The sequence below is a fragment of the Myotis myotis genome, unplaced genomic scaffold (assembly GCF_014108235.1).
Source record: "Myotis myotis isolate mMyoMyo1 unplaced genomic scaffold, mMyoMyo1.p scaffold_m19_p_3, whole genome shotgun sequence".
Classification (NCBI taxonomy): Eukaryota; Metazoa; Chordata; class Mammalia; order Chiroptera; family Vespertilionidae; genus Myotis; species Myotis myotis.
This window is the reverse complement of record NW_023416335.1, coordinates 159,928,409-159,979,369: the sequence shown is the minus strand read 5'-3', so window position 1 is coordinate 159,979,369 and position 50,961 is coordinate 159,928,409. Positions and strand designations below refer to the sequence as shown.

The following is a 50,961-nucleotide window of genomic DNA, read 5'->3' as shown; positions in this document are numbered from 1 at the left end:
GTTCCCTCAGCCCCCCACCCCAGATCTTAGCTGGAAGGTCTGGGTCCCCTTTTCCTCCCCTGGGAGGGGCTGGAACAGGAGAGAAAGCTGGGGGGTTTCAGAGCCCGATGCGTGGGGAGGGGAGTGGGCTCCTTCAGGGCATGGTATCATTTTAGGGCCTGGGAATGGGGGGTGGGCAGCCTCTTTACCCCAGACCTGCACTGCTTCAGCCCCATCCCCAGCTCGACCCCTAACTTCTTCCCTCCTCCCATTCTGTCATGGCAACTGGAGAAGAGGACCAGGGGCTGAGAGCAGGTCTTTCCTGGGGTCCTTAAGAGCTTGGGACTGGTCTGGGTCTGGGACATGGAACCTGTCCTGGCTGATGCCTGAGCCCTTTGCCTCCTTCCTCTCACCTGGGCTGGAGGCTCCCATCCGACCAATGTCTGTAACGTGCTTTGAATCTCCTCAACAAAGCACCTTCAGGATGCATCTTACGAGCACAGGCAGGAGAGACCAGCTGGGTCAGGGTCAAGGGTGCATGATGGGGGTGAGGTATAATGCAGTAATACTGTGTTACCACCAGAGGATCCCTCCCCTTCTCCATTCCAGCACTGGCCCTGCTGCGGGCACCAAGAGGCCCCTCCTCTGTGACAGTGGGGAGGGGTGGGAGGAAGGCAGATGGGGAGGGGCTCAGGGTACTGCTGTAATGCCCTCTGAAGAGAGCCCCCACAGGCCCCCTGTCCCTTCCTCTCCTCAGGTTCCTCTCACCCCACCTTGTCCCAGGAAAGGCCCAAGTCCAGGTGACTGCCCTCCTTCTTTCTCGTAAATATCAATCATGCATCTGTACAGTGGGCCCTGTTCATGTGAAGTCCATATCCATGGTCTCTTAGACCTGCCACCCTGCCACCTGTCCCCCCTACCCCACCCTGAGTAGGGCAGAGACGCATGTGACTCATCCCTGCCCTTGGTCTCCCAGAACCCTGCTATATAGTCAGAGATCAATAAAGAAGGGAGACCAGGCTTGGCTGTGTTTGGTGTTCACTGGGTGGAAGTCCACCATGCATCTTCAGATACACTGTCCCTTTAAGCTTGATAAAATCCGGTGCAGTCGGTGTTCTATCTGATATGTATATATAGTGGGCAAGGTGAGGCCCAGAAAGGTGAGATGTTGCCTGAGGGCACACAGTAGGGAGGGCAGAAGTGGGACCTTACACATCTGTTCTTTTTCTCTCCATTAAAGTGCTCCTTAAGGAGGGACAAATCTTTCTTCCCTCCCTCCCTCCCTCCCTCCCTCCCTTCCTTCCTTCCTTCCTTCCTTCCTTCCTTCCTTCCTTCCTTCCTTCCTTCCTTCTCCCCTCCACTACCTGGAAAAATCAAAAGCAGTGGGCAGGAGAGGCCTGGCTTTGGGGTCTGAGGAAGTTTCCTCGCCTGTGCTCAGCTTTTGTCTTTTACCCCCGCCTCTTGGTGTCTAGGACAAGGGGAAGAGTGACCTTCCCAATTCCCAGCAAGGGCCTCTTAGATAATAGGCACTGTATTCTCAATACATCTTTGCTAATAGGTTGGAATAGGAGTGGTGGTCTCCTCACAGGTGGAAGTTTGGGAATCACCGAAGCTTGGAGGGCAGGCGAGGAGGCATCCATACAACACACCACCCACTCTTTCCCATGGGCCGCACCAGCCTGCAGTTCCCTATTTTGCCCAGCAGATGATGCTCACACAAAGTCACAGTTAGGCTGGCCTTAGAGCTCCAAGGCTCGCAGCTGCAGGGAAGCCCGCCAGGTGGCGATATCCCTTCTTCAATAGGAAAAGAGAACCTGGGGTCATTCTTTCCTCTTGGTACCCTGGAATTTAGTCCTCCCATCTATCTGACCCCCATTCCTCTTCCCGCAGCAAGTAAGGCAGGGATGGAGAAGAACCCCCTTCTCAAGTCTCCTGCCCATTGGCAACTGGGCACAGGGTAGAGAGGGCAGGACAAGAGGGGAGAGGGAAAAGATTCTCCAAGTCGGGAAAGAAGGAAAATACCAAGGATCTAACACCAAATTTATCACTTTTTAAAAATGAGATTTTCCCCAAAGTGAAGAAATAAGAAACAAATCCAGTGTCCACGCACTCCCAGCTGCAGGCTTGTACCCAGGATCTCTCCTTCATCCTCAGACCTGCTGTGGGGAAAGGGGGCAGAAAGACAGGGTGAGTGAGAGGCCCCCTCCCGAGCTGGTCTGCCCAACCATCCCGTTAGTCAAGTATCTAATTTCTGATGTCTGACACCTTGTCCAGTCTATGCAGGGGAGGGAGGACTGTAACATCGAAGCTCACGAGGTTATTCCATCAATGTCTCCACTCCAGGCAGGTCCACTGCTCATCAGCCTGGACAGCTGAGGGTTCCAAATGCCCTTTATCAGAAAACCCATGGCCTATTTCCATCACCTATTCCAGGAGCTGGAAGTCCTAACTCAGAGTCTAACCTCAGTCCCTGCTGCTGCAGCTTCTCATTTGTCCATTCTCTTGCCATAGAGACTAGCTCTTCAGGGACTGAAGCTGGTGCTCTGTTCCCCCTTCCCTGAGTCCAGATCTTAGCCCTCGCCTTTCTCCACACAGTTGCTCTCCTATAGACCCACAGCCCAGCCTTGGCAGCTTACCGAGTGGGCTCCCTGGGAACCCAGTGGTGGTATATGGGGTGAGAGTTCTTCTGTGCTGGGTTTCTCACTGCCCCGCTCCTGAGTTTTTGGAGTGGATTCTGCAAGCTCTAAGGAGGGAAAATGAGGGTGGGAGGAGAGGTGGTATGCATGAGGGCTGGTAGAGAGGGCAATGCTCACCCCACCCCATACTCTAATGACCCGAGAGGAGCCAAGACCAAGCTGGGGCAATCGGCCAAGACCAACAGGGTTTTCTCTGATTACAATTCCTACTATAGAATCACTATGTTTAATTTTTTTTTTCCATAAAGAAAAAAACCCTCCAAAAAAGTTTTCAAGTTTGGGTATAATCTCAATGTGTGGCTAAATATGAAGCTATTTATAGTCTACTTATCCCACTTAGTGGGACAGTTCATTTCACTGTAGAAATATTAATGTGTCTGATTACAGGGTGCTCTCCTGGGGATACTATATAATATACAGTATACATACTGTATCACCTTCATAAAATTGGAAAAATTCTGACTTCTGGACTAATTGGGATAAGGGACTATGGACATGTATTTACAGTACCTCCAGCAGTTTCCACTTATTGTATGCTTTGTATGTGCCAGTTACTGGGCAGGTTCATTTAATTTTCACAAACTACCAGTGAATCAGGCACCATCATTATCATTTTATAGACTGAGGTTAAGTTGCTCGAGGCCTCTGGGCTGGGAAAGAGGCAGAGCTGGGACTCTAGCCTATGAATGCTGTGCCCATTATGATGGGCTCCCCACATTCAGCCACAACAGGGAGCTCTGATGGCCAGTTGGGAAGGGTTGGGTCATTTGGTAAGGAAAGGTGAAGAGATGCAAATACATGCAATACGTGCAGATACATCCATATTCTGAAGATAGTTTCTGGCTATTACTAGACTCTTCCCCACAATAGGCTGCCTCCTCCTGGGCTGGAACGTACTTTGTGCTTTCCCAGAGGCGCCCAGTCTTGACTCCGCTTCTGTGTCTGTGGTCTCAGGTGGGCAGGTCTCTTGGGTCTCTTTGCTCTCAGCGGCTCCCTCAGGCTCCTCTCCCTGCTGCTGTTGCCCCAGGTGATGCTCAACCATCATCTGAAGCTCTGGGGATGAAGAGAAAGGGAGGGAACATTGGACATGACTGCCCAGAGCCTCCTCTGTGAACACTCAACTTCAACAACCACGCTAAATGGCCATCACACACTGCCATGCCCTGAGATCTGAACAAGGAGGGACATTCGCTAGGCAATTAGGAGAGACTAAAGCTAGACAATAAGACATATTTCCTTCAAAGGTAAGAAAGGTGCCCTGGCTGGCGTGGCTCAGTTGGTTGAGCATTGTTCCGAAAGGCTGCTGGTTCAATTCCAGGTCAGTCAGTGCACATACCCTGGTTGCAAGTTTGATCTCCAGTCGGGTGCGTATGGGAGGCAACTGATCGATGTTTCTTTCTTACATTGATATTTCTCTCTCTCTTTCTCCCTATCCCTTCCTCTCTCTTTCAAATCAATAAAAACATTTTTTTTAAACAATAAGAAAGGTGTAGGGAAGAGCCTTTAAGAACAAAAGGCTCTAACTTGTTGGGATACTTGGTCTCCCTTGGGGGCAGGAGAAAAGACTCCAGTTAGAGTAAAAAATATTTGAAATCAAAACAGCATAAAAAGAGACACACAGACCAATGGAAAAGAATAGAGAGGCCAGAAATAAACTCACACCTATATGGTCAATAAATATATGACAAAGGGGGCAAGAACACACAGTGGGGTAAAATTAGTCTATTCAATAAATGATGCTGGGAAAACTGGACAGATACATGCACCCCCCCCTCCCAAAAAACAACCTCCCCCCCACAAAACTAGATCACCTTCTTACACCATATAAAATAATATACTCAAAATAGATCAAAGATTTAAATGTAAGACCCAAAACCATAAAACTAGAAGAAAACATAGGTATAAACTCTCTTAACGCTCTTAGTAATATATATATTTTTCTGATATATCTACGTAGGCAAGAGAAACAAAAGAGAAAACAAACAAATGGTACTACAAACTAAAAAGTTTTGGCACAGCAAAGGAAACTATCAACAAAATGAAAAGACAACCTGCTGAATGCAAGAAGATATTTACCAATGATACATCCGATAAGGGGTTACTATCCAAAATTTACAAAGAACTCATACAACTCAACACCAAAAACAACCCCCAAACAATCCAGTTAAAAAATGGGCAGAGGACGTGATAGAGATTTCTTCAAAGAGGACATACAGATGGCAAATAGATACATGAGAAGATGCTCAATGTCACTAATAATCAGAAAAATGCAAATTAAATCTCAATGAAATATCACCTCACACCTGTCAGAATAGTTACCATCAATAAATCAACCAACAATGAGTGTTGGTGAGGATGTGGAGAAAAGAGAACCCTCTTGCACTGTTGGTGGGAATGTAGATTAGTGCAGCCACCATGGAAAACAGTATGAAGGGTCCTCAAAAACTTAAATGTGAAACTGTCTTACAACCCAGAGATTTTATTTGGGTACCTATCTGAAGGAATCTAAAACACTAATTTGAAAGATATAGGCACCCCTTTGTTCATTGCACAACTAGAGGCTTGGTGCATGAAAATTTGTGCACTTGCTGCGGGGGGTGGGGGGAGGTTCCTCAGCCCGGCCTGTGCCCTCTTGCAGTCTGGGGCCCCTTGGGGATGTCCACCTACCAGCTTAGGACTGCTCCCCAGGGGATGGATCTAAGCTGGCAGTCAGACATCCCTCTGGAAGCCTGGGACCCCTTGGGGGATGTCCACCTGCTGGTTTAGGCCTGCTCCCCAGGGGATGGATCTAAGCTGGCAGTCAGACATCCCTCTGGCAGCCCAGGAGCCCTTGGGGGATGTCTGACAGATGGCTTAGGCCTGCTCCCTATGGGGACATCCTTAGTGCTGCTGCGGAGGTGGGAGAGGCTCCCGTGAGCCGGCTTCTGGCTGAGCAGTGCTCCCCCTGTGGAAATGCACTGACTGCCATTAGGGTTAATTTGCATATTACCCTTTTATTAGATAGGATAGCCAAGATATAGAAGCAATTTAAGTGCCCAGCAATAGATGATTAGGTAAAGATGTGGTACAAATACACAATGGAACATTACTTGGCCATAAAAAAGAATGACATTTTACCATTTGTGACAACATGGGTGGACCTAAAGGATATTATACTAAATGAAATAAGTCACATAAAGACAAATATCATATGATTTCATTTACATATGGAATTGAAAGAAATAAATGAACAAACAAAACAGAAACAGACTCATGGATACAGAGAATAAAGTGATGGTTGCCAAATGGGAGGGCATTTGGGGGTGGCCAGGTGAAAAAGGTGAAGTGATAAAGAAGTAAAAATTGATAGTTACAAAATAGTCATGGAGATGTAAAATACAGCATAGGAAATAGTCAATAATATTTTAATAACTATGCATGGTGCCAGGTGGGTACTGAAATTATCAGGGGGATAACTTCGTAAATTATATAAATGTTTAACCGCTATGTTGTATACCTGAAACCAATCTACACTAATAAAAGACAAAGATGCTCATTGACTGTACCTTCGCTATGCTCAAGCCACGCCCACCAGCCTATCAGGGTGACTATATGCAAATTAACCCAACCAAGATGGCGGCCAGCAGCCACGGAGCTGGAGCAAGCAGGAGGCTTGGTTGCCCTGGTGATGGAGGAAGCCAAGCTTCCCACCTGCTCTGGCCTCTGCAAAAGGCAACAAAGTTTCCATTATAGAAGCTAAATAATTCCCAGATACCTGCTTCCAGTCAGCCTCCACTGGGAGCTTGGGTGGCTGGGGGCTGTGGCCAGCCTGCAAACAGCCATCAGCCCCTCATCCAGGCTGGCCAGGCACCCCAGTGGGGAACCCCACCCTGAAGGGGGTGTGGCCAACCTGCAAAAAGCCATCAGCCCCTCACCCAGGCTGGCCAGGCACCCCAGCAGGGACACCCACCCCGAAGGGGCTGTGACCAGTCTGCAAACAACCCTCAGCCCCTCACCCAGGCTGGCCAGGAGCCCCAGTGGGACCCCCACCCTGATCCGGGACACCCTTCAGGGCAAACCAGCTGGCCCCCACCCATGCGCCAGGCCTCTATCCTATATAATAAAAGGGTAATATGCAAATTGACCCTTACAACAGAATGACTGGGAATGACTGGTCACTATGACACACACTGACCACCAGGGGGCAGACACTCAATGCAGGAGCTGCCCCTTGGTGGTCAGCGTGCTCCCACAGGAGGAGCTCTGCTCAGCCACAAGCCAGGCTGACGGCTGCCAGTACAGTGGTGGTGGTGGGAGCCTCTCCAGCCTCCTCAGTAGCGCTAAGGATGTCCGACTTCAGCTAGGCCTGGTCCCCGCTGGCAAATGGACATCCCCTGAGGGCTCCTGGGCTGCCAGAGGGATGTCCGACTGCCATCTTAGGCCCAATCCCCCGGGGAGCGGGCCTAAGCCAGCAGGTGGTCATCCCCTGAGGGGTCCCAGGCTGTGAGAGGGCACAGGCTGGGCTGAGGGACCCTCCTGAGTGCACAAATTTTTGTGCACAAGGCCTCTAGTATAAAATAATACTGAATGTCTACTATAATTGAAAAAAAATTTGAGTAACTTCTATGTGTTACACCCTATACAGGGTGAGTTCACATATTTTATTTAGCTTAACTGCTGTAGTGAGGTTGTATTTGGGGCTCAGTAGGTTAAGAAGGCCACTCAGCTAGTTGGGAAACAGAGCTGGAAGATAAATCCAATTTGTCTAGCAACAACCCCACTATAATACAGACTTAATGACTTCTCAAGGATTCTTTCCAAAGGGGCATTAGGTCAACTGCACAATCTCAGGCACAGAGGGGAAGAAAGAGATGGGAGGAATTGGGGGTGGACAGAGGTGAAAGAGGATATATGTGGGATAAATGGTGATGGGGGAAAAAAAAAGAGATGGGAAGGATCTTCCAAACCTTTCATTGTAGGTGTGGTCCTCGTCACCTTCTTCCGTTGCCGTGGAGACATGGCCAAAGTGGACTGTGAAGGACAGAACACAGTGGGTGCCGGCTCTCTCACCTGCCTCCTCTGCCTTGTCATGCTTTTGGATTGCAATTGGGGGTAGGTGTGGACTTCAGAAAGTGGAGAAAGAAAATTCCTGCTTCTCCAGCCCCCACAATGGCGAGCAAGGAGACTGTGTGGGGGGCATGTTGGGATGTGTGTGTGCATGCACATTTGGGGGGTACAGGGATGAGGAACTCAATGTTTCTGCAGATGGAGTGTTCTGAGGAATAATCCCTTAATGAGTCTGTGGGTTCCCTGGGCTGGGCTGAGTGGGAGGGGCCAGCTCACCTTGAGAAGGGGGTTGGGGACCCGGTCTTCATCTATCTCTGAGGGGAACAGGAAAAGGAGAAAGTGATGAGGATGGGAGGTCAGAGGGTCCCTCGGAGCTGACTTCCAAGGGTAAGAGCCTGTGCAGTCACCTCCTTCCTGATGTGTCCCTCACATCTGCCCCTAGGCAGTTAGCCCTGGAGGCTGCCCCTGGCCTTCTCCTTCCAGCTTCCTCCTGCTCTGCTGCTGGCTTTACCCCTGCATCTAATCCTGTCCTTGACCCTATGGGTTTATCTGTGTCTACATCCTTGCATCAGACCTGGAGGTTCCAGGATTGTGGTCCCTTTGCTGCATACGAGGGAACATTGGAAAAAGAATAGCAAATTGATCCTGTGCAGGGGCCAGGAAGGTGCAATCATTCTCACTAGTTGGAGGCCAGGGGAGACTCAGGCATCCTGAATTCCTGGCTAGCTTATAAGCATGACCGCCTCTCTTCCACTCTCCTGTCAAGCTCCCCATGACATTCCCTGAGACCTTGCTCTCTCCCCAGACCTTGATGGGGACACTGGTGACCAGAATGCCAGCTGCTCCCTGAGCTTTTTCTAACTTTCCCTTTCCCCTCTGGGGGCTGTGAAGATAGCTGATGGAGGCGGTCCCTCCCCCGCACAGCTGTCATAGCCTCTGGGGGTGGGGGCAGCAGCATCTCAGTTGCTGGAGAAACCTGGAAGGCTGTTGCGAAGCAACCAGCACTCAGTTGACCACCCAATTCCCGAGGGCTTAGGAACCAGGTGGTCTCTCTCCCCTTCCTAGCATTGCTCCATCTTCCCAGAGCAAAGGAAATCCTCCTGCTAATCCAGCCATCACTTTTCTGCCTCCAGGATTGAGGAGATCTCTGACTTCTCAGACCTACCCTTCTATCTAGCACTCACCGGACCCAGCTGTCTTCAGCAGCCCCCACTCCCTTTAGCGACCCATTCCTGGGGTTACCTGGGGATGACTGGTCACTGGTCAGCACGAGTGTAGCAGGGGTGGGCCGACGCCTCCGAATCTGAAGGAAGAGGTCAAGTACATGTGGAGGCATCAAAGCCCCACCCAGTACCACTCACTCAGCAATGTAATCCAGGTCAGCCAGTTAGCACACCTCAAAAAATACTGTTACACAGAACCCATTGTCTCAGGGTGGACTTTCCTGTGCTCATCCCTCTCTGTTGGGGACCCAAAAGACCACCCCCCTTTCTGCATCCCCTACCCCTTTTCTGTATCTGAATCCCCCCTCCCCCAGTCCTGGCCCTAGCTATCCATCTCAGCAGTTATATCTGCTCTAGTACATCGATCTCTGGCCCACTGTCTTTCCGTCCATCCTGGATCAATGGTCAGAAATAACCCAGGAGGTGCAAGGCTCTTCCCTCAGTCTCCCAGCCCACCCCCCAAGCAGACATTGACCCTTTGTGGATCAGCACCTGTAGAGAACACCCCTCAATCCCCACTCTGCCTGGGGGGGACAGCACAGAACAGGCAGGTCTGAATGTGCATTTCCCTGGCCTGTGCTCCTCACTTCCTAATGTTTTCCCTATCCTTGGACACATTGCCTTTCTGGTTTGTCAGGAAATATGTCTGTGAAAATCCTTATCATGGTAAATATAAATGAGCAGTCCTAGGCAGGACCCTGGGCAGCTGAAAAGTCTTATCCTGAGCTTCAGGTCCCATTCTAAGAAATCTATACTAATAAAAGGGTAATACGCTAATTAGACCGGGAGACCTTCTGGGAGACCACCTGGACGTACTTCCAGACAAAGCCAGGGTGGCGGGGCCGAGGCAGAGGCGGTTAGGGGTGATCAGGCCAGGAGGGGAGGGCAGCTGGGGGTGATCAGGCCGGCAGGGGAGGGCAGTTGGGAGCAACCAGGCCTTCAGGGGAGGGCAGTTAGGGGTGACCGGGCTGGCAGAGGAGGGCAGTTGGGGGCAATTGGGCTGGCAGGGGAGCAGTTAGGGGGTGATCAGGCTGGCAGGCAGAAGCGGTTAGGGGCAATCAGGCAGGCAGGCAGGCGAATGGTTGGGAGACAGAAGTCCTGGATTGTGAGAGGGGTGTGGGATTGGGCCTAAACTGGCAGTCAGACATCCCCCGAGGGGTCCCAGATTGGAGAGGGTGCAGGCTGGGCTGAGGGACCCCCACCCCCTGTGCACGAATTTCATGCACTGGGCCTCTAGTTAACATATAAGAGCTGATTGCTGGGCTTCGGACCCCTTTTCCCGTTGCTGTTCTTTTGTCATGCTGCCAATAAAGTTGATTGTTGTTGAAGTTGGTTCAAGGACTCTTGGGACATGTAGTTTTTTTCTGTTTCTTTGGAGGGTTTAGGGCAGCCGTGGGCAAACTACGGCCCACGGGCCGGATCCGGCCCGTTTGAAATGAATAAAACTAAAAAAAAAAGACTGTATCCTTTTATGTAATGATGTTTACTTTGAATTTATATCAGTTCACACAAACACTCCATCCATGCTTTTATTCCGGCCCTCCGGTCCAGTTTAAGAACCCATTGTGGCCCTCGAGTCAAAAAGTTTGCCCACCCCTGGTTTAGGGGCTTGGAAGCGAGGGTAAAGGTGGGATTGGAGTCCCTATAGTTCCCTCCAGGACAGCAGAAAGGAGGGAAGGTTAATGGGACTGGGAGAGGGGCTAAAATTATTCAGAGATAAGAAGAGTAGGGTGAGGACACTGAATGATCAAATCCCCATCTTTGTGTGTCCATTTAGTATTATTCCCATTTGGGGTGAAGGTGGTAAGATGCCTGCCCGTCTCTATGCCCCCAAAATGGGTATCGCCACAGCAAGAGGGGCAGTGTCAGTCTGAGAGGCAGACTCTCCCCAAAGAAGAAATGGGATGCACAGAATGGGGGTATGTTGAAGTAGGGCAGTGTTTCTCAGGATAATCCAGTGGCCTCTGATCTGGTGACATTTCAAGGTCCCTGGCACTACCAGTCCCACGTATGTGCGCGCCGCATATATGCGTGCACTGCACAAACATTAGCTGAGTCCATCTCTAGCTATTCCTGGTGCAAATGTGCAGGGTGCCAGCAGGCAGGCATGTGTGCTTCCTGTATGTGGGTGGGGGCCGTCCTTCTCCTAGGAGGGGACTCCTCTCCAGTTCTCTCTTGCTCTGCGGGAGGGGCTGGCTGTGAGAGACAGGGAGAGGGAGGGTGCGGATTAGTGGGAGTTGGGAACCTGAGAGGGAGACTTTGAAAGGCAGCAGGGTTCTGTGATCCCTTCCTTACCCAATTTCCTTGCCTTGGACAAGATTTCTAAGCACTCAGTGTCCTTGAGAATGGTGAGGGAACAAAGTCAGACTTCCCGAAGCAGCTCCCAGACACCTGAACTATGCTCTTTTCTTTCTTCCACGCATTCCAAATCTCAGCTCTCAAGGACACTTGGTGCCTTTGCCTCTGATTTATCTTCAAACCTGTCACACCAACGACCTGGTAGTTGTGGGCACCCCCACCCTCCCTGCTGTCCTGTGCTCCCTAATGCAGATCTTCGGAGAATTTTTTGCCTTCCCTTGTCAGTCTGGGATAGGAGCTCCTGCCAAACCTGGAGCGCTTTGCCTGCACACGTGGATAACACAGCAGGAGGGGTTGGGGTTAGACTGCAGGTAAAATTTCAGGCTTGGCAGACAGATTTCTGAAGATTAGAGAAAAGCAGGCTCAAGGCCCAGCTCTCGTTTTCCCTCTGGCTCCTTAGCACGGCCTTACCCTTCTCCTCTGCCCCTACACCCCCGAACCAGCTGGCCTCCCCCTCAACGCCCAACACACACTGCACCTGCCTCCTCTGATACCACACTGAGGCAGGTGTCACGTAGTGATACCTGTTTGTGCCAATGGAAGGCATATCTGCTGGAAACCTCACCCCTAACCCCCATGTTCCACAGTCGTGGGCCCTTTCTTCCTGGCTCTGAGGTTATCTGTGCGAGTCCCCTGCCTGCAGGCACCATAGCCTCTCTCCTGACCCCAGCGAACACTCCCCATGCTCCTGGCTCTCCACCCTCCTCATCCTCAGGAGCTTGGCGGTCTCCCCACAGTCCCTCCCTCTACCGTTCCACCTCAGAGATCTGGAGATGCGGCTCCCCCAGGCCAGAGAGAGGATGGGGACCCAGGGACCTAACCCCTACCCACACTTGGGAAGCTGAAGTTATAGGGAGAGAGTGTGTACCTTCCCTTCTCCTTCCCATCCAGACCTTGTTCTACCAACCAGTCGGATCAACAGAAGGAACACTCTGTCAGCCCCTCCTGAGAGGCCAGTGTTTTTTCAGGTGGGGAGGCCAGCAGGGCCTGGCAGCCAGTTGGGGGAAGTAGGGAACTAACCTTGTGGGAATGGATATTCTTTAGGAAGAGCAATGCCCAGGCAAATGGACAGAGGACACAAAGGAGATGGAGAAATGAACAATTATCTGGCAAACAGGCTGTAGTATGGACCACGGGTGGTCACCCTCTCCACTCACGCTCACTGTCCCTGAGACACACGCTTGCTCACACACTCTCATAGGCTGCTGCTGCCTCTGCCAGGCTGCTCAGAGCTAAAAATAGGCCAGGCCAGGAGGCTGGGCCGGGCTCTGGACTCCCAGCCCTCGAGCAAAGGCCAGCACAGTGCTTCTCCCTTGCCTGTCGCTCAACTTGAACCCCGGTTCCTCGAAAGCCCCTGCCTGTGGCTTCCCAGTGCCGTACTCTCCACGCCACCCCCCATTCCCCGCTCCAAAGGGCAGTAGTTGGGAAAATAGGACCCACGTGTCCGGACTTGCAGCCAGGGGAGCCTCAGCCTGCAGACGGGACCACCCCTCTCCCCAAAGCCCAGCCCTCTCAGTGTTCCCCAGCCCTTCGCGTTCTCACTCTCTGGGATCCAGTAGGCGCGGTCCTAGTTAGGAGAGCACTGGGCGGGCTATTGCTCTTCTTTCCACTCCTACACCTACAGCACCGGGCTCCCTCCATTACCTCCCCTCTCCCCGGACCCCTCCCCAGCCGCTGCGGGGACCCTTCCGCACGGAGCCCCCGCAGAGCTCAGAAACCCGCGGGGTTGGCTGGGTGGAGGACCCCAGACTGGCGAAGGCCCAAGGCCAGAGGGGTCCTGTCCTCAGGCAGCACCCTCCCCCGTGGCTGGGGAGGCAGAGAGCGACTCTGGTGGAGACGAGCTTCCAGGGGAGGCGCTCGTCCTTCTGTCCGTCTCCAAGAAGCAAGGATAGGGACGTGTGGCTCCCATGGTGGGGGAGGGGGTGGTAGGCCCCCAAACTGAGCGCATCCGCCCTTAGAGGTGCACTGCTTGGGGAGGACCAGGCAGGGATCTCGGATCAGACAGTCCTGGGGTCCCTGGTCCTTGGCTGGGCGAGTCCCCTGCCGCCCTGCCCTGCCCCGCACCTGCTCCGCTGCCTTGGGGTCAAGGTGCGGCTCCAGCAGCGGGACCGTGAACTGGATCTTCCGAGGGCTGTTGTCCGGTTCCATGGTTGGGCGGTGGCCGCTGGCCCGCGCGGCGGCGGGGAAGGCGGCGGGACTCGGGGCTGTGGCGGGCGCGCTTCCTCTCCGCCCAGCTCAGCTCAGGCCCCGCCCCAGCCCTGCGCGCTCAGCTCCCGGCTCCTGGCTCCTGGCTCCACGCTTCCAGCTCAAGGCCTCGCGGACTCTGCAGCCGCCTATTGGCTCTGCAGCTGCCCCTCACAGCCCCCTCCCTCCCCCGGCCCTTAGCCTTAACCCCTTCGTGGCTGCGCCGCTGGCGGCGGGGGTCCCCACCCCGAGGGCTGGAGAGCGGGGTGTGGCCAGCGCCAGTCCTGGTGGACAGCCCAGGCGCATGTGTCCCTGGAGTTCTGGGCAGGGAGGTGTGTGGTGAGCAGCTGCGGAGAACTTCTCCAAGCCGGGCAGGGTTTAGGACTGGGATGGTGGAGGGGCCTGCACCAGACAGGAGGCAGCAAAGGGAAAGATTTCATTTCCTTTCATGAGAAAGAGGGTTGTCTCCTAAAGCAGGAAAGGGGATTTGGGTATGCCTCAGGAAGGATTAAGGCCAGACGTGGAGAAGGACTTTCCCCTGAGAGAAGACATTAGGGCGCAGGTGGAAACTTGGAGCGGAGGTGTGGGTCTGGGCACAGGTCCTGTGCTCCCTGGGTGGCAGGGAGGGGGACTGAACCCTTAGAGGGTCTCCAGAGACCAGAGCTTCTTCTCCAAGTGCTGATGGCAGTGGGTGCAGGGCCCAGGGAGAGAGGACCATCTGGGACTCAGCAGAAGGAGTAACGGGGGTGGTGAGCCAAGAGTGCTTGTGAAACAGATTTCTGTTTCTGCTTGCTAAATTATGGGGATGGAAAAGCAGGCGAAAGGCCTGCAAGAGGAGGATGGTGGAGAGTGGAGAGGGAAACTCCTTGGTGGGGTGGCTTGCTTACAGATGGCCTGGGTTTCCACTTTCATTATTGGCAGAATATGAAATAATCTGCTGTAACTGAAGGGATGGGGGTTAGACTATGTGAAGAACTTACTAGTTTGATGTAGGACCAGGATGTCAATCAATACTAGAGAGTAAAGGAGATAGAATATTCATAGGAGCTGTGGGCACTATGCCAGGTCTGGGGGCCACTGGATAGATAGAGGAGAGGTGCCAGGGCACTGGGGAGGGGAGGGCTGGACATTCTGGGGGGGGGAGGGGAGGGGGGAGGAGAAGGACTGGGGTGGAGAGGACAAGGGACAGGGAATTCTGAGGGAAGGTCCCAGTAGGGACCAGGGCCAGAGATCTGTTTCTTTCGCTTTAAACTGAGCAACTGGAAAGTCCCATGCAATCCATGCCTGCTTCTCTGGGGACCCCATGGTCAGCCTCTCCTGTAAAGGGTCAGCTGTAACCCTCAGTTGCCTCTTCTCCCAGGCAGCCCTTCTTTGGCCTGGATTTCACATGGTTCCTTCCCATGTTACCTCCCAAAATAACCTCCTCTGTACCCCTCCACCCCCAGCCATATCACTTCACACATGCCAGGCCCAGCTCAGTTTTCTCAGGGCAGTGCTGGGGTTATAGGGGCACAGTGGGCCAGCCAGACCTCCTTTTGCTGTAACTAGCTCTGTTTTGCAGTCGTTTGGACTCCAGGACCCCCTACACCCAGCTCCCTTGCTCTCCCTTTGATGTAGCAGGGCCGGCCTGGGAAACTGCTGATTGGAGTCCTCAGCCCCTCTTCTGGTCAATTGCTACCCACTCCCTAGAAGTGACAGCAGAGGGAGGGGGTGTGAGGCAAGAAGCCAAGAGAAAGATGGAATGGGAGATACAGGTGCTCGCTCTGACCTCCTTTGCACTCACGCACCTCCTAAGCACACATGCACAGAGCAGGGTCCAAAGTATCCTATATAATAAAAGTGTAATATGCAAATCAACCAAACGGTGGAACATCCTGTCTGTGGGGGGGCAGGGCCGGTGAGCAGGCAGTGCCAGTGGGCAGAGGGAGGGGATGGCGGGGGGGGGGGGGATGTGGTGGTGACCAGCAGCGGCGGAGGGGCAATGGGGGCTGGGGCTGGCCGGTGCTGTCCCCAGATCACCCACTGGTAGCCTACCACAGAAGGAGACCAGACTGCAGCTTAGGCCAGTTCCCCACAGGGAGGGGGCCTAAGCCATCAGTCAGACATCCCCTGAGTACTCCTGGACGGCAAGAGGGCACAGACCGGGCTGAGGGACCACCCCTCCATCACTGCTGAGTGCACGAATTTTCATGCACCAGGCCTCTAGTCCTTTAATAAATAACTGGTCTATTCCCTACCCCTTCCATCAGGATCCTGGAACTTGAATTCCCACACCCTTATCTCTGGGGCCTCGATTTCCTCATTTGTGCAATGGGCAGAAGAGTCCCTACCTGTTAGGGTTGAGTATCCTATGAGGTAAGGTATCTGGCACATGGAGCCCTCAACAAATTAATAGCTGCTGTTTTTCTTGTCTTGTTATCTCTTAGAAGGGTAGCGGAGTTAGGAGAGAGACCTTGCCAGGCTCTCATAAGACCTTCCACTCCCACCCCAGTCATCCAGTTTGCCTAGGCCTCTTTCAGAGTCCCTTCTTCCTCTCACATTCGGCCTGGCCATGGAAATTCCTCCCAAAGTCTCATAACATTCTTCATGTTGCTTTCTCAAGCTCCAGAGTCTTAAGCTCTCTTCTCCAAAAGCTGTAGGTCAGGAGAGGGGCCCAGAGAGCTCAGGCTTTGGAGAGATGGCTGATGGAGGACTGCGTGGAAAGAGGGGTCCCCGGAGCAGCTGGTGCTGGGGTGGAAGCGGAGGAGGAGAGAGCAGGGAGAGGGAGGAGAGACAGCTCTTGGTACTGGCTTCTGGAGGAGGCTGGGGGTGGGTGGTAAAACGTTTATGGGTAGCGGGGAGATGGCATGTGACTGGCTTGCAACCTTTGGTGCTGGAGTCTCCACATGAGCTGCCATGGGTCTGTCTGTGAAGGTGTGAGTATGTCGTTTTGACTTTTTTATGCTAAGAGCTGAGTGAGTGTCTGTTGGGCTTGTGGGTGGAAAAGGTGTGGGTTGCTCTCCCACAGGGCGGGGAGTTGCAGAGCACACCATGCCTGCTCCTGGAGCCCTTCCTGGAATGAGTAAGAGTTGGAGCCCGCCTTTCCCAACCCCTTCCCGCAGCTTGCACGGGCCTGTGCAAGGTGTGCTTGCGTGTGCAAGCGTTCATGTCCCTGCTGCAGCCACAGCCCCTGCCGGGGGAGCAGTAGCTGTTCTGTATGGTACACTTCTGGATCCATGAAATATTCAAGGTTACAGGGATGTGACTCAATGGTGCAATCATTTAACAGCTCCCACCTGCCCCTACCCTCGGAGCTGGACCCTGGGTTAATAGGCTGCTCCTGTTGCTCTCAGCACTTTCTGCTTTTATTTATCTATCCTCCCCACCCCCGCAGCCTTCTCATGCATTATCACTAATCCTCACAACCCACCAGGAGGGAGGGCAGGTAGTATGATCTTTATTTTGCTTTTCAAGGGCAGAGTACTGGAGAAAGGTCATACTGGATGGGCCGCCTGGATTGGTATTTGGGAGGTCAGAGTTCAATTTCTCCCTCTGCTACCAACTGTCCGGCCACTCTGGGGTGGTCACTCCCTCCCACCCCCAACACACACACACACACACACACACACACACACACACACACACACAGGTCTCCGTTTCCTCTCTTGTAAAAAGTGGGAGCCAGAGGACTGCACGGGTTTCTTCCTGTTCTAATAATTTGCATTCTGAGTGGGGAGCTCCAGTCTCATAGGTAGGAAGTCTCAGAGCCAGGATGAGACCCCAGGAGTCTGGGCCCTCACCTCCACCTTTGCATTTCTGCCTGCCTGGCTCAGGGGCAGGGGTGCACTCCTGCATGTTGAATACAAGATGCACACACTTTCCACCTGCACAGCTCCGACGAGGGGAGGCTACTGACGGGTTTCATCCACCCAAAGGAGCAGGAGCCCGTCCAAGCGGTCCCCCTGGGGACCATATGCTCCTGCCAATTTGCTGCTGTTTCTCCAGCATTTCTGGAAACTCTTGGAATCATCTCAGAGCCTGTGGCATATGCTGTGAGTCCTCATGGGGAGCGCATGTCTGTCCTTTGGGTGGCTTGGCTCTTCTGGAAATGAGTGAGAGTCTTTCGGGGCCATGTCGTGAAGGCAGGAGGCCAGGTGGGAGCGGAACCTGATCTGAGGCAGGGGTGTGGGCACCCTGAAGGGATGCTCCGTGTCCCCGGGGACCCCAAGGCCCACCTAGAAGGCCTCTGTGCCAAAGTGTCCAGAGCTTCTTGTGGGCCCCAGCAGCACCATTAGCCTAGATGAGTGGCCTCTCAGGGGCTGGCTTGGAAGGCCCAGCCTCCTCTGACTGTCCTAGAAAGTCCTGGTTTGCCTGATAAGAAGCCCATCGTCGAATCCTGCCAGGCTTGGGTGTGCACCCTCCTGCAGCTGGCACTCTTGGGAATGGGTCCAGCGCTGGTGATTCAAACAGAGGAGATGCTCATCTCCAAAGTGCTTTGCCTCTTTTTGAACCACAAACTGGTAGAGGTGGAAAAGACTTAAAAATCAACCAATCCAATTTCTCCAGCTTGAGAGGGGAAACTGAGGCCAAGAGGGAGAAAGCAGCTCTCCCAAGGACTAGAACCCATGTTAACACTTTCCCACCAGATTTGGTGGCTATGGCAGGGCAGTGGCTGAACTGAAGCAGGGGCATGGACCAGAGGACCTCTTGAGATGCATTTTTAACCCTACGACCATCACCACTCTAGCAGACCACTCCCCAGCTGGCCTCTAGCTAGTCCCTTCCACCCCGAGCTTCCTAAGAGGTTGAATTTATTCTTCCAACCAGTGCTTATTGGGTAGTCACATGCGCCAGGCGTTATGCTAAGCACCGGGGATCAGTGGAGCACAAAACAGGCACAGTCTCTGTCCACTAGCATCTGACAGACTAGCAGGGGTCAGTGTGGAACAGGATGACTAAGTAATTATAATTGATGACTAAGCCATTATAAATTATTTAAAAAGTGGAAGTATAAGAATGAGGCACATCAAGGAAGGGGGAAGGTCAGCATGACCTCTGACTGCTCGGATGCAAACTCCCTCGCCCGCCAGCTCCTTCCAGCGTGGTGCCCTAGGCTCTGGAACAGTCTGCTTGGGTTCAAATCCCAGCTCTGCCACTTAGTAGCTCTGTGATCTTGGGCAAGTCACTTAACCCCTCTGAGCCTCAGTTTCCTCACTTGTAAATAACAGGCCTGTCTGTTACTGTAGTGAGGGGTGGAAGGAGGGAATGTCCATAAAGAACCTAGCTCAGTGCCTGGCACCCATTAAACACTCGAGAAATAGACACGAATAGGGAGGAATTCATCTTAGCAAATGTTTCTTTTGACTCTGGAACAATCCGGGATGAAGAAATGGGGATTTCCAAGCTTCCAGAGTTGGGGGCAGACACTCCTGCCTCTTTCCAGCCAGATTCAGCTCCTCCCACCCTTGTTTGAGCAGCTGTTCTTGATGTCCAGCTGTGTCCTCAGCAGCATGGATGATCACCCTGCCCTGCTAATTAACACCCGCCCTGTTAATGATTAAATCTAATGACTTTGACTTGGGGGTGGGATGGAAAATTCCCCAGCCACAGGACAGGACGAGGGTAGGCCATAGGGAGTTGGAGGGCAGGGCCCCCTGGGTGCAGGACGTGCTATCGATGGTAGGCGGCTGGGGGAGCTGATGCCAGGTTTTCTCCCCAGGCTGCTCAGCAGGGGAGTGTGGGTGGAGAGGGGGTCATTTGAAAGTTACAGCCCATCTCCTCCCCCACTCCTCCTAGGCTTGGCAGAGGCTACTGGGCCCCAGCCCAAGCCGTAGCATTCCTCCTGCCAGGGATCCGCCATTGATTGCTGCTGGGGCTGGAAGGACCGGGGTGAGATGCTGTACTAGTTTCCCAGGGCTGCTATAACAAAGTATCATGAACTGGGTGGTTTAAAACAACAGGATTTATTCTCTCGCAGTTCTGGAGGCTAGGAGCCTGCAATTAAGGTGTCAGCAGGGCTGCGCTCCCTCTGAAGGCTCCAGGGAAGAACTCTTCCTTGCCTCTCTCAGCCCCTGGGGGCCCCAGGTGTTCTTCGGTTTGTGGCAGCAAAACTCCAATCTCTGCTTCTGTCTCCACCTGGCCTTCTTCCCCTGTGTGTCCTCTCCTCTTCTTGTGAAGACATCAGTCATGGGATTTAGGGCCCACCCTAAGTCCAGGATAATTTCAGCTCAAGATCCTTAATTAATTACATTGTCAAAGACCCTCTTTCCAAATAAGGCCATGTTTTGAGGTCCTGGGTGGACATGAATTTCTTGGAGAGCCCACTGAACCCGCTACAGGTGGTGAGAGTGCCCAAGGGGCCGTGAGGACTGTTGGAAGCTGAGGCTAGCACTGGAGGCCAGAGGCCTGTGTCTCCCCCTCCCCAAAACTGGAGGAAGTGCTCAGGACCCCTGGGAGTGGTTGGAGTGGGTCTCAAGAGGCCTATAAAAGGAGGCTACTGATGACAAAGAGATGAAGTAACAGGAGTTGGGTGTTCTTGATTGGAGAAAAGAAGGCTGAGGGAACTTGGAAGGGAAAATCCAGGTCCCTGTAATTTAGACCGGTTGGAGGGGAAAGTATAACCTGCATTATATTATATACTAGTGGCCGAGTGCATGAAATTCATGCACGGGTGTGGGGGTGCGGGTCCCCCAGCCTGGCCTGTGCCCTGTCACAGTGCGGGAGCCCCGCGATCGATCACCCCAAAGAGGTAGGCCCCACCCACCCATCCAGGGCTCCTCCATGGATTGCCCCAAAGAGGTAGGCCTGAGCTATGGACCCCCAGGCCTCCATGCCACACGGGGACCTGCCGGACCTGCCTCCTTTGCACCACATGGAGCCACGGGACCCCCAGGCCTGGCCATGCGTGGAGCTGGGAGGAGACTGGACTCCCAGACAGGCTCCAGCCCCGCCCACCTGCACGCACCTGCTGTGCGCAGCCATCTTGTGATAGCGTGAGGGCATCACACGTGAGGGCGTGATGACTACTTAGCCTTTTATTAGTAAGGATCATACATATCTATACTAATAATAGCCTAGGTGGTTGTCACCCCTCACGCCTTTGATGCCCTCATGCGGTCACAATCCCACAATCCATCACCAGGAGGCTGTGTGTGCAGCAGGCGGCGAGGGTGGACAGGGACTTGATGCTGCATGCGTGGGAGGTGGGGCCCGGTGGCTTGCTGTCCAGTGAGGCCTGGGGGGGTCCCGCGGCCCCACGTGGTGTGGAGGTGGGACCCCCGGCTCCCGCCTACCTCTTTGGGGCAATCCATCGAGGAGCCCTGGATGGGTGGGCAGGGCCTACCTCTTTGGGGCGATTGATCGTGGTGCTCCTGCACTGTGAGAGGGCACAGGCCAGGCTGGGGGACGCCCCCCCCCCAGTGCATGAATTTTGTGCACCGGGCCTCTAGTTATCATATATGTTATATATTGTATAATATATATTACATGCTATATGACAACCATGACTTGCCATATAATGAAAAAAATAAAGTTGCATTTGGATTACATGATGAGTATGGTGTCATGAGATGATCCTTTATCCTTTATGGGGTCAGTGGGCAGAAGTAATTATTTCCCTTGCTTCTGGGTGAAAATTCAGGAAAACCTTTAACTATTCTGCTCACTCTCAGGTGAGACCAGCTCAATTCAGAAATTAGAATGACCAGGCCAATATATGAATCAAAACCTTAACTATTTAATGTCACTCTTTGCAGCTTATGGGTTCCTGCTGCAGCTGGAGCTGTGGAAAGGGGTGAGTGGCTGGCTTCTGTTCTATCTGTCACGATCTCCTTCCTCCCTCTCCCTAGCCCTGCCCTTCACCCACTCTCACTCTCTTTAGATGCTGCTTCTGGGTGAGGTGTGTTGGTGAGGAGGTTGGGTGGTGCAGAGCAGATAGGAAGGGGTAGGCGAGTTTTTACATCAGCTGTGACTCAGCCTCCTGCTCCATCAGCTGGTTGTGTCCTCGTCCCTTCCTCTCTGATGTCCTCTGGTGACTATTCTCAAGGGCACTTTCCTGGCCTCTCAGAGTCCCATTCACCTGCATTTATTTTATCCCAGAAACTTGAGCCTCCTCCCTAAGCTGCTGGGATCCCTTAGTCCCTTGAGGTAGCCCTATTGGACAGCACCCAAGATAGATGCATGGGGATACACCTGCTTCTCTCCCCAAAACAGCCAGTTCTTCAGTTGCCAGGCAAGCTTTGGCAGCCCAGGGCATTCCAGACCACTGGCTCTGCCGGCCTGCCCACACAGCCCTTCCTTGGCCCTTCTCTCTCTGTCTAAATATATGGGTGGCACCCAGGCTCCACTAGCTCTGCCAGGCTCCAGGACACTCTGCCACTAGCTCTAAGGATTACATATTCAGCTCTCGGGGCCAAGCATCCAGAAGGTTTGCTATAGAGGGGATGGGGCTCACTACACAGCTTTGTCCATGCATTTCCTCCTCACAAAATCTTCTCTTCATTCCACACTATGATGCCATTTTATATCTTCAACCAGGCTGAGGGGGTCAGGAACTAATTCTTAATATTTTCTTTGAAATTCTTCAGAGGATGATTTGGCACCTTACTTTGAAATTTCATTGATTTTGCCTTGGTGCGTAGTTTAAATCTAATTTTAGGATTCTGCTATGTAAGAATCTGGGACAGTTAATGTGCCAGGAGAGGGGCATCTAAATCCATATGGTCGACTTCTCTAATGGCCACCAGAGGGCAGCAGATCCTGCTTCAAACTCTTTCCTTCCTTGAACTCATTGGAACTAGATTATTTTATTCAACTCCCAGACACCAGGTGTTGTCCAGGTGCTGGGCCATGAGGAGGGCCTTAGCTCTCCCGATATAGCTCCTGGCTCCCTAATGTTGATCGTGCTTTCTGACTTTCAAGCCACTGTTCTTCCAGTCGCAGTATCAAAAAAGTCAGTCTGCATCGACAGCAACAGCCATTTACTAAGCACCTACATTGTAATGGGCCTGGAAATGAAAGCTACACTTTTTGCCCTGGACAAGCCCAGCCAGGGAGGAAGGTCTGTGAACAGAAACAATGAATGCAAAATAGCAACAGCTGTTGCAGAGGCAGAACTACGGGCTTTGTACCGAACCCTTTGTACTAGAAACAGAGAGGAGGCGGGTGGTTGCCAGGGGCGGAGGGTGACGGCGGGTGAATGGGTGACGGTGTTCAAAAGGTGCAGACTTGCAGTTATAATAACGTGCAGCATGGTGACTATAGTCAACAATATTATTTGTGCATTTGAAAGTTTCTAAGAGAGTTGATCTTAAATTTTCTCATCACACACACATTTGTAACTATGTGAGGTGATGCATAGGCTAACTAAACTAATTGTGGTAATTATTTCGCAATATATACATATATCCAATCATTATGTTGCACACCTTAAACGTATACAATGTTATATGCTAATTATATCTTAAAGCTGAAGAAAAAAAATAAGGGAGCACTGAGTATGGAGCAGGAGCTGGAGAAGGCTTCATGGAGGATGGAGAATTGGAGTTAGTTTTCTTAAGGATGAGTAGGATTTTGGGGGAGAAGAGGAATGAGACTAAGGGAGGGTAGATTGACAAATCCTGGGGGGTAAGAGAGTTGCCAGATGACAAGGAAGGTGGAGGGTAGTGGAAAGTGGTGGGTTGTTAGGGGAGATTGGGGGCCTAGTAGGGGAACGTTGGGAGGACTATTGTCTGCTATTAGCAGAAGCAAAGCTTCCTTTTCAATTTCCCAGTTTCCAGGAAGAGGGTCTCAGGCTAGATGACTGCAAGGATTTTACTGAATTTAGAGGTTCTCTGAGAAAGTGAGGCGAGGGGAGCCTTGTGCTTCTCAGGGAAGAAATGCTTGAAGGCTTTGATGTTGTTTAGCCAGGATTAAACAAGACTCAGTCAGGGTTGGGGAGATCTTGGCATAACAGGGGAGGTGAGGGCCAGGAGTCAGACTGGCCTTGGAATGAATCCTGATTCTTCCGATACCCGAGTGAGCCTGGGCTGATTGCTTTACTTCCCCTGCTTGTTTCCTAATCTACAGAATGGGAATAATAATGCCGCCATGCTAGGGATGTTGTGTCCCTAAACGCTTAGTGCAGGGCCTGGTAAGCATTCGTGAGATGGTACCATTTATTATTAGAATGATAATTGCCTTCAGATGTTTCCAAGGTTGTCACATGGAAACCACCAACTTATCTGTTCTGCTCCATCAGGCTGAATGAGTGACGCAAGTGCAAGGGGGACAGAGACAGGCTGCTGGGAGGAAGAATACTCTTCCAATGAGAGCCACCCAAGCCTGGAAGAGGCGGCACTGTGTGTAAGGAGATCCTGTCACTGGAGGTACTCAAGAAGCTATCTGGGGGGTCCTGCATTGGACCCAAAGCTGGACCTTCCTAACTGAGTTCACTGGGATTCTTTGCATGGCTCTGAAACTGTGCAGTAGAGTCTATGAATGGACGCTTTTGCGATTCCCTTGGAGAAGAAGGACCCCTGGGACAGGGAAGATGGAACTGGTAGTAGAAAGAATCAGCGTCTCTTCTGGTCTAGGGCTAATCACCGAGGCTTTAGCCATCTGGTCTCCTCGGGTGAGGAGGCTCTGTGGGGCTTGTCCTGTCCCTCCTCCTGCCTCCACGTGATATAACTGCATATCCTGGGTAGGAATCTAGGGATTGGTGAGGGATATTCTTCTTTAAGACCCTTCCCTCACGCCCAATAAAAGAAAGTCCCCATTTTGGGGTCCTCCTATCCATCCATGGTTAGAGAAGCCCTTCCCTAAGACGTCACCTCAGGCTTCCTCACTGCAAGGTCTGGGCCCCTGATACTGCACCTTGTTCTCAGGGAGTGTGGTCTTCTCCTCACCTCGGCACTAAATCTGTAGAGGCTGGGGATGGGAGCACTGGGACTGTGAGCAAAGACTTTCCAGTCCTTTCCAGAATCTTTTCTTCCCAACCACTTTGAGAGAGGGAGACCCTCATCTGCCACCCCTTCCCTGTGCCCCTTTCCATTAGAGGAGAGGACTCTGCTCCTTCTTCACCAGAGTGTCAGTGTGAAACCCTCTGGTTTCTCTCTGTCCCTTCCCTGCTCCTTCCTGGGAAAGGAGTAGCTAATTTCACCAACTCTTCATTCATTCATTCATTCATTCATTCATTCATTCATTCATTCATTCAATTTACTCATGAATTCAGATTTATTCACTGACCTCCAACTGTTTCCGTAATAATTACTGTTCAAGGTACTAGAGAGAAATGGTGAATAATAATGATCAACAAGTTCCCAGGTTTCTCAGAGCTTGCATTTTGTGAGGCAGAAAGTATATACACCACTAAACAAGTGTATAAATAAGATATTTCAAAGCATGGTGAGTGCAATGAGGGAATAAACGGGTGAGGTGACAGAAGTAACTGGTGGGAGGGCAGGTGGGGTGGCCAGGAAGGTCTCTCTGGGAAGAGACCTTTGAGCTGAGACCTGAAGGAGGAAAGGGAGTCAGCTACGCAAAGAAAGCAGCTTCCATTTGAGAGCCTCATAGAGGCTGTGGAATTCTTAGGATATTTTAAAATGTCTTTTAGGAATAGGCAATAGAGAGAACATTCAAAGCAAGACACAGACTGGGAATTCTCGAGGGCACAAGAACAGGGCTTGGGAGCATGAGGCTGGGCAGAGGACTGGGTTGGGCGGGGGGGGGGGCGATGGACAGAGCTGCATCAAGATGGGAGTTTGGTTAACAGAGTCCTGGAGGCTTTGGCTTGGTCCTGGTGATGATGGGGTGGTGGTGGTGGTGGACAGAACAGGAGTGACAAGAGGGATTTGGTTGCCCACCTTCCTCTAAGAGCAATCGAGACAGGGTATAGGCCTCAGTACCTAGTTTGGGGCCTTTGGCAACTGATTCCTGTGGTACCAAGGACTGAGGGGGGTGGGTGGTGGCTGATTCCATGGGAGCAGGAGGTGTGTGGTAGCAGAATGATGGGCCCTAAAGATGTCCATGTTCTAATCTCTAGAACCTGTGAATATGTTCTACTACCTGGCAAAGGCTGCAGATGGAATTATAGCTGCTAATCAACTGGCTTTCAAACAGGGAGATTATCTTAGATTTTCCAACTGTATCCAATATAATCCCAAGGGTCCTTAAATATGAAGGAGGGATTCAGCAGAGAGAACAGGATGGATGGCAAAGGGAGAAGAACTTGGCTTGATGCTGCTAGCTGTAAAAATGGGAGGATGGGGCCGTGAGCCAGGGAATGCGGGCGGCCTCTAGACACTGGAAAGGGCACGGAATGGATCCTCTGTAGAGCCTCCAAGAGGACTGTGGCCTTGCTGACACCTTGATTTTAGCCTAGGGAGACCCGTCTTGGACATCTGACCTCCAGGATTATTAAAAAAATACATTTGTGTTCCTTTAAGCCAGTGCATTTGAGGTAATCTGTAATTAGAAATTCTAATTAGCAAACAAATACAAGATGAAAGGACCCGCTTTTCCCGGTGACTGCTTCCTCCTGCAGGCTGAGCGGCTATGGCAGCTGGAGAGACAGGATTTATCTGACACGTTTCAGCAGGAGTGGAGTTAATGCATTAACAGGAATTTAACAGACTAGCATTGTCTCTTTGAATGCTGTGCTCTCCTGATACAAATGCACACACTTGGACAGGGCTTCCTGCCCCTGCTCCCTTGGGGATGTCTGCTGTTTCTCTCTGCTTAGCGGCTCAGGCCAGGAGGAAGCAGAGGAGGCTCTCTTTGGACTCGTGTCCCGATTGCATTCTCCAGTTCGGCTTGCCAGTGAGGTCAGAGTGCTGTGGGTTGTCTGGCACTTATCTGGTCATTAATAAAACAAATACTTGGGTCTCCTTTTGGTCTGTGTTTGGGGTGCCTTCTCCATTGGCAGGATTCAGCGGGGTGAAGGGATGACATGCTGGTGGGCTTCCCTGGAACCTGGATGGTAAAATCAAGGACTGGCCTGGTGGGGACTCCAGTACCATGGATTTAATTAGGCAAAGGCTCGCAAAATAATTCTAACCTGCAGCTTTCTATGTGTAGTTGAAGCTGGAATGGAATTACCTCAGTTCCACGTGGGTGCAGAGCAAAGGAATACTCAATTTTGGATTCAGATTACTTGTGCTAATCTCTAGTAAGCGATGCTAGGTTGGCTGTCCCGGGTCCTGATTGTCTCCTTTGCTTTGAACGGCAGTTAGGGCTGCAGAAGGAGCGATGGAGGGAGGCTATTTATGGCCTGTGCACAGGCTTCGAGAATGATTTCCTACCACACAGCCTCAAGTTGGCTCCGGGGTGTACATTGATTAAGCCCTGATTTCAGATGCCCACTGTGGGGATCGGCATGTCCCACAGATCCAAAGGCCCAGGGCCCCTTATATGGAGGAAATGCCTCGGTGGAGAAACACTCAGTAGAATTATTACACACTTGGAGGGTAAAAGAGACATGAACACAGCGAGTGCCAGGAACACTCTGTCTCTAGAAACCAGATGTATTCAGGGAATCAGTCTTAGCTTTGTAGTGAGAAAAGTCGGCAGAAGAGAGAATGAAAAAGAAAGGAAGTTCTGTGGATTGAGCTGGGGGAAAAGACAATTTCTTGGGAGAAATGTTGAGTTCTTAGAGGCCACGCTTGATATGTAGTAAGAGAGAAAGGAAACGTTTCTATACCTACATGCTTTTAAGGATGGAACTAAAAAAGAACAGAATATTTACTCATTTCTGGATCAGGGAGGATGAGTGGGGTCTAGAGATTTAATAACGCTGCAAAGCGGAGTGAAGCCGCTAGAGGGAGCGTGGAACCAGGGAACTAGTGTTGACAGCGGCTTGTTTGGCTTGAAGGGAGGCCAGGAGGATTAGAGGTGAACACTGCAAGTATGGTTAGGCCAGTGGTCGGCAAACCGGGGCTCGCGAGCTACATGCGGCTCTTTGGCCCCTTGAGTGTGGCTCTTCCACAAAATACCACGTGCGGGCGCACACGTACAGTGCGATTGAAACTTTGTGGCCCATGCACAGAAGTCGGTTTTCTGCCTGGGCGAGTCTATTTTGAAGAAGTGGCCTTAGAAGAAGTGGGGGGTGTCGGTTGGTCTGGCAATGGGAGACGCAGTGCGGGGGAGGTGCGCGCGATTCATGCACGAGTTGAGTGAGCCAGCCAGTCAGCAGTCTCATGTGCAGTGGTTAGTGCTAGTCGTGTCCGCAAATCTCGCGCGGGTGACAAAAGTACCTACTCGAAGCATAAAGTTACCTGTATTTTTCCAACCAGCTGCAAATCCTACAGGTATTTTTGTCATCAATTTAAGGATTCTAATTACTTTGTGATGGTGGCTTTATTATTATAAAATGAAACATTTTTTTAGGTATGTCGAGATGGTTTGGACATATAGAGAGGATGAACGAAAGGAGATAGACGAAACAAGTATACAAGACGAGTGTGGATGGGGGAGTTGGAAGGGGTCGACCTCAGCGAATGTACCTCAATCAGATTGAGGACGTTTTTTAGCAAAGGCCAGTTTAGGAGTACCCTAGTTAAGTTAATACCAATGTCCCTACCTATATAGTTTAAGTTTAAAAAATTTGGCTCTCAGAAGAAATTTCAGTCATTGTCCTGTTGATATTTGGCTCTGTTGACTAATGAGTTTGCCGACCACTGGGTTGGGCAAGTCTGAAAGGGACAATCATTTGGGAGTGGGGAGGGGGTGGGGGAGGTATCGTCTGTACCCTGAGGGGACAAGCCGAGAATCTGTGGTCAGGACCCTCCATGTAGTTACTGAGAAGGTGAAACACACTAGTGGGAAGTCATACAGCAGAGAAATGGATGTAGTCACATCTGAGTTAAATTGGGGCGACTGGGAGTATTACTTTAAATTTTTAAATATCACAAGATGACAGAATGTCTTCAGTGCCCCACTCCCAGAGAAGAGACAGTAGGCAGGCCCCCACCTCTAATGGGAAACTTGATGCCCCAGTTAACCCCTCCATGGGGGATGTCGCCGAAAGAACACCCACACTGAGAGAAGAATTTCATGAGTTTATTTGGGCCTACATTTTGAGGGCATGCCTGGAAGCAAGATCTCAACGGATTGAGAAAATGCTCCTGAGAAGACAGTCCAGGTTTTCCCTATTCTCTCAGATGCCACCAAGTTTTGCCACGTTTCGTTGCTGGCTTACATAATCAAACGTAGTAATTTGATTCTGGCTGAGCTCAAAGGCCCCATGTGTCAGGAGGAGGCTGTCATTGAGATGCCTTGTCATTTCTGTCTTCTGTTTCAGCTGCACTGGGCCCTGGCTAAGCAAGCCCAATTCCAGCCCCTGTGCTGCCCCAGCTGCCCACTAGGGGGACTCTCCGGAGGTACAGAGGAGATGGACTCCCCCCGGCAGCAGCAGCACCACTGCTCTGAGAACCTCCGTGGAGAAGGTGCGCAGGAAGTGGCTGTGGCTCAGTGCCAGTCTCCACCGCACCTTTTCCCTGCCCCTTAAATCCTCATGAAAGGTTTTTTGCCCCTATTTCTTCCCCAAATCCCTACAAAAAAAACCCCGTGCACTAGGTTCTGGGCACATAGTAGAGAATATGTTTGTGTTTCTAAGTTTTGCTGGTGTGGTATTCTGTGTCCTGGTTACCCTGACTTTGATAAAGAGGGACCCACGAGCTACTCAAGTGTGGATTAAGTCCACTTTGGAGGGGCTGGAGGAACAGCTCACCTTTCAGAGCAGAAGGACCAGGATATAGCCTTTGGGGTTGAGGTTAGACTGCAGGTGAAATTTCAGGCTTGGCAGACAGATTTCTGAAGATTAGAGAAAAGCAGGCTCCAGGCTTGCTGCCCTCTCCCTCTCCCCTGCCCCACCCCCGAACCAGCTGGCCTCCCCCTCAACGCCCAACACACACTGCACCTGCCTCCTCTGACACCACACTGAGGCAGGTGTCACGTAGTGGTACCTGTTTGTGCCAATGGAAGGCATATCTGCTGGAAACCTCACCCCTAACCCCCACGTTCCACACTCTTGGGCCCTTTCTTCCGGGCTCTGAGGTTATCTGTGTGAGTCCCCTGCCTGCAGGCACCATAGCCTCTCTCCTGCCCCAGCGAACACACCCCATGCTCCTGGCTCTCCACCCTCCTCATCCTCAGGAGCTTGGCGGTCTCCCCACAGTCCCTCCCTCTACTGTCCCACCTCAGAGATCTGGAGATGCGGCTCCCCCAGGCCAGAGAGAGGATGGGGACCCAGGGACCTAACCCCTTCCCACACTTGGGAAGCTGAAGTTATAGGGAGAGAGTGTGTACCTTCCCTTCCCCTTCCCATCCAGACCTTGTTCTACCAACCAGCTGGATCAACAGAAGAAACACTCTGTCAGCCCCTCCTGACAGGCCAGTGTTTTTTCAGGTGGGGAGGCCAGCAGGGCCTGGCAGCCAGTTGGGAGAAGTAGGGAACTGACCTTGTGGGAATGGATATTCTTTAGGAAGAGCGATGCCCATGCAAATAGACATCACTAGGGTTTTTGGGAGTGAAACCTCCTGGTTAAGCATGAGCAGAAACTGTCCTAACTGGTTTGGCTCAGTGGATAGAGCATTGGCCTGTGGACTGAAGGGTCCCAGGTTCGATTTTGGCCAAGGGCATGGTTGCGGGTACATCCCCAGTCGGGGGTGTGCAGGAGGCAGCTGATCGATGTTTCTAACTCTATATCCCTCTCCCTTCCTCTCTGTAAAAAATTCAATAAAAATATATTTAAAAAAAGAATGAGCAGAAGAACAAATTGGGGAAGAATTACAATTATTTTTTTCAATTATAGTTGACATAGAATATTGTATTAGTTTCAGGTGTACTAGTATAACATAGTGATTAGGCATTCATGTAACTTACAAAGTGATCATCCCAATAAGTCTAGTACCCATTTAATACAATACATAATTATGACAATACTAGAGGCCCAGTGCACAGATTTATGTACAGTGGGGTCCCTCGGCCTGGCCTGTGGGGATTGGGCTGAAACTGGCAGTGTGACATTTCCCATGGGGTCCCGGATTGCAAGAGGGCGCAGGCCAGGCTGAGGGACCCCACCTGTGCATGAATCTGTGCACAGGGCCTCTAGTATGCATATAAGATCTTTGGTTAACCTCTTCCTGCCCTCTCCCTTCCCCGCTGCCCTCTGAGATTCATCAATTTGTTCCATGTTTCCATGCCTGTGGTTTCTGGTCCTGTGTTGAGCATCTGCCCCCTGGTGGCCAATGCACATCACAGCTATCGGTCGGCTGGCCTCTTAGGCTTTTACTATATATATAGACAGACTATTGACTATATTTCCTTTGCTGTAGTTTAGATATCTGGGGAAGGGAATAATTTTGGACTTTTATTTCCTTGCATTCTAATTTAAAAGAAAGTGTCTTTAAATTTTGTTACTTTTTTTTTTTTTAATCCTGACCCGATATTTTTCCATTGGTTTTTAGAGAGAGTGAAAGAGAGATGAAAAGACAGCGAGAAATATCAATGTGAGAGAAACATATTGATTAATTGCCTCCTGCTCGTGCCCTGACCAGGGCTGGGCCTGGTGAGGAGCCTGCAACAGAGGTATGTGCTCTTGACCAGAATTAAACCTGAGATCCTTTGGTCAGAAGGCTGACGCTCTATCCATTGAGCCAAACTGGGTAGAAATCTTTATTACTTTTGACATTAAGAGGGGGTTTATGTTTAAATTTAGGGCATTTTTGGGCAGCTAGTGTTGAATGATTTGATAGTTTATGCTGCCAGGTAGTACTTATTTTGTAACTTGCAGGTGAGCTGAACTGAGCTGATTGGAGAGGAGAAATAGTGTTTAGGAGTTTCAGTGTTGGAGTTAGTTTTCATCCTATTTGTATCTGATTCAGAGCCCTTGGGGGGCAACAGTAAACCGATCACCCCGCTGATTCCAGGAGAATATACAAAGATTGGTGGTGAGGACTTGCTACTTCATTTTCTTTATCTGAAAATAAGAATTGAATTTTTTTGGGGTCTTTTGTAAGGATTAAATGAGTAAATATGTGTAAAGCATTTGGAAACCTATTTGCACATTTGCTATTTGGAAATATACTTCTTGTTTGCTCCTGCCACGTAGTAGGAGCTATAAAAATCAATGGGCCATATGACATGGCCACTTTTGTAGGTCACAAATGGCTGAATATCTGCAAAGTGGGAGACATCTCTGATACATGGTCTCTTCACAGCCATCCCTCCAGCTGCACCTGTGGTTGGTCACAGATCAGAAGCCAACCTTTGAAATCCAAAGCGCGGAGAACCAAGATGGCAGCATAGGTTAACGCCGGAGATTGCTGCCTTGAACAACCAAATCAAAACACACCTAAAAGACGGAACGGACATCATCCAGAACCACAGGAAGGCTGGCTGAGTGGAAATTCTACAACTAGGAGGAAAGAGAATATCATACCCAGACTCAGAGGAGGCGCAGTGCTGAAGTGAAATACTCAGGTACGGAGTGCGTGCGGAGCGGGCTGGAGGCGGAGGGCGCGGTTGGTGCTTTCAATCGGGAGGGAGGGAGTCTCAGATTCTGAGCTCCAGATCCGGGCAAGTCTCTAGGGACCCAGACTCAAACGGGAGAAGCGGGACTGTCTGCCTTCAGTCGGAACTCGAAGGCAGCTTTCTCTCTGAGGTTTGCAGCGGTTGCTGGGACTCTGTGAGGCAGAGCCCCTAGGGACGGAACTGAGAGCCGCCATAAATGCTCTCTCCAGCCCACCCTGTTGATCCCGAGCCCGAGTGACCCACCCGCCCCGCCCAAGCCCTGCACAGAGCCATTTGCCAGATAGCCTCAGGCAAAGGCTAGATTAGCACCTCCCTAGAGGACAGAAGTTTTCCCACTGCAGACACAGCTGATTCTCACAGCCAGCTGGCCTGGAGGTCAAATCCCCCTAGTATTAACTACAACAATCAAGGCTTAACTATAGGAGGACTGCATACAAAGACCACTAGGGGGTGCACCAAGAAAGCATAAAAAATGCGAAGACAAAGAAACAGGACAAAACTGTCAATGGAGGATATAGAGTTCAGAACCACACTTTTAAGGTCTCTCAAGAACTGTCTAGAAGCTGCTGATAAACTTAATGAGATCCTCAACAAATCTAATGAGACCCTCGATGTTATGATAAAGAACCAACTAGAAATTAAACATACACGGACTGAAATAACGAATATTATACAGACTCCCAACAGCAGACCAGAGGACCGCAAGAATCAAGGCAAAGATTTGAAATGCGAAGAATCTAAAAACACCCAACCGGAAAAGCAAAATGAAAAAAGAATCCGAAAATACGAAGATAGTGTAAGGAGCCTCTGGGACAGCTTCAAACGTACCAACATCAGAATTATAGGGGTGCCAGAAGATGAGAGAGAGCAAGATATTGAAAACCTATTTGAAGAAATAATGACAGAAAACTTCCCCTACCTGGTGAAAGAAATAGACTTACAATTCCAGGAAGCACGGAGAACCCCAAACAAAAGGAATCCAAAGAGGACCACACCAAGACACATCATAATTAAAATGCCAAGAGCAAAAGACAAAGAGAGACTCTTAAGAGCAGCAAGAGAAAGAAACTCAGTTACCTACAAGGGAGTACCCATACGACTGTCAGCTGATTTCTCAACAGAAACTTTGCAGGCCAGAAGGGAATGGCAAGAAATATTCAAAGTGATGAATAGCAAGAACCTACAACCAAGATTACTTTATCCAGCAAAGCTATCATTCAGAACTGAAGGTCAGATAAAGAGCTTCACGGATAAGAAAAAGCTAAAGGAGTTCATCACCACCAAACCAGTATTATATGAAATGCTGAAAGGTATCCTTTAAGAAGAGGAAGAAGAAGAAAAAGGTAAAGATACAAATTATGAACAACAAACATGCATCTATCAACAAGTGAATCTAAGAATCAAGTGAATAAATAATCTGGTGATCATAATAGAATCAGGGACATAGAAAGGGAATGGACTGACTATTCTTGGGGGGGGAAAGGGGTGTGGGAGATGCGGGAAGAGACTGGACAAAAATCGTGCACCTATGGATGAGGACAATGGGTGGGGAGTGAGGGCGGAGGGTGGGGCGGGAACTGGGAGGAGGGGAGTTATGGGGGGAAAAAAGAGGAACAAATGTAATAATCTGAACAATAAAGATTTAATAAAAAACAAAACAAAAAAAAAAATAGAAAAAAAAAAAAAAAAAAAAAAAAGAAATCCAAAGTGCTGAGCAAAGAGAAAGCTTCTCTGTTTGGGGGATCTTCCTCTTAGATGTCCTCTCCCCACAGGGGTTGGAGGGAATAGTTTTCAGCTTACTTTTTCATTCCGTGCTTACTCTCCTCTGGGGGAAGAGTAGATGATCTTACCTGTGACAGCGTGCCTGTGGCTTCCCTGGCCCTGTCCTTGTTCAGTCTCTGACTCAGGCAGGTGGGGGTGGGCACAGGGCAAGAGTAGAAGGTGCCTTTGTCCCGAGGTCTCCCATTCAGCTTTAACAGGGAGCCCTGCCTTTGGGTTTATAGCACATCTGTCCAGCCATTAGTAAGGTAGATATTTTGCTTTGATCTCCATTAGGTAATGAGTATCATGTCATTTCTTATATTGATCTGAACTGGAGGGTCAAAGGATGAAAATGGAAATTTCCCTAATCTAATCTCAGAAACTCCCCCTCCAATTTCTTCCTGAATGACATTAACTTCCAATTCCCATGCCCCCTCTGCCCCCCCGCTCCCCCTCACCCCCTGTTTCCAGCTCTGAACACATTTGCAGATTGCATTGCCAGTAGGACAGTCACTCTGTTGATCTTCTGGCACACATTTTTTATTTTTTTAATCCTCACCTGAGTGGGGGGTGAGGAGAGAGAGAGAGAGAGAGAGAGAGAGAGAGAGAGAGAGGTCAGAGAGAAACATTGATTGGTTGCCTTCAACCAGGGATTGAACCTGAAACCCAGATATGTGTCCTGACTGGGAATCAAACCGGCAACACTTCTGCACACAGACTGAGGCTCAACCAACTGAGCCCTCCGGCCAGGCTGCACACATAATTTTATATGTCCTGGGAGTAGGACAATATAGATCAGGGGTAGCTCCTGGGTTGGAAAAACTCAGCTTTCCACCTGTGAGTCTTTCTTTTTTTCCCTGTCACATAAAAATATTTTTAAATTTATGTAAAAAAATGTACCTCTAACAGGCAAACTACAAACTGGGGAATTTACCTGTAAAATACACGACTAAGAGTAACCTATTAAGAATTCTTACAAATTGGTAAGAAACAAGACAAGCATCTCAATTCACAAAACACAAAATTAATAAAGAAAATTTGAGAGTGTGGCCAGGCAGCTCGAACCGGGCAGTGGATTGTGTAGAATATATGGCCAGGCTCTTGTCTTCTAGTCACCTGGCTTCCTCTGATACCCAGGTTAGAGGACGGGGGAAGCGTGCCTCAGGCCAGCCTTCAGAAGAATCCACCCCAGAACTCCCCCTTCCCTGCCCAGGAAGGAGGATCTTTCCCGGGAGGAAATTCAGAAGAAATTAGAAGCTGCAGAAGTAAGACGCAAGTCCCATGAAGCGGAGGCCTTGAAGCAGCTTGCTGAGCAATGAGAATGGGAGAAAGAAATGCTTCAGAAAGCAAAGAAGAGAACGAACTTTACTACAATGGCAGAAGGGAAACAGACCCACAAAATGGAAGCCAGCAAAGAGGCACCAACGCTGCTGAAACGGAGCGCTGGTGAGAGAAGGACAAGCACATTGGAGAAGTTCGGAAGAAGAAAGAATCCAAAGATCCTGCGGATGACACTGAAGCTCACCCATTGTTCTGAGAACTGACCCTCTCCCCCTCCCCTTCCTAAAGCTCCAAGGACTGCACTGGCCAGTGTCATTGTATTTTTGCCCTCCTGACAAATAGTCTAGAAGTTGATGTGGGACCACAGGTGGATCCGGATGATGTTGTTTTAGGGGATTAAGGGGAGAAAGCTTTTCATTCGTTTTCTAACGTGTTGAGGTCTTTCTAGTGTAGCTATTTTTCTTGATCTTTTCTACTTCAGTACACTTGGTGTGCTGGGTCAATGGCTAGTACTGTATTGGCTCTGCAAACACGTTTGTGAAAAGAATATGTAGTGACTTCTTTTAAATTGTTAAGATGTTGAATAGCAGGTCACTTAAAAAATGTATGTTTTCATAGATTTCAGAAAGGAAGAGAGAGGGAGGGAGAGATAGAAACATCAGCGATGAGAGAGAATCATTGATGCCTCCTGCACGCTTCCTACTGGGGATTGAGCCTGAAACCCAGGCATGTGTCTTGACTGGGAATCAAACTGTGACCTCCTGGTTCATAGGTCAACACTCAACCACTGAACAACACTGGCCAGGTTCTGTTCATTTTTAAATCCCAATTCTGTCCTGATATTACCAGATGCTACTGTTCTTGAATGGTTAATAAAACTGCACAGTGCTGTTAATAACATTTAAATATACCAGGTTTTGCCTGTCACAATGACAAGAGAGGAGAAGAGCGAACGTAGCCAGTGGTGGTGAGTATGTAAAATATGAAAAACTGCTGACAATCGTATTGTTGGCAAGATGAGAATATATATCTTTTGACTTTACATATTTCTGAATTTCGTCTAAGAAAAATAAAAATGTATAAAGAGTGTAATCAGGGTGAGCAAGTTTTCGTAAACATAAAGTGAGAAAGTCTAAGAGGATAGACAGCAAAACACAATGAATGTTTTCCTTTGTATTTATCTGCCTTTCTACAATGTGCACAGATTACCTGTGCATTTTTGCTTGTTTGTTTTTAATAGAATGGAACTCGAGTTCAGTAGAAAAACCATAATTTCAAAGCATCACAGTTTGAACTGACTTGAACATTTCCGGTTAAATGCACCTGTTCAAAATCCAAGTTTGTCATTTTGTTTGGAACAATTTTTGAGAATCAAGTGGTCATGTAAATAAGGAAGCAAACAGGTGTAAAACGACAAGAGAGCAATTGACAAAATAACTACAAACTTTGTTCCAATGGCTATTGCAGTGTAATAAATAAAATGACAATTAACCAAAATCACCTTTATTTTAGTCTTCAATGTCCTCTCCTCTCCCCCCCCACCCCCCCGCCCAAGATAAACACGATTAACTTAAAAATGGCATTTACAGTGCCTCTTCAAAGCATTTCCCTTCAACGGGAAACTTAGCCTCACAGAATCCAGACACTGAAAAGCATTATATTTTGTTGTCATTATAAGATAAAACAGAATCTAGCATAAGTCAAAGGAAATCCATTCATACTTCAGGTCCTCCTCCTCCACGAACCAGCATTGTTATATGATTTCCATTTAGCAAAATCTTGTATAATTTAGTGATCCACAGAGAGCTCTGGGTCACTGCACAGGTGAGGCCCTCTCCCCCCTCAGGCAAGAGGGAGGGAAGGGGGGCTGGCAGTCACCCCCCAATTGCTCCAGTGCTTCTTCCTCTGAAGGCCAGCCATGAGGTGAAGATTGGGCTGCCTCCCACCTCCCCTTCCTCCCTGATTTCCCCTCTCTGCAGCACCCTCCCCTCCCACAGGTCAGGGCGTGTAGGAACAGGACAGAGACAGAGGACAGTACCCACAGTGAGTCCGCAGGCCTCCAGGCTTATTTCCTAAGACCCATAATAGTCCACAGGTGTAGGCCTCCATTATTTCCAGACCAGGCTACCTTGGAGTTTCTCATGGCTCTCTGGCCTCCAGTCTGTCTCCACTACAGCCCATGTTCTGGGCTAATGCCTAAGGAATCTCCTGAAGTTCATGCCACGTCTCTACTTAAAAGTCTTTAATGACCACCCATTATCCATCGGATAAAGTGCAAACTCCTTGGCCATGTGTTCAAGGCCCTTCATCTCTCAGACCTCATCTCTGGCCTCTGTGAAGTATTCCCTGCTTGCTGTGGTGTTATATATATATTCATGCTATTTCTCTGCCAGGGGTGAGCTTCCCTGTCCGCCTGCCTGCTGTATTCCACAGCAGATGTTGCCTCCTCCTTGGAGTGAATCCAACCTTTTCACTATCACTCCTCCCTTGGTTAGTCACCTCACCTTTGTGGTCCCGCAATACATTGTTTACATCTTCATCTTTTCATTATTACATTCCACTGATACTTTTTCCCCCAAACTAATTACCCCTTTATTTATTTATTTTTTTAATTTTTTTTTATTGCTTAAAGTATTACAAAGGGTATTACATATGTCTCCTTTTCCCCTCACCCTTGACAATCCCCTGGCCTCCCCTACCCCCCAGTGTCTTATGTCCATTGGTTATGCTTATATGCATGCATATAAGTCCTTCAGTTGATCTCTTAACCCCCCGCCCCGCCCCCCTACCCTCCCTGGCCTTCCTGCTGCAGTTTGACAGTCTGTTTGAGGCAGTTCTGCCTCTGTATCTATTTTTGTTCATAAGTGTATAATGGTCTTTATTATCCATGAATGAGTTAGATCATGTGGTCTTTTTCCTTCATTGACTGGCTTATTTCATTTAGCATAATGCTCTCCAGTTCCATCCATGCCCTTGCAAATGGCAAGAGTTCCCTCTTTTTTACAGCAGCATAGTATTCCATCGTGTAGATGTACCACAGTTTTCTAATCCATTCATCTACTGATGGGCACTTAGGCTGTTTCCAGATCTTAGCTATGGTGAATTGTGCTGCTATGAACATAGCGGTGCATATATCCTTTCTGATTGGTGTTTCTGGTTTCTTGGGATATATTCCTAGAAGTGGGATCACAGGGTCAAATGGGAGTTCCATTTGTAGTTTTTTGAGGAAGCTCCATACTGTCTTCCATAGTGGCTGCACCAGTCTGCATTCCCACCAGCAGTGCGGGAGGGTTCCTTTTTTTCCACATCCTCTCCAGCACTTGTCGTTTGTTGATTTGTTGATGATAGCCATTCTGACAGGTGTGAGATGGTACCTCATTGCTGTTTTTATTTGCATCTCTCGGAGGATTAGTGACTTTGAGCATGTTTTCATATGTTTCTTGGCTTTCTGAATGTCCTCTTTTGAAAGGTGTCTATTTAGGTCCTTTGCCCATTTTTTGATTGGATTGTTTATCTTCCCTTTGTTAAGCTGTATATGAGTTCCTTGTAATTTTTGGAGATTAGGCCCTTATCAGATATGACATTGGCAAATATGTTTTCCCATGCAGTGGGCTTTCTTATTGTTTTGTTGATGGTTTCTTTTGCTGTGCAGAAGCTTTTTATTTTGATGTAGTCCCATTTGTTCATTTTCTCTTTAGTTTCAAGTGCCCTAGGAGCTGTATCAGTGAAGAAATTGCTTCGGCATATGTCTGAGATTTTGTTGCCTTTGGATTCTTCTAGAATTTTTATGGGTTCTCGTCATACATTTAAGTCCTTTATCCATTTTGAGTTTATTTTTGTGTATGGTGTAAGTTGGTGGTTTAGTTTCATTTTCTTGCATATATCTGTCCAATTTTCCCAACACCATTTATTGAAGAGACTATCTTGACTCCATTGTACGTTCTTGCCTCCTTTGTCAAATATTAATTGAGCGTATTGGTTCAGGCCGATTTCTGGGCTCTTTATTCTATTCCATTGATCTATATGTCTGTTCTTGTGCCAGTATCAGGCAGTTTTGAGAACAGTGGCTTTGTAATACAGCATGATATCTGGTATTGAGATCCCACCTACTTTTTTCTTTCTCAGGATTGCTGCAGCTATTGGGGGTCTTTTTTTATTCCAGATGAATTTTTGGAGAGTTTGTTCTAGCCTGTGAAATATGCCATTGGTATTTTAATGGGAAGTGCATTGAATTTATAGATTGCTTTGGGTAGTATGGAAATTTTATTTTATTTACCTTTTAATATATATTTTTTATTGATTTCAGAGTGGGAGAGGGAGATAGAAACATCGATGAGAGAGAATCATCGATTGGCTGCCTCCTGCATGCCCCCTACTGGCCATATGCCTGACCGGGAATTGAACCATAACCTCTTGGTTCATAGCTCCATGCTCAACCAGAGTCATGCTGGCTGGGCCCAAAGACCATTCTTAAATGGCTGGGGTAGTACCTAGACATATAAAATAACACTTCACTGTAAATTTAGAAGTGTTTTACTTTTTTGGGGGGTTGGGAATTAGGGGAATGCACAGTACTTCTGAAATTGCTATGCTGCTTTAAAGATGTGAGGCCATTTAGTTAACTTCTTCTAGTATGGACATTTTAATGATGTTGATTCTACCAGTCTATGAACACAGTATGTTCTTCCATCTGTTTATGTCTTCCTCTATCTCTTTTTCAATGTCCTGTAGTTTTCTGAGTAGAGGTCTTTTACCTCTTTAGGTAAGTTTATTCCTAGGTAGCTTAATTTTTTTAGTGCGATGGTAAATGGGATTGTTTTTTCAGTCTCTCTTTCTGAAAGTTCACTATTGGTGTATAGAAATGCCTTAGATTTTTTGGGGTAATTTTGTATCATGCTACATTGCCAAATTCATGTATTAAGTCTAGTAGTTTTTTGATGGAGTCTTTAGGGTTTTGTATGTATAATATCATGTCATCTGAAAATAAGGACAGTTTTATTTCCTCTTTTCCAATTTGGATGCCTTTTATTTCTTCTTTTTGTCTAATTGCAATGGCTAATATTTCCAGTGCTATGTTGAACAGGAGTGGTGAGAGTGGGCATCCCTGTCTTGTTCCTGTTCTTAGGCGAAATGGTGTTAGTTTTTGTCCATTGAGTATGATGTTGGCTGTGGGCTTGTCATATATGGCTTTTATTATGTTGAGGTATGATCCTTCTATTCCCACCTTGCTGAGATTTTTATCAAAAATGGGTGTTGCAAAAATAAACTCAAAATGGATAAAGGACTTAAACGTACGACAGGAAACCATAAAAATTCTAGAAGAATCCAAAGGCAACAAAATCTCAGACATATGCCGAAGCAATTTCTTCACTGATACAGCTCCTAGGGCACTTGAAACGAAAGAGAAAATGAACAAATGGGACTACATCAAAATAAAAAGCTTCTGCACAGCAAAAGATACCATCAACAAAACAACGAGAAAACCCACTGTGTGGGAAAACATATTTGCCAATGTCATATCTGATAAGGGCCTAATCTCCAAAATTTATAGGGAACTCATACAACTTAACAAAAGGAAGATAAACAATCCAATCAAAAAATGGGCAAAGGACCTAAATAGACACCTTTCAAAAGAGGACATTCAGAAAGCCAAGAGACATATGAAAACATGCTCAAAGTCACTAATCATCCGAGAGATGCAAATAAAAACAGCAATGAGGTACCATCTCACACCTGTCAGACTGGCTATCATCAACAAATCAACAAACGACAAGTGCTGGAGAGGATGTGGAGAAAAAGGAACACTTGTGCACTGCTGGTGGGAATGCAGACTGGTGCAGCCACTATGGAAGACAGTATGGAGTTTCCTTAAAAAACTGAAAATGGAACTCCCATTTGACCCTGTGATCCCACTTCTAGGAATATATCCCAAGAAACCAGAAACACCAGTCAGAAAGGATATATGCACCCCCATGTTCATAGCAGCACAATTCACCATAGCTAAGATCTGGAAACAGCCTAAGTGCCCATCAGTAGATGAATGGATTAGAAAACTGTGGTACATCTACACTATGGAATACTATGCTGCTGTAAAAAAGAAGGAACTCTTACCATTTGCAACAGCATGGATGGAACTGGAGAGCATTATGCTAAGTGAAATAAGCCAGTCAATGAAGGAAAAATACCACATGATCTCACTCATTCATGGATAATAGAGACCATTATAAACTTTTGAACAATAATAGATACAGAGGCAGAGCTGCCTCAAACAGATTGTCAAACTGCAGCAGGAAGGCCGGGGAGGGTTGGGGGGCAGGAGGTAAGGGGGTAAGAGATCAACTAAAGGACTTGTATGCATGCATATAAGCATAACCAGTGGACATAAGACATTGGGGGATAGGGGAGGCTAGGGGACTGTCTAGGGCGGGGGGATAAAATGGACACATATGTAATACCCTTTGTAATACTTTAAGCAATAAAAAAAAAAATGGGTGTTGGATTTTTTCAAATGCTTTTCCTGCATCAGTTGATATAACTATGTGGTTTTTTCTTTCAATTTGTTTATGTGATGTATCACATTTATTGATTTGCAAATATTGTACCATCCTTGCATCCCTGGGATAAATCCTACTTGGTCATGGTGTATGATCTTTCTGATGTACTGCTGGATCCGATTTGCTAAGATTTGTTGAAGATTTTGGCATCTACGTTCATGAGGGATATTGGCCTGTAATTCTCTTTCATTGTGTTGTCTTTACCTGGTTTTGGTATTAGGGTGATGCTGACTTCATAGAATGACCTTGGAAGTGTTCCTTCCTCTCGGATTTTTTGTAGTAGTCTGAGGAGGATAGGTTTTAGTTCTTCCTTGAATGTTTGGTAAAACTCCCCTGTGAAGCCGTCTGGTCCTGGGCTTTTGTTTGCTGGAAGCTTTTTGATGACTGCTTCAATTTCTTCCATAGTTATTGGCCTGTTGAGATTTTTAGATTCTTCCTGATTGTGTTTTGGAATGTTGTATTTTTCTAGGAATTTGTGCATTTCTTCCAGGTTGTCTAGTTTGTTGGAGTAGAGTTGTCCATAGTATTTTTAAACAATCATTTGTATTTCTATGGGGTCTGTTGTTATTTCGCCTCTATCATTTCTGATTTTGTTTATTTGGGTCCTCTCTCTTTGCTTCTTGGTGAGTCTGGCTAGAGGTTTGTCAATCTTGTTTATCCTTTCAAAGAACCAGCTCTTGGTTTCATTGGTTTTCTGTATTGTTTTTTTGGTCTCTATGTCATTTATTTCTGCTCTAATCTTTATTATCTCCTTCCTTCTGCTCACTCTGGAGGTTTCTTGTTGCTCTCTTTCTAAATCTTTGAGATGTAGAGTTAGATGATTTACTACCATTTTTTCTTGTTTTTTGAGATAGGCCTGTAGAGCTATAAACTTCCCTCTCAGGACTGCTTTCTTTCATTGCGTCCCATAGGTTTTGGATTGTTGTGTTTTCATTGTCATTAGTTTCCAGGATGTTTTTAATTTCTTCTTTGATCTCATTGGTAACCCAATCAATATTTAATAACATGCTATTTAGCTTCCAAGTGTTTCAGTATTTTCGGTTGTTTTCATTGTAGTTTATTTCTAATATTATGCCATCATGGTCTGAGAAGATGCTTGGTATGATTGCAATCTTCTTGAATTTGGGGAGACTTTGTTTATGACCCAATATGTGGTCTATTTTTGAAAATGTTCCATGAGTCTTTGAGAAGAATGTATATTCCGTGGCTTTGGGGTGAAGCGTTCTGAAGATGTCAATTAAGTCCATCTGATCTAGTGAGTCATTTAGGATTGCTGTTTCTTTGCTTATTGTTTGTCTAGAGGATTTATCCAGTGATGTCAGTAGTGTATTAAAGTCCCCTACTATGATTGTATTGTTGTCGATCTCTCCGTTGATATCTCCCAGGAGTTTTTTTATGTATCTGGGTGCTCCTGCGTTGGGTGCATATATATTTATCAGGGTTATATCTTCTTGTTGTATTGGTCCCTTTAATATTATGAAGTGGCCTTCCTTATCTCTTGTTATGGCCTTCACTTTGAGGTCTATTTTGTCCGATATAAGTATTGCTACTCCAGGTTTCTTGTCATTTCCATTTGCCTGAAAGATATTTTTCCATTCCTTCACTTTCAGTCTGTGTGAGTCCCTTCTTCTGAGGTGGGTCTCCTGTAGACAGCAAATGTATGGGTCATGTTTTTTTATCCATCCAGCCACTCGATTTCTTTTGGTTGGAGCATTTAGTCCATTTACGTTTCAAGTTATTATTGAAAGGTACTTGTTTGTAGCCATTTCTTTTTGTGTGTGGCTGTTTTCTTTCTGAGCTTTTTAATTCTTCTTTTTACACCAGTCACTTTAGCATTTCTTGCATTGCTGGCTTGGTGGTGATAAACTCCCTTAGCCGTTTTTTGTCTGTGAAGCTTGTTATTTCCCCTTCAATTTTGAATGATAGCCTTGCTGGATAGAGTATTCTTGGATTCAGTCCTTTGCTTTGCATCACTTTGTAAATTTCCGTCCATTCTTTTCTGGCCTGATGTGTTCCTGTTGAGAAATCATTTGATAATCTTATGAGAGATCCCTTGTATGTAACTTTCCGTCTCTCTCTTGCAGCCTGTAAGATTCTCTGTTTGTCCTGAATATTTGCATGGTAATTATGTTGTGTCTTGGTGTGGGTCTTTTTGGGTTCACCTTGTTTGGGACTCTCTGTGCTTGTGTGACTTTTCTTCTCCACCTCAGGGAAGTTTCCTGATATCATTTCTTCGAATAGGTTTTCTAATCCTTGTTCCTCTTTCTGTTGTTCTGGCACCCCTATTATTTGTATGTTGTTTCGTTTCATGTTGTCCCAAAGCTCCCTTAAGCTCTCCTCCTGTCTTTTAATATTTTTCTCCAATTGCAGTTCAGTTTTGGTGTGTTTTGCTTTCTTGTCTTCTAATTCGCTAATTCAGTCCTCTGCTTCTCCTAGTCTGCTGTTGAAACTTTCATTGGTGTTTTTTATTGCAGTTATATCGCTCTTCATTTTTTCTTGCTTCTTGCATTAGTTGTTAATTTTTTCCTTCATCTGGTTTATGCACTCTAGGACCCTTATTCTGAATTCTTTTTCTGTCATGTGCATGCCTCTGTAACACTTAGCTGCTTTTCTGGCTAGTCCTCCTTTTCTTTCCTTTGGGGGTTTCTTTGTCTACCCATGTTTGATCGTACAGCCATATCTAGATGTTGAGTCATTCAGTGGCTGATCCCTGGGTGGCTGTGGCTCCTCTGGCTGTGGTTGCTCCTTGGAGGGTTGTGGTAGCAGCTGCTCCTCAGTTGGCAGCAGCTCCTCTAGTGGGTGCTGTTCACAGCTGTGGTGGTTCTTCTGGCTGGTGAGGGGAGGCTTCATGTACAGCTGCTGTTCCTCAGTCAGAGGGTGTGGTGATCAGGAGGCTGCTGTTGCTTGGACCTTCTGCGTTGATTTAAAGGCACAAAATACAACACAACAAGGCACCATGCACCAGGCACTGAACACAAATGTATTCACGATATTAGTAACCCTAAATAATTGTTACGACCCGAGTTAAGAGAATTAGGGGATAAGGAAGAAAGAAGAGAAAAAAAAAAGAGAGCACAAAAAAGGATTGCAAAAATGAAATTGGGAAATAGGAGGGGAAAAAAAAGAGTGAAAAGAGAGAATGAAGTAGAAGAGCGGAAGAAACTATTTATATGAGGAGAAAACTTTGATAGAACCGCCACTAATCCCAACAAATTCCTGCAACAGATCCCTGGAGATGAATGCAAACTACAAACAACCAATAATATCAAGTGAGGTAAGGGAAAACATAAGCACAAGAATAACCGGGGGGGGGGGGGAGGGGGGAGGAGGAAAAAAACCCCAGCAGTAAAAGAAAAAGCAAAAGCAAAACAACCTCACAACCAATCCTAAAAAAAACCCCCCAAAAAACCCAACAACCAATATACTCAATCAAGCAAACAGCAACAAAACAACAGAAAGACAAAAGAAAAAAAAATTTGGATAGTGAAGAAAGATAAGGGAGAGGTGTATAAGGATTTAGAGCAGTTGATTGGAAGTAGGATGTGTAAGTGGGGTGAAATTTTGATAGGGGGTATAAAGAAGGAATAGGGAAAATCTAAAGCAGGAATAGAGTAAGAGAAACAGGACAACAAAAGGGGAAAAGTGAGGAATAGGGTTTTAGCATAGAGGTAAAATTGAGGTAGATAAAAAGTGATGCTAAAGGAATGATGAAAATAGAATGTAGAACACTAATCCCAAAATAAAATAAAGAGAAAATAAAATGACACTTTAAAAAATGGTAAAGTGTTAGCAGTAATAATACTGGTTAAAAATAAAAATGTAGTAATTAGAAGGATAAAATCAGGTGATGGAAAAAGAAAAAAAAATTGGTTTCTTAGTTAAAAGGTGAAAAAAGAAAAAAAAAATAAATAAAAATTTGCAGTAGTGAAGGTCCTTCGGTTCTTCTCTTCAGTCTGGCTTGCCTTAGTCCTGCCAGGTATTCAGGAAAGTGTTGAATTTCCCTGCGATACACTGTTCCTCCGTGTTGTAAACCACAGTCCTGATTCTAAAGCAGGCCGTATTTGTGTCCCAGACTGTCTCAATTTGTATTTACCTAAGAGTCAGTCTGTGGCTCAGCCTCTGGGTGGCAGTGTTTCTGGATTGGCCTCCAAGGCTATACAGCCTCTCTATCTAGTAGCTTGGGTTTATTTTCTCTATTGCACTTAAAACTGGTTTGTGGAAGTCCACTGCCCAGAGCTGGTTCTTTAATTGTTACCCTGCTCTGTGTTGTTGCTGGGACTGAAAGTCCCTCTACAGGCCAGACCCTGTTAACACTCAGGGACTAATCAGATTATTTTAATCCTTTATCTCATTTAGGGAGGAATCTAGGTGTGGCTGTGCTCCTTGCCTGGGGGCTGGGTGGAGGGGTCCCACCCTCTGGAGAGAATGGCTGCCCTAGTCCTGGGCTCAGGGGTGACTCAGCACTCAATTTGCTGCCACCTCCCCTGGCCCCCCTTCTCTCCTCAGCCTCTCCCCAGATTCCACTTGTCCTCACCTTCTCCCTCTCTTCAGCACAGGTGAGTGTCTGTATCCGAAATGTCCTATGAACAGGGTTCAGTGAAAACAAACAAACAAATGCCGGGCTGTGGAAACGGGGAAGGCTGAGTCTCTGTAAGCTCCTCTCTTACCGGCACTGCATGGTCTGGTCAGCTCTTCAGGCTGCCCCTTTTAGGCTCAGTCCTCCGTAATTACAGAACCCAGATCTCAAATCCCCCGGCGCCAGCAATCCCTCGGATTTCCTTACACCAGTCAGGGGCTGTGCCTGTCCCAAGAGATGCGGCTGTCTACCATGCGGTCTCCCTCTGCCCCTCTGGGCTCAGAGGTCTGGCAAACTTTCCTGCCAAGATCCCTGGTTTTTTACCTTTCCAGGGGAGCTCTGCCCTTCCCAGCTTTAAACTGTCTCACCAGCTGTGTAATTTCGCCAATTCAGTGTGGGTGTTATTAGTTTCAGCTGCTTACTCCATTTGCTCTGGGACAAGACCTGGGACGCATCTGCCTATACCGCCGGCATCCTGAATCTCTTCCACTGTTACTTTTAAAAATTAATTAATTTATTGTCTAAAGTTTTTCATATGACTCCTTTTCCCCCAACTGACCGCCCTCCCTGACCCCCAAGCCATTCCAACCCCGGGCAAGCTCCCACCACCCCAGTGTCTGTGTCCATTGGTTATGCTAATATGCATGCACACAAGACCTTTGGGTGCTCTCTAACTCCTCCCCCCCCCCGCCATTTGTCTCTGGATCTATTCTTGTTCATTAAATTATGTTGATCATTATATCCCACATATGAGTGAGATCATATGATATTTATCTTTCTCCGACTAGCTTATTTCACTTAGTATAATGCTCTCCAGTTCCATCCATGCTGTTGCAAATAGTAAAAATTCCTTCTTTTTTTTATAGTGGCATAGTATTCCATTGTGCAGATGTGCTACAGTTTTTAAAAAAAATATGGAACGCTTCACGAATTTGCATGTCATCATTGTGCAGGGGCCATGCTAATCTTCTCTATATCGTTCCAATTTTAGTATATGTGCTGCTGAAGCGAGCACCTACTGCTACTTATTGAGTGTCTGCCATTTTGAAAATTTTGGGGAGATAATGGTAAGCAAAATTGCCTGACCCTGGCCTCATGACCTTTATGATCTAGCATTTGTCACACTCTGTTGTAATTTTCTGTTTAGATCTATTGCTCCTACTGGTCAATTACCATTTTGGGAGCAAGAGTCACCGTTTATTTATCTCTGTATCCCAATTTATTTAGCACAGATCTTAACACTTGCTAAGTGCTCCAGTTTGGGAAGTTGAATGAGTCAATTTGCCTGTTCAAAGCTGGCCCCTGGGAGCTTTGTTTACCCTCAGTGGGGAGGGAGGCATGAGATGGGTACTGGAATTTCAACACTGAGCAAAACAGACCTGGTGCCTGCTCTTCCAGGCAGGGTTGTCAGATAAAGTCTCCCAGTTAAATGTGAATTTCTGAGAAGCAGCAAATAATTATTTTTTGTTGTTTAAGTATGTCTCAAACAGGGGACATACTTGAAGCATCCATCTTATATAAAAACTGCTGTTTGAAATTTTAACCCTGCTATTTCTGGCTTCTGTAAATGCTTGCTGGCTTAAATAATAAGGAAAATAAGAGTACTCCCATTTCAGAGAAGCCATTAAACCTTCTCCAGAGGAAGTTATCAGTGATGGCGTCAGGCCAAGCACATAGGGGCTCTTTAAGAACTTGCAAAGGGGACCAGAACAGAGCCTCATATTTGGGAGACAAAGAAGATAAAATGGTATAAATACAGGAAAATTCCTGTGTGATTTCGCCCAGAATTTGAGAGACATTTTCCTCTGGGCCTGTGGGTAATAATAAATGTAACTCCATCTCTATAAACGTTGCTTGGTTTTTCTCCGGTTTTTCTGTAACATATTTATATTAAGAGGTTGTTTATTGTTTATCTGAATTTCACATTTAACGGGGTGTTCTGTGTTTTGTTTGCTAAATAAGGTTATCCTACCCCCAGCTCCAGATCAGCCTCCACCTTCTGCCATCTGTTCCTCCAAGAGCTTAGCCTCCACCTGTGTGCTCACTCCCCACCTGTGTAGAAGAAAGACGTACCAAAGAGGTGTCCAAGGGCCACACCTGTATTTCTCTTCTGAGAAGAGAGATCACAGTGGTTTTTGCACACAAATTTCAGACTTTGGATCAGATGACCTTGTTACTCTGGCCACTCCCATTTGGGGAGGAAGTCTTGGTCTTATCCAGAGGCCTCCATCAACAGGCTAAGCATCAGAGGAACAGTGGCTTCTGAGGAAGTCTGGGTGAGAGATCTGTCCATTATTGGTGCTGCATACTGAATGGTTCCTTGCCAATCAACAAGAGCCCTCTCAGTGAATTTTGAATGTGAGACAGAAGGAAAACTCAGTGAGTTGTAAAAACAGTAGATGTAACTTGTGGACCTATTCTAAGAGAGGAAAGTCCCTACCAGGTAGTGGTTGGGACACATGGTCGCATCTGTGTTAGGGGCACTTCTGTTCTCCTTAATTCCCTCCCAGGGGTGGGTGGAGGGTTTGACACTGAGGCCCTTGATTAGGGATGTACTGGCTTTGAATGCAACCCAGAGCACTCTGTTTTCCTCATCTCAGGTAGGAGGCTTTCCCTTCCGAATACTGGACAGTCCAATTCAGCTGTCAAAGACAAAGAGAAAGCAGTTATCTCTTGTCACAGGACACTGGAGCTAGTCTTCGTTAATTCGCAGTTCAAATAAGTCATCAAGGATTTAGATTCTTTCCATTTCTCCGCACTGCTATTCTCTGCCCAAGAGCCCTGGCTTCTGACTACTTCTCTTCAGGCAAGCAGGATGGCTGCCGCTGCTCCAGCTAGCACACCCTTGCAGTATCCAGAGGCAGAAAGAGACCTCTATCTTCGTGCATTAATTTTTTTAAGAGCAAGAAAAACCTTTCTCGGAAGTCTCCATGGCAAAATTTTCCTTATGTTTCATTACCCAAAATTGCAACACATGCCGGTGCTCGAATCAGTCTTTGGCAAGGAGAATGGGACCACTTTGATTGGCTTTGCAAACTACCATTCATCCCTGGATGGAGCCTCCCTCCTGAAACACATGGCTACAAGGAACAGACCTGGGAGTAAATCAATCTGTTGGCAAAGAGAAAGGGGCCTATAGCTTTTGCATAGGAAACCAACAACAGGTAATGAACAGTCTGAAGCAGATAGGGTTCATATGTAATGGTTTTAATTTTTAAACTCACTGGGCTAATTTTCTTATCACCTTTTATCCCCTCTTAAAAATGCTCTGTGAAGCAACCATTTTGGGTCCCTTAATAATATCTCGGGAATAGCACATATATAGTCAAGTCCAGTCATAATTTTTAAATTTAATTTATTTAAAAAACTTTTTATTGTTGAAAGAATTACATATGTCTCCCTTTCCTCCCACTGACCTCGTTTAGCCCACCCCCATAAAAATTTTAATATTTCAGCACTCACTTGCTCCATCTCCTCTCTCTGCCTAATGTGATGTATCTCCAACTCCGACCTCTCCCTTCAACTCCAGTAGAGAAAGAGAGTAGGAAAAATTGCTGAAAAGTTGGTGAGAAGAAATGAGATTATTTCTAAGAAAATAAGTACTTTATGCTGATGTGTCCCTTTGGTCTTCCTCTCCACATCCCACCATGCTGATATTGGCTAGAATTTTAGTTCTATGGTATTACAGGTTCAGTTCTATGATATATTTTTATTTTTATTTTCCTTAGTCCTTCAGACAGTTGTTTAATGGTTGTTATTTTCCATATCTCCCTAGATAGAACTATTTGAATACTTCTTCCATAATTGTTTTCTACGTGGAAGCTTTTGTGGCACAACTTCTGGGTGTGCTTTTATTACCAGTATCATTTAAATGATAAAGTCATCTTTAAGAAAATATGAATGTTGAATTCTTGCCAAATTCTTTTGCAGAATCTCGGGGATAGAACCATATGCTTTTCCGTCATTGATCACTGGTGTATATGATTATATTCATACCCTTCTTAGTATGGAACCATTCTTTTGCTCCTGCACTTACTGCTAGATTCTATTGCTAATAGCTCACTTAGGTTTTTGCCTCGATGTTTGCAAGTAAAAGAGATTGGTCTGTTAAAAACATGTTTTCCCCCCATAGACACTCTTTTGGGTTTTTAAATCAGTGTTCTGCTGGCTTCTTTTGTCTGTGTGAGGTGTTCTCTCTCTGTGCTCTGGGACAGCGTAATGAATAGTGAGCCCACTTGTGAAGCGCTATGGGCGTGGTGCATTCTTGTGTGCCCGCTCTCCATGTTTTCTGTTTCTTTGTTAGTAATTCTTTTTGCAGTTTATCTCTTCTGGGGTCAGTTTCCTTGGATATTTTTCTAGAAAATAATCCATTTTACTCAGGTTTAATAAGTTCATTTGCAAATTGAAGCAAAAACAATCTTTTAATTATTTGAGTTTCCTTTTTATCTTTGTTATGTCCCCATTTTCATTTTTTAATCTAGTTTCTCTCATCCCCAATCCCCAACCCCCTCTTCTTTTTTTGCTGTTGTTGCTGGTAAGAGTTAGATAATGGTTTATCTAGTTTTTTTCCCCTAAATAATCAGCTTTCGGATTTTTTTAAAGTTTAGGTTCTATAATTTTCTCTTTTCCATTTAATTAAGTTCTGATTTTACTAATTTTTTCTTTCTGTTTTCATTCTATTTAGTTTGTTCTTTAATTTTTTGAGTTGTTTGTTTAAGATTAATTTTTTTCATTTTATCTTGCATAGGTTTACTCTTTTTAAAAATTTATTTTTATTTTTTATCACCTTTTATCCCCTCTTAATTTTTTTCTTTGT

At 47.5% G+C, this 50,961-nt stretch overlaps 1 protein-coding gene, 1 long non-coding RNA gene and 1 other non-coding gene across 5 annotated transcripts; 1 reads left to right on the top strand and 2 right to left on the bottom strand.

The window, feature by feature from the left end:
• Window positions 1-2,002: 2,002 nt before the first annotated feature.
• On the bottom strand, window positions 2,003-13,546 carry PPP1R1A (protein phosphatase 1 regulatory inhibitor subunit 1A). Of its 3 annotated transcripts, none has more exons than XM_036300646.1 (7): window positions 13,367-13,546; window positions 8,964-9,024; window positions 7,998-8,035; window positions 7,622-7,685; window positions 3,573-3,728; window positions 2,616-2,722; window positions 2,003-2,138 (listed from the first exon to the last, which is right to left on the bottom strand). In XM_036300646.1, exons 1-7 carry the CDS (start codon window positions 13,448-13,450, stop codon window positions 2,130-2,132), a joined length of 519 nt encoding a protein of 172 aa, XP_036156539.1. In that variant the 5' UTR covers window positions 13,451-13,546; the 3' UTR covers window positions 2,003-2,129. The 3 variants fall into 3 exon arrangements, with proteins under 3 accessions (XP_036156539.1, XP_036156540.1, XP_036156541.1); XM_036300647.1 differs by having other exon boundaries at window positions 2,003-2,135; XM_036300648.1 differs by lacking the exons at window positions 7,998-8,035; window positions 8,964-9,024.
• Window positions 13,547-15,740: 2,194 nt separating this feature from the next.
• LOC118651726 lies at window positions 15,741-31,799 on the top strand. Its single transcript, XR_004966332.1, has 4 exons — window positions 15,741-15,841; window positions 21,220-21,257; window positions 23,703-23,829; window positions 31,661-31,799. It is a non-coding gene; the product is annotated as an uncharacterized LOC118651726 (long non-coding RNA).
• A 15,254-nt stretch (window positions 31,800-47,053) lies between these two features.
• LOC118652199 lies at window positions 47,054-47,160 on the bottom strand. The gene has a single exon (XR_004966468.1). It is a non-coding gene; the product is annotated as a U6 spliceosomal RNA (small nuclear RNA).
• Between the last annotated feature and the right edge of the window lie 3,801 nt (window positions 47,161-50,961).

Coding starts and splice junctions, on each gene's coding strand:
- PPP1R1A (XM_036300646.1), bottom strand. CDS start 13,450: ATGGAACCGGACAACAGCCCTCGGAAGATCCAGTTCACGGTCCCGCTG. Junction 3,729..7,621: donor GACCACACCTACAATGAAAG/GTTTGGAAGATC, acceptor CTTCATCCCCAG/AGCTTCAGATGATGGTTGAG. Junction 2,723..3,572: donor CGCCTCTGGGAAAGCACAAA/GTACGTTCCAGC, acceptor TTCCCTCCTTAG/AGCTTGCAGAATCCACTCCA.